The sequence below is a fragment of the Castor canadensis genome, chromosome 3, assembly GCF_047511655.1.
Source record: "Castor canadensis chromosome 3, mCasCan1.hap1v2, whole genome shotgun sequence".
Classification (NCBI taxonomy): domain Eukaryota; kingdom Metazoa; phylum Chordata; class Mammalia; order Rodentia; family Castoridae; genus Castor; species Castor canadensis.
In genome coordinates, this window is record NC_133388.1 from 41,279,329 (window position 1) to 41,344,967 (window position 65,639).

A 65,639-nucleotide genomic window follows, 5' to 3' on the forward strand; every position below is an offset into this window, starting at 1 on the left:
GATGGGGTGGGCGTAGCAGATTGGGCAGAGTTCCTCCTCACTCGTGGGCTACAGGGAGGACAGTGGAGGGTGGGTTGGGCCTGGATTATGCCTATATTGGTGTGTTACACTATATTCAAGTGGCGTGGACCTGGGCACTGTGGTCCACTCACCAGGGACGGAGCTGCTGGCTGGGCAGATGCAGCAGTCAGGTGTGCCAGCACCTGCTCCACCTGGGCCAGCTCCCCAGTACTGATATTGTCTGTATCTGGGTTAGTGATAGGTGGTGTCAGGTCCTATGTGGCCCTAGAACTCAGTGCCTCTTGACTATTCCCAGCCTGGGAACTTGCTGTTCTCAAGGATCCTGAGCCCAGCCAGTTACAGATCTCTTCCCTGACCCACCTCTATCTCACTTACAGCTCTGCAGGGTGAAGTGCTTCTGGTCAGGGGCAGGCAGGCAGTGCCAGGTGCTGGGGGCTCTGGCTTCCCCAGGAGATAACATATGGAACTGAGCAGGAAGCAGGGATCAGACAGAGCACTGATGTAGCTCGTTCTGTCCTAGGTAGGGGAGGACTCATAGGTAGTCAGAAGGTTTGGGGCCTGTCTGAAAGTAATTTCTATGAGGGGAGGAGTGTGACCATCCAGTGCTTGCATTTATTGCACCCTCATCCTTTCCATCTTCTTGTTGCTGATTCCCCCTCCCCGAAATAGATCCCTGGTCCCAGTGAGGTCCTGCACAGCCGAGGGACCAGTTTAGGGTGGGTTTGGGAACACCATGTCAAAAGTGTAAAAGAAACCCATAATACAACATATTAATCTTTGAAGAGCACATAAAATAAAGAACAGCAGCAGCATAAAAAATAAATAAATAAAGATAGAAACTTGCTCAGTCATCTGATTCACTTCCCTGATAAGACTGGGTGGTAGGAGGCACTGTGGGGAGGAGCCATCCTAGTCCATTCTTTTCTGGAGGTGCTGTTTCAGCAGAACTGAGGTTGACTAGAACCCGGGAGGAATGGAAATTACAGGAAGGCCTGTGCTTTTCTAGGCCCATGTCCCAAACATCCAAGTACATGTCCATTCCCAGCTCAGAAACCACAACAGATGGAAGTGAGTGTGGGCAGTAATTAGAGGCTAAGGTGAGTGAACAGTCATCCAGGGAAACCTCATCAAAGGAACCAGTCCAGAGAATAGAGGCTGCTGGGTTTGTTTTGGAGTAAAAGATGGGGTATTATATTCCAGCTCCTGCAACTACAAGAGACCTGGCACTGGGTTGGACAATCCAACTATTAAAGCCAGTAATTAGGGCTTGTGGGCAGGGCCTGTCCAGTTTCTCAGGGCTACATCCATTTCCCATGATGGGCAGCAGGGCCCCATGGAGCAGCAATGCCACCAAGTTTGCTGTGCTGTCTCCGCTGAGTGTGTGGGGGAGTAAGTCCAGAGAGCAATATCTAGAAACACAAAGCAAGCCACTGTGAATCGTTGGAGTCCGATAGGCTGGGTTGCAACCAGAATGGCCAGTTTTGTTTTGTTGTGAACAGTGAGCCAAGCTACAGAACATGCTCCAAGGGTAGAGCCAGTCTGGATGAAACACTGGAGGAAGCGCCTACCTGCATCTGGGCAGAGGACACCTTGGCCAACTCCACCATCATTCCAAGGCCTGTAGGGGCATCTAGGGATTTGTGAACCCAGGGAGAGATTAGGGTCATGGCCCTGGGTCTCCCTGGCACCAGGAGTCTGTTAAGGAAGATGGGTTCTTTCCCTCCTCTAGAAATCTGGATGCAGGAAAATTAGCAATCAGATGCCTTCACGTATAGACCTATGGGAGGGAGCGGTTCTGAAAAGAAGGAAGTTATGGTCCCTACAGTTTTGGAGCTCAAGAAAGGTGATGGTCATTGGGGATGCCAGCTTTGGGAGGCACTCTAAAAGGAGTCCTTCCCAGTGTTATCACCCCATGGAGCAAGGCCACAGCATGCCCATTGATATCTGCAAACATTATGGGAGGTTCATGCCCAGGCGTGAGGTGGTGGTCCTCATGGGGTTCCTAATAGGTCAGAGTCCCTAAAGGACCACCCCAAGGTTCCTTTAGTTCTACCCCCTGCAGATTCTGGGAAAGGACCCTGTTATAATGAGTGTCCAGTGATCTCAGTGGGAGACTTGTGCAAAATTTACTCATGTAAACCCTCTACTTCATCAGGAGGAACCCACGTTCCTCTCCTCCTGTGTTGCTCAGTTCTGTGGGAGCTCCTTTCACACACACCATGGTTGGACTGGATCTGCTGCCTTGGGAAAGAGAGACACCAGGAGGCTGGAGAACAGCATGCCTCTGTTCTCCTCCACCTCTGGAATTGAGTCACCAAATAGTCTTTAAATTAAAAAACAAAAAACAGCCGGGCACTGGTGGCTCATGCCTGTAATCCTAGCTACTCAGGAGATAAAGATCAGGAGGATCACAGTTTAAAGCCAGCCCAGGCTGGGCAAATAGTTCATGAGACCCTTTCTCGAAAATGCCCAACACAAGAAGGGTTGGTGGAGTGGCTCAAGTGGTCGAGTGCATGCCTAGCAAGCATGAGCCCTGAGTTTAATCCCCAGTGCTGACAAATGACAAAAACAAAAACAAAAAACCCCAAAACTTTAAACAACTTAACTTAAATAATAATTGGAACAATTACTTTAAGATTGCCTTTGCTTACATTTTTGTTCATAGGAGAAAAATTTTTAAAATATTTATTTAGTTATTGGTGGTACCGGGGATTGAACTCAGGGTCTTCCATTTGCTAGATAAGTGCTCTACCACTTGAATCATGCCCCCAGTACTTAAAAAGGTGTTTTGTTTTTTGAGGCAGAGTCTCACTGTGTAGCCAGGCTGGTTTCAAACTTGCAACCCTCCTGTCTCAGCCTCCCAAGTGCTGGGCTCTCAGGCATGCCCCATCATGCCTGGCTTAAAATAATTTTTTAAAAATCTCTTTACCTGCACAAACTCTCTAGTTTCAACAAATATTGCCTCCAGATTCTTTCTCTGCTCTGCTTTTTATTTTTAAATTTGAGATCCCATGGTGTATGAATATGAGTTGATGTCTGTATAGATATGTATACACTTATAATAAATATCTTTTACTTAGCCATTTGTAAAAAGTAGCAACACATATTTCCTCATACGCTCAAAGAACTATTACCACAATCAAGGTGTAGAATATTTCCATTACCCCCAAAACTTCCCTGAACCCCTTCTCAGTCAACTGCCTCAATCCCCCAGCCCTAGGCAGCCACTGACTGGCTTTCCGTCCCTACGAATTAGATCCTACGAATTAGATTTGCTTTTCTAGGGTTTCATATTAATAGAATCATACAGTCTGCATGCATTTTGTATCTGGCTTCTTTTGCTCAGCATTGTTTTGTTTTGTTTTTGGTGGCACTAGGCTTTGAACTCAGGACCTCATGCTTGCTAGGCAGGTGCTGTTACTGAGTGAGCCATTCCACTAGCCCTTTTTCTGTGATGGGTTTTTTCAAGATAGGGTCTTGAGAACTATTTTCCCAGGCTGGCTTCAAACCTCAATCCTCCTGATCACTGCCTCCTGAGTAACTAGGATTACAGGCGTGAGTCACCGGCACCTAGCCTAGCATAATATATTTGTGGCTCATCTGTGTTGTTTCAGGAGAAAGTAACCAGTTCCTCTCGATCACTCAGCACTACTCCCTTTGCACCATAATTTATGCAGTCACCTGAGGATGGACATTTGGGTTGTTGTCAGTTGGAGGCAATTATCAATAAAGCTTCAATGAACTGAACTCTGTATAGACAGATGGAACTCATTTTTCTTGAGTAAATGCCTAGGAGTAGAGATGCTGGGTCATATGGTATGCATGGTTTAATTTTATATATAAAAATTCAAAGTAGTTATGTCATTTTACAGTCCTCCCAGTCTTGTCTGAGCAGCCCTGTGGCTCCACATCTGTACCCATGGTCAGTCTTTCATTTTAGCTATGCTATTGGGTGTCATTAAAATCTAAACTCTTAATTTAGCATTAGGTCATGAGTGTTCCCCACAATAGTAATATTCATTGTAAATGTCATTTTTTTGTGATACATCATGAATCAGTGGCTGGATGAACCATCTTTAGTTTGGTAATTCCCTATTGGTGAGCATGCAGGTCCTTTGTAGTTTTTCTCCATAAATAATGCTGTCAAAACAACTTTGTCAACCTAAGTGGTTATTTCCTTAGGATAAGTTACTCAAGTAATTCTTTCTTTTGGTAGAAAAATTAGAAAAATATAGATAAGCAATAAGGAAAAAATGTAATTTTGCCACAGTGAAAAAAACTCACCATTTACATTTTGGAGTATACCTTTCCAACTAGCTAACTAGATAGCTACATTTTTTTAGAGCCCATGTTCTTGTTCACTATTATAAACTGCATCTTAAAATATGCGGTTTATGGCCAGGCACCAGTGGCTTACACCTATAATCCTCGTTACTCAGGAGGCAGAGATCAGGAGGTCCATGGTTTGAAGCCAGCCCTGGGCAAATAGTTCTGGAGACCTTATCTCGAAAATACCTGATCCAAAACAGGGCTGACAGAGTAGCTCAAGTGGTAGAGCACCTGCCTAGCAAGCATAAGGCCTTAAGTTCAAATCCTAGTTCCACCAAATAAATAAATAAATAAACATAAAAATAAGCATACATGCATTTGTTAAGCTACCTTCACTTTAAAAAAAAAGTCATGGGGAGGGATCGTAGTAGAACCTGAAACTTTCCAGGAGTCCTGATACTAAGGGCACTGAGTCAAAGACTGGACTGCTGGCTGCTCCCAGGGTGAGGTGTCAAAGCCGCTTCTTTGGTGTACCCTCCTCCCCTCTGGCAGACACACACATCGTGCTGATGCAATCCCCAGTTCTGAGCCTAGGAAAGAACGAACCGTCAGACACACCCTCTCTGGACACAGGAAGGCGTTTTCTAAGTGCTGTGTGTGTGTGCTAAAAGCAAAAAGCTGGACTGTGGGGACAAGCCTCGACAGGCGACGGTCTTCAAGCCCCAGGCTGGGGAGCACTTAGTGAGGCTTAGGGACAGAAGCCACCACCCTCAGGAGGATGCAGGAGAGAAGGGAAAGCCTCCATCTTGAACTACAGGAGTGCACACTCAAGCAATCACTTCCCAGGAAATTCGAGCCAGCATGGTCATTAAAAGTGAAACTTGTGCCAGACCCTGAGTTCAGTGCTTTATGGGAAGCAGCCACTTTAATATTCACAGTGATCCTAGAGGTTGCTAGTATTGTCATCCCAGTTTTGGAGATGAGGAAATAGAGCCTCAGAGATGTCAAGTAACTTACTTGAAGTCACACAGCTCCCCACACCGCAGTGATGCCAAGCCCCTCTGGCAACTGCGCTGCTCAGTTTAGCCACACCTGCACCTATAGCTTTGCACACTGGGCACAAGGAATGAGAATGATTCTTCTGAGGCACCCAGCATAGTGTTAAGAAGAGGCACTGGCCTGGGGACTAAAAGGATGGGATTCTAGCTTGAGTTCTACCTCCAACTGCCAACTGCCTACTGCCCACAGTCAATGCACTTAACCTCTCTGGGCCATTAGCACCCCTGTGCAGGCACTGGCAGGCTGGTGCATCCACTGCCCCACTCATAAGGCCTCCCTCGGGGGTCCTGATGAGGTTGCACTGAATATGGAACCACAAAAGCCACGGCTGCTGGGGCAGACTGCTGATAGAATCCCAGCTCGGGTGCTTCCTGGCTGGGGGATGCTAAATAGTTCTTCAACTGGCCAGCGTCAATCCCTCTCTGCAGAGTGGACCCACCTCAAGGGTTGCAGTAAGGATGACGGATTAAGGAAGGAGTAAGTGTTGTTGTGACTATCTGTGTAACATACACTCCCCACACCTAGGTTAGTTTCCTGTTGTCTACACCCTGTTCCAGCTGTCTCATGATTGACATAGGCCTCTGGCTCTCTTTAGAAGTTGATGACAGCCAGGTGCTGGTGGCTCATGCCTGGAATCCTAGCTACTCAGGAAGCAGAGATCAGGAGGATTGAGGTTCAAAGACAGCCCAGGCAAATAGTTCTCGAGACCCTATCTTGAAAAAACCCTTCACAAAAAAGGGATGGTGGAGTGGCTTAAGGTGAAGGCCCTGAGTTCAAATCACAGTACTGAAAAAAAAAAGCTTGCAATAGGGGTAAGATGAATGCTTAAACCCAGGGCCAGTGAGACAGCTGACTCCTGCTTACTGAGGAGAGAACCTCCTGCCTTGCCATTCACTGCAAAGTGATTGTGTCCCAGGCAAGAGGCTTCCCCAGAAATCCCCAACATCGGTGTAGGGTCTGGAGTGAGAGTCCATTCTGTTGGTTGACAAAAGTATACTAGTGTGCTGGGCGTGGTGGTGTACATCCTTAATCCCAGCTACTGGGGAGGCAGAGGTAGGAGGATCATGGCACAAGGTTGGCCTGGACAGAAACGCGAGACCCTATCTGAAAAACAAACTTAAAAAAAGCAAAAGGTCTGGAGGCGTGGCTCACATGATACAGAGCTTGTATAACAACTGTGAGGCCCCAAGTTCAATCCCCAGTAGTGGAAAAAAAAAAAGAAAGAAAGAAAAGCACCTGTTCTCTGAAACCAGCCCAGACCCAGAGATGCAGGAAGAGGAGAAGGGAAGAACCCCACAGCCAGAGGCCATCTGCTACCCATCTTGAAGACTGATGAGAGCACAGTGTGCTTGCTTCTGTGTTTTAATAAAATCTCTCCAAAGGTACATTGCTTTATAACCTGCAGACAAACCACACTAATTCAAACCAGGTGGACTTTATAAAACATTGGCATTTTAGACTATTTTGCTCAATTCAAAATATTTTCTAATTTCCCTTGAGATTTCTTCTTTGACCCATGAGCTATTTAAAAGCAAGTTCTTTTATTTCCAAATAAGGGATTTTCTAATATTTTTCTTTGATTGCTTTCTTGCTTAATTTCATTCCGGTCAGAGAACATAATTTAATTTCAACTCCTTTAAATTGATAATATTTGTTTATGGCCCAAAGAGAGTGGGAGCTCTTCCTGTAAATACCGATTGGCTGACTCCGTTGGTAGAACTGTTCAGGTTTTATCTATTTGCACTGCTTTTCTATGTGCTCAGTCTACTTGCTCTGTCAGAATCTCTATCTATAATAACGGATCATTTCTATTGCTTCTTTCATCTCTATCAGATTTTGTTTTATGTGTTTTGAAGTTCTGCTCTTGGGTACATACACATTTAGAATTGTTATACCTTTTTAAAAATTTTTTGTTTTTATTTCTTATATGGAACGCTTCCTGAATTTGGGTGTCATCCTTGCCCAAAGGCCATGCCAAGTGTAGTACGTGCTCCGCTGGGCCTTCTTGGTAAATCTGCTCCTTTATCACTGCTTAAGGTATAACGAAATGCATTTACCTGAGGAATATTCCTTGCCTTGAAGTCCACACTAGCATTCTTTTGATTAGTGTTAGCATGATTTACCCATCCTCTTTTTTTTTTTTCTCTTCCTTTTTTTTTTTTTAAAGACACGGTCTTGTTATGTAGTCTAGACTGGCCTCAAACTCAGAATTCTCCTGCCTCAGTCTCCTGAGCTCTGGGATTATATGCATGCACCACCACACCTAACACCCTCTTACATTTGATCTAGTCATATTGCTATTTAAAATGTGTTTGTTATAGACAACCATAGTTGGGTCTAGCTTTTTTATGTTCAATCTGACATCCTCTACTTTTGAATTGGAGTTGTTTAGACTATAGTTAGTGTATTTGCTGATGTGTTGGACTTTAAGCTACCATATTGCCAGTTGTTTTCCATTTGTCACACCTTTTTTTGGTTTTGGGGGGATTTTTTTCCTCCTCTTTTTTGTAGTGAAAGTGATAGTAAAGTTTATTAGGAAAGGAGTACACTTTCAATAGTTTGAAAATGAATCATCCTCAAAGAATGACAGCTGGCAGAGTGGTGCAAGTGGTAGAGCACCTGCCTTGCAAGCATGAGGACCTGAGTTCAAACCCCAGTGCTGCCACAAAAAAGCAAAAAAACAACCTAGAGAAAGAGTGAGAATGATTTCTCTATTTTCTTTGGAATTGAGGTTTTTCTGATTGTTTGTTTTTGTTTTTTGGCAGCACTGGGTTTGAACTCAAGTCCACACACTTGCTAGGTAGGTGCTGTACTGCTGAGTCACTCCCTAGCCCTTATTTATGTGTTTAGTTTCTGCACAGCTGTTTCTTGCCTACCACTCTTGTACCTGCATTCCTGAGTCCAGAGCAGACATTGCTAATCAATCACAGAGCTGTTCTAAATAAACTCAAATGCAATCTCCCTCCATCCCTCCTTCCCTCCCTACCTCCCTCCTACCTCCCTCCTTTCTTCCTTCCTCCCTACCTTCCTTCCTCCTTCCCTCCTTCCCTCCTTCCCTCCCTTCCTTCCTTTTTAAAAATATCCAATTTTAAAAAGACTCAAGGTCTTTTTAAATACATTATTATTTAAATTGGGTTAAATTCCCCCTTCCTCTAACGACTTTGTAATTTGTTCATTTATTTGCCAAACTCTTCTTGAAAATTATCACAAAGGAAAACTTCAGTTTCTTCAACTCCAAGGATCCCAAAAGCTGAGTCAATGAAGTTTTTGTTTGGTACTGTGAAACTAGACATGAAAGGAGGGAAGGGGGTGAAAGCAGCAGGGAGGCCCAGGGTCCGGGCAGGCCTGGGGCTGTTTCACCACATTCTCATTTTAAAGCTGGGCACAGCATGTGATGAGGTTGTGCTGACTCATGACAGGTACCAGCTATGCCTCCTGGGGCCTCGGGTATCATTTAGCTAGAGATGGACAAAGGACAATCTGTCTTTGCTAGAACAACAGCCTTGACCTTGCATTGCAGAGAAGCCCTGAACACTCTTCATCAGCTGCTTCTCCCCAGCCCAACTCTGGAAGAAACGACTTCCTGTGAATGATGCTGGGGCTGCTTGCCACCTCCAGAGACTTGCTGGTGCCCAGGACATCCATGCGGCTTTGTCCCCTCAGGAGCCTCAGTCTGTGGGCTAGTGACGCCACCACTGCCCTCCTTATGACCCCAAGAGAGCCTGATTTATAACTGAATTCACTTCTTATTATTTAGGAAAACATTCTTGAGAGAACAAACGTGCTGCCTGAGGGAAACTAAAAGCAATTGCCTCTCCACTGCTAGTCTGGACCAGCAGGGACACCTGGTGTCCTCTTCCTCCTCCGACCCCCTGGTTCTCAGCTGTCTCACTGTCTCTCCTTAGTAATTCAGGGGTTTGGAATGGCTTGACTTTACCCCTTTACTTGTAATGCATTGTAGACTTTCATCAACTCGGAGCTGGGGCATGAAACCACTTAAAAATATTCTTCTGCAATTTGGGGTAACATTTCCAGAGTCCTTATAAACAGGGCTCAAAGAAAGAGTTTGCTTTTGCTCCATTTGCAACAGAGGGGACCTCTTGCTCTGGCAGTTACCATTTTACTATTTTAAAAATGGTATTTGTCCACATGTATAAGAATCACACACACACACACACACACACGCATTCTTTTTCCTTCTTTCTTTCTCTCTTTTCTTAATTTTATTTTAGGCAGGGCCTTATTATATAGTCCAGGCTGACTTCAATCCTGCCTCGACCACCTGGTGCTGGCATTACAGGCTGGCCCCATCACACTCCGAAACAGATTCTTACTCTGAAATCTTTCTGCAAGGCAGAGGTACAGCTTAAAGCCATGGCCTCTGAGTTCTCCTAAGTGTCATGCTCAGATTCACTTAGGAAGATCATAGCTCCATTCCAAGCTTACTTAGGCAAAATAATAATGGTAACTCCACAACATCTCAAACATCAATGGCACATCTACTTTAAGTGACAGGCAATCTCTCTTTTCATCCTCACCACAGACCTTGAGCTGGACATTGTCAAGCCCCTGGCCAGCAAACTTGAGTGTCAGTGAGAGCCTTACCCAGAGTGATACAAGCCTGGAACCTGACTCAACTGTTTCTGATACATGAAGGGGTGCATTACTTCCCCAAGACCATAGTTATAAAATGTGGACCTTTCTCTATTACAACATGGAGTTCAGATGGAATTATCCAATAACTTACATGAGTAATTTCCCGACACAAAGAATAGGAGAGAAACTAGAGATTCTGAAATTACCTAAAAAAGTAGCCCTCCACCATCAGTCCCTGTACCACCGTGCCCTGTGTGCATTCCCTGGACTTGGAGGAGAATAGTTAGTCCCTAGCCCTCCTCTCAACTTCACCTAAGAAATGTTCTTTTTGCCAAGTGCTGAAGCTCACATCTATAATCCCAGCTACACAGGAGGCAGAGATAGGAAGATCATGGTCTGAGGAAGAATAAGACTCTATTTGGAAAAAAGGAGGCAGGAGATGGGGATGGGGAGAGCAAAGGGATGGTGGAGTGGCTCCACCATAAAAATGTGATAGAATGAGACAGTTTTGAAATTGTAACTAAAATATTGTGTCAGTGAGATGTTTAACCGAGATACCACGTGTTGTTGACAGAATCAACTCAAATAACAACTACAAATTTAACCATAGATTTCAGACAGTCTCTTCCATGTCAAGAATAGACCCAGGGACCCATTCTACAAGTTTCCCATCCTTAGTGGTCATCAAGAATCACACATCCTAGGGCTTTGCACACAGCAGTCCACACTGTCTTCCCCACAAACTTAGGAGACAGATACTATTGATCTCCCCACTTCTCTGATGGGGAAACTGAGGCATCTTGAGGCAAAGTAATCTACCCAAGAACTCTTGGGGTAAGTGCTGGAACTGGGATCTGAACTCAAGCAGGCCAGCTCCAGAGTCTGCACTCTGTATAGTCCAGCACGTACCTCACACTAAATTTCCAGGACTCTGCTCTGCCTTAAGTGAGCATGTCCTAGAATCCAGTATAGACCAAATACTCACATCGTTCACCCTTTGTTTCAGTTGCATCTCCGCAGAAGACAGCAAAAGATACTTCTCTCTCTCCTGATAGTCTCAGTATGAATAGTCGAAGACCGTTATTATTTCTGAGTTTTCCTTCTGTGATTTAGATAAACCCATCTAGCCTAAAATTTCTCCAAAAGATCCTCCTTTCCCAAATCTTAAGTCATCCACATTCTACAGGGTATACTTTATTTTTTTTTGGAGAGACTTCCCAAATTTTAAGACCCCCAAAATGGATAGGAATGTTCTCCAGTTAAGGCCTTCCCACCACCATATATAGGAAAAGGATTCAGAAGTTTTGCTTATTTTTTCCTCATTAACATTCCTGGCATCAGCCAGGCATGACAGTGCATGCCTGTAATCCCAGTATGGGGGAGAGGGGCTGAGGGGTGGTGGAGCTGAGGAGAGAGGATCAAGAGTTTGAGGCCAGTCTAGACTACATAGTAAGACTCTGTCTCCAAAATGAAGAAATATCAATAAAAATCCCAGCATTGTGTCCTTTTGATTTCCTAGCAGTTCTCTGTTGTTGATTAGTTTCATGCTAACACTTAAAAAAGTGATAGCTCTTACAGGCCAGTTCTCATCTCATATAGTGGTGTGGAACATGTCCTTTTTTCAGTTCATCAAGGCCAAACTGGAAGGGTCAGGTTGAGTTTAGTTCTCAGTGACTGGGGCGTTAGTAACTCCACCAAACTCAAGATGCTTGCTCTCTTCCCCATCATGGGTCACTGGAGAAAGTTTTCTATAAACCTCTACTTCCATGAACATACTTTCCTGGCTTCCAGAGAGCTTGAGAGCAGTGAGCTGAGCTCACATTTAAATCCTTTCCAAGCACAGCCATTGATAATCAGAGCTGGATGCCTTCTTGTCAGGAAACCATATCTGAAGAAATAACTGAAGATTGGCTAGGCTTCAGACTCTGGAGACAACAAAAGCTGAATTTATTGTAAATACAGGAGAGGCAGCAATGTTCTTTGGAAGCAAAGCCTGGGCCTGGATATCTGGAGGCTACTGGGAGAGCTCGGCCCCATGACCTGTCCTAGACTGCCATTCCTCTTACTTACTGCTAAGCAGAGAAAAATTGCAATCTGGTGGCCAGCCAGAGCAGCTAGAAACTGAAGAACTGGATGTCTTTAAGCACAGGTTTCTGTAGTGATTGTTTTAGATCTTGTCTCCTAGAAAAGTAAAAAAAAAAATGTGCTGGGACTATTGTTTGCTTTCATATTTGAAGAGCAATTTGGTATTGCTTATATCAATAGCAACCAATGCACCTGGTTGACTCTCTCTAGAGTCCCTGAATCTCTATCATGCTAGCACTGTTAAGAGGTGGGGGCACAGCATCTCTATTTTTGAAAAAACTTCCCCAAGCTGGGCATCAGGGACTCATGCCTGTAATCCTAGCTACTCAGGAGGATCACGGTTTGAAGTCAGCCTGGGTAAAAAGTTTGTGAGACCCTATCTCAAAAAAAAAAAAAACCCATTACAAAAAAGGGCTGGTGGAGTGGATTAAGGTGTAGGCCCTGAGTTCAAGCCTCAGTATTGGAAAAAAAAAAAAAACCAAAAAAACTTCCCCAAATTGATTACATTAATTATGGTAACCCAAGCAGCCTTTTTTTAGACACGAAGTAAACCTGTTAATATGGAAAGACCTCACATTAGCTGGACAGGAGGTGTAGTAAGTTTCCTGTACATGAATTTGTCATGAATGAATAGATATTTGTATATGCCCACCATGCAATCCTTGTGTGCATAGACCAGATCCATTTAGATGCTTCATTACCAGTTCATGACAGAAAGAGCATCACCTGTGCAGCTGGAGCCCCTGTGCCTAAAGAGGTTCAAGCCCCTTAGATGATGGGTTGCAGGGGAGAGGGTCCCAGGGAGGAACAAGGGAAGGTGGGTCTTCGGGGGCTGGAGCAGTCTATGTGCCAGCTTCCATAGAAGCATCTCAACAAGTTCACAACCTGGTGAGACTTAAGTCTTGAATTTACATGCAGAGAAAAAAATTTTGGAAGGATTCGCAAGAATCTGAACCCAGCCACTTATCACTCCACATTGACTGAGAAAAGCAGAAAGATTTGGGTAAAATCACCTGGGAAATAGTCACGCTTAAGGTCAGGACAGACAACTAGCCACATCTATAGGCAAGTCCATGTCATTGAACCAGTCCAATGGGCCCACTGCTGCCATCACCCCGTCACTGGATGCTGCTGCTGACACCACTGCCACATGCAGACATTGGAATAGCATTTAGTATATTGTCCTTTGACTGTTCAGCTGTGCATCTGCCTCCCTTGTTGGACTGTAAGCCTCCTGAGCGTAGGAATGGCATCCTACTAATATCTAGGTTTCCAGCCCTACTCCAGTCCTCAGTACAGAGTAAGTGGAGGCATAATGAAATAAACAAGCAAACAGAATTTGCTAGATGCAGTCATGTAGGCAGAAAGAGAGATAGTTGAGGCCAGAAATGGTGGTGCACACCTGTAATCCCAGCCCTTGAGAGGCTGAGGCAGGAGGATCTCAAGTTCCAGGCCAGCCTGGGCTACACAGTGGGACCCTATCTCAAAATAAACAAACAAAAACATAAAAAGGAAGGAAGGAAGGAGGGAGGGAGGAAGGGAGGGAAGGAGGGAGAGAGAGGGAGGGAGGGAGAGGGGGGAGGGAGGGAGAAAGGGAGAAGGGGAAGCAGGAAGGAAGGAAGGAAGGAAGGAAGGAAGGAAGGAGGGAGGAAAGGAGGAGGAAGGGAAGAAGGCCAAGTGCTGGTTTTATCTTAATGTGTCCCTTCCAAATCTCAAAAACAAAAAGTATGCACACATTTTCTCATTCTCCATTCCTCCAGTAATGGCTTGTCAGATGTCACTTTAACAAAGACATGTGTTTTGGCTTTCATGGTGGATCAGTTCTTTTTCTTTGAATTAAGCATTGTTTTTAACAGAGAGTTAATTGCTAGAGAGCAATTGAACCATCATCTCTGTTGGGAACTTTTTTCCTTTGTGAAGTTGGGGCTCTAACCCAGGCTCTCCATGCTAACCATACACTGAGCTATAGCTCCAGCCCTGGGGTTTTTCTGTTAACTGTCTGTACACACCAAAGAAATTCAATCACACATCTGAGCTTTTCCTGCACAAGCAAATGGAAACCAAACGTGGTTCATATTGACCAGGATTCTGAAGTAAAAAAGCATAATCACTATAGCTTCAGAATAACAGTGGTTTGCATAACAAGCCAGGGGTCAGGACCACGTCAGAACTCTGGCTCACTGGACTTACAGGGGAGTTAATTAATAACAAAATGAAAAGGCAGAGGGTCTTTATTCATCATTCTATACTATCCACCAAATACAATTTGCTGTAAAGAGCAAAAGTTCAGAGAATCAAAAACTAATGTTCACACTAGAACCTGTACATAAACGTACGCAGCTTGTCTTAGCAGTATAAATGTGTTGCACAAAGGGTTTCACTGTGGTATTTCCATAGATGTGTACAATGCTTTGATCAAATTCACCCACTCTGTCATACATTCTTTTTGTGGTATGGGATTTGAACTCAGGGCCTTCACCTTGAGCCACTCCATCAGCCCTTTTTTGTGATGGGTTTTTTTCTAGATAGGGTCACCCAAACTATTTGCCTAGGCTGGCTTTGAACCATGATCCTCCTGATCTCTGCCTCCTGAATAGCTAGGATTACAGGTGTGTGCCACCAGCACCAGGCTTCCTCACTCTTAACCTCCCTCCTCCCCCCCCCCCGTTTTCAGTAGTATTTAGGGGGTTTCATGATGCTATTTTTATATATATAAAGTTTGTATACATAATGTTCACCCTAATACCCTAAACCCCTAGCCCTTCCTGCTTTACCCTGACAGACAGTTCCCCCTTTACAAGCTCATGTCACGTCATCATTGTCACCATCATTCTAGGTCTGTATTCTGAATATGAGCAAAAACATGTGATATTTGACTTTTTGAGTCTGGCTTATCTCACTCAAGATGATTATCTCTGGTTTCATTCATTTTCCTGAAAATGACATAATTTCATTCTTCTTTATGGCTGAATAATACTCCATTGTGTATATATACCACATTTTCTTTATTCTTTCATAGGTTGTTGGGCACCTAGGCTGTTTCCAAAGCTTGGCTATGGAATAAACATGTATGTGCAGGTATCTGTTGTATTACTGTACGCTGACTTGCATTCCTTTGGATATAAGCCCAAGAGTGGAAAAGCAGTGTGATAGGGTAGTTTTATTTTTACTTTTCTGAGGAACCTCCATACTAGTTGCCCCTGTGTACATTCCAGCCAATAATTCATGAGGGTTCCTTCCCCCTGCATCCTCACCAGCATTCACTATATTCTCTTTCTTTCTCTCTCTCTCTCTTTCTTTTTCTTTCTTTCATCTGCTGGGACTGGCGTTTAAACTCAGGGCTTCACACTTGCAAAGCAGGCACTTTACCACTTGAGCCACATCTTCAGTTCATTTTGGTTATTTTGGAGATGGGGTGCCTCCAACTATTTGACTGGGCTGGCCTTGAACCATGATCCTCCCCATCTCAGCCTCCCAAGTAGCTAGAATTACAGGTGTGAGCCACCAGCACCTGGCTTACTGTTTGTTTTCTTGATGATAGTCATTCTGACTGGGGTGAGATAGAGTCTGATTGTCGTTTAGATTTGCATTTCCTTTATGGCTAAGGATGGTGAGCATTCCTTCATGTATTATTAGGCATTTTTAAGTCCTCTGAGAACTGTGTGTTCATTTGCCCATTTATTAATTGTGTTATTTGTTCTTTTACTGTTTAATTTTTTGAGCTGTTTGTATATTCTGGATATTAATCCTTTATCTGAAGAATAGCTTGCAAAGATTTTTTTCCCCATTCCGTGGGTTGCCTTTTCATTCTAGTAATTATTTCCTTTAATGAACAGAAGCTTTTTAATTGGGTGCAATCCCATTTGTCAATTCTTGCTTTTATTTCCTGAGCAATTGGAGTCCTACTCAGAAAATAGTTGCCTATCCTATATCTTCAAGTGTTTCTCCTATGTTTTCCTCCAGTAGTTTCAAAGTTTCAGGCCTTACCCTGAGATCCTTGTTCCATTTCAAGTTGCTTTTTGTACAGGGTGAGAAATAGGAGTCTAGTTTCAGTTTCTACGTGTGGATGTCCAGTTTTCCCAGCAGTGTTTGTTGAAGAACCTGTCTTTTCTCCAATGCAGGTTTTGGCTTCTTTGTCAAAAACGAATGCAGCTTTATTTGTAATAGCCCTAAACTAAAATCAACCCTCTTGTCCTTCAAGGGAGGAACTGAACAAACCATGATTCACATCATGGAATATCACTCAGCAATAAAAGGGAACAAGTTATTGATATATGTTAAACATAGATAAATTTCCAGAAAATTATGCTGAGTGAAAGTCAATCCCAGGCTGGACAGGTGGTACACACCTGTAATACCAGCACTTGGAGGCTGAGACAGAAAGACCTAGAGTTGGAGGCCATCCTTTGCTACATAGGCAGAGCCTGTCTCAGAAAGGAAGGAAGGAAGGGAGGGAGGGAGGGAGGGAGCGAGGGAAGATAATGTCCACGAAGTTACATGTATGAACCCAAGTCCATACCATTTTGAAATAGGAAGTATGTGTGGCCTATAAGAGGGTAGCCTGAGGGATTTTTGTGGCGATGGGATGTCCTGTATCTTGAGTGGACCAATATCAATGTTCATTGTAAAGTTATACTATATTTTGGAAGATGTTACCATTGGGATAAACTGGGTATAAAACTTTCATAGGATCTCTGTGGGTTTTTTAAATAATTACATGTGAATCTGGAATTACCTCCAAATGAAAAGTTTAAATGAAAAAAGAAACAGCAGAGTACAGTGGCACAGTCCTATAACTACAATGCTCAGTAGACTGAGGCAGGAGGATCAAGAATTTAAGGCCAATATAAGGAGACCTTGTAAGAGAGAGAGAAAGAGGGAAAAGAAGGGAAGGGAAGGGAAAGAAGAAGAAAATAAAAGGTATAAGCAATATAAACCCATCATAACAGGAAATAAAAATTGGGCTAACTCAAAGCTCTGATTATTTACTAGCTTTATTTCTGTGCTTCCTTGAGGCAAAAGAAAAAGAAGAAAGCATGAGCATCTATATATTCTTATTCTCTTATGAAAGTTGATAAAAACTGCCCCTTGCCACCATTCTGCAGCCTGAGCCGCAGCTGGTCTCACCCCTTGCAGAACAAAGTCCCATTCTCCCTTATCTCCTGCCACCTCCCTTTGCCTGTCCCTAGCCCCCTCCCTTACCCCTCCCCCTGTGCTCTCCCTCTCCCCCCACCCCCTCGCTACCTGGCAGAAGCTATTTTGCCCTTATCTCTAATTTTGTTGAAGAGAGAGTATAAGCAATAATAGGAAGGAACAAGGGTTTTTGCTGGTTGAGATAAGGATAGCTATACAGGGAGTTGACTCGCATTGATTTCCTGTACATGTGTGTTACCTTCTAAGTTAATTCTTCTTGAACTAACCTTTTCTCTAGTTCCTGGTCCCCTTCTTCTTTTGGCCTCAGTTGCTTTAAGGTATCTGCTTTAGTTTCTCTGCATTGAGGGCAACAAATGCTATCTAGTTTTTTAGGTGTCTTACCTATTCTCACCCCTTCCTTGTGTGCTCTCGCTTTATCATGTGCTCAAAGTCCAATCCCATTGTTGTGTTTGCCCTTGATCTAATGTCCACATATGAGGGAGAACATACGATTTTTGGTCTTTTGGGCCAGGCTAACCTCACTCAGAATGATGTTCTCCAATTCCATCCATTTACCAGCGAATGATAACATTTCGTTCTTCTTCATGGCTGCATAAAATTCCATTGTGCATAAATACCACATTTTCTTAAGCCATTCGTCAGTGGTGGGGCATCTTGGCTGTTTCCATAACTTGGCTATTGTGAATAGTGCCACAATAAACATGGGTGTGCAGGTGCCTCTGGAGTAACCTGTGTCACATTCTTTTGGGTATATCCCCAAGAGTGGTATTGCTGGATCAAATGGTAGATCGATGTCTAGCTTTTTAAGTAGCCTCCAAATTTTTTTCCAGAGTGGTTGTACTAGTTTACATTCCCACCAACAGTGTAAGAGGGTTCCTTTTTCCCCACATCCTCACCAACAGTGTTGTTAGTGTTGCTGATGATGGCTATTCTAACAGGGGTGAGGTGGAATCTTAGCGTGGTTTTAATTTGCATTTCCTTTATTGCTAGAGATGGTGAGCATTTTTTCATGTGTTTTTTGGCCATTTGAATTTCTTCTTTTGAGAAAGTTGGAGAACATTTTTAAAAGACACAATTTGCTGGGCACTGGTGGCTCACGCCTGTAATCCTAGCTACTCAGGAGGCAGAGATCAGGAGGTTCACGGTTCGAAGTCAGCCGGCACAAACCCTGCACAAAAAAGGGAGTGACTCAAGTGGTAGAGCGCCTGCTTAGCAAGCGTGAGGCCCTGATTTCAAACCCCAGCACCACCAAACAAACAAAAGACACAACTTCAGTGCTGGTCTACATAAGTGGAGGAGATGATCACCCAGATCGAGTAGACTCAGGGAAATCAGAAAGTCGTCATGGCCCAGCTGTCTTTCCCACGTGGGTCTGAAAGTTTACCACCGGGGATGCACTTGTGCTTTCCCAGTCAGGGCCACCCCCAACCTGTGCTTCCCATCTCTACCCTCTTGCCTCCTCGGAGTCTCACCCCGCAAAGGTGCATCATCAGTTTTCTGCTGAAATGGACCATGTATATCAACATTCAAACGCGTTCTGATCTGGTATTTCCTGTCTGAAAATCCAAAACAATGCAACAAGAATCCCACCCCGGCCCCACAGCGCCCCTAGCGGCTGCGTCGTTTCTCTTCTTCCCTTCAAGGTCAAAGTCTTGGCTTCCACCCTCTCACCTGCCTTTCTCTACTCAACCTGTATCAAGAGGGCTCCACTAGTTTCTACTCAGCCGCCCTTCCTCCGTGACACCCTTTTTTCTTCTGTGACTCCTCACTCTTGCTTTTCCTCTCATCTCGCTTGTCACTGGCAAAATCAGTCCTGAAATTGATTTGCGGTGATGGCGCACGTGTGGGATTTACCTCATTTTCTTTTCTCTTCCTCTGCCCCTTCCACCGTGTTGAGAGCCCACAGCCGGGTGCTTTGTCTTCTCTACCTCCATTCTCTCCTCAGCTAACCGGGTCCAATCCAGTGGGCAGTTGCTGTCATCTGCATTTTCAGCTCTGATCTCTCCCTGAACTCCAGATCTGTACAAAGGATGACTCATCTGGGTTTTTGTTTTCTTTTGGTAGTACTGGGGTTTGAACGCAGGGCCTCACGCTTGCTAAGCAGGCACTCTGCCACTTAAGCCACTTGGCCAGCAGGCTGGCTCATCTCCACATAGAAAATTGCCATCCCCACTTAATCAGACCAAAACAGAACTCCAGATTTGCTCCTTCAGCCTGCTCTTCATCCACTCCCCAATGTGGAATCACAGAACACCCATTATTCAAGCCAAAAGAATGGAATTGTCCTGGCTTTCTCTCTTCTCATCCCCAGCATTCAATCCATCAGCAGATCTTATTGACATTACCCTATCAAAACCCGTCACCATCTTCTTCCCCTGGATACCTCTGTAGCCTCTAAATGAGCTCCCAGCCTCCATTCTCCCTTCCCACTCCTCACCCTAGTCCCTTTCCATACAGTAGCCAGAGGAATATTGGAAAACATAAATTGGATCATGTCACTCTTTTGCCTAAACCCCTTCATCTGTTTCCCGCCCCAATTTGTGTAAAATCCCAACATTCTACACCCACAAAGCACAATCATCATGTCCCTCTCCTGCATCTCAGGGCTTCTGCATAGCAGGGTTGGGGTGTGGCTTAAGTGGTAGAAAGCCTGCCTAGCATGTGCAAGGTCTGAGTTTAAACCCCAGTACCACACACACACAAAGACTGACAACACATGTGTGCCTCAAGTCCCAATGTGCAAAGTCAGCATCCATAAGTACCTCTCTTCCTGGTTTGCTGTGAGAAGTAATGGGGGGCGGTATCTAGTTCTAAGAAGCCACACAGCAGTTCTTTCATGAGAACATGGTGTCACGTGAGTCCTGCGGTGGCATTAGGCCCCTCCTCCCTTGGTTCTTTGTATGCAGTGACAGAAGACTCCTGAGCCCTTGAGCAAATGCTCAATTTGTGCCTTTCAGGTCTGCATGCAGTGATTACACACTGCATCAGTGTGTGCACTAAGGAATGTGTGACAAGGAAGGGGTGAATGAGGGGAAAAGATAATCACTTCCAAGTGGGAACTCGCACATTTAAATAGTAAGTGACTCACCGAAGCCATGAAAAATGACACACTCCCCTGAGGTGGGTAGTCTACAAACTCAAACTCATGGAGGCCCTGTGCCCTGTTGCTGGCAGTACCAAGTTGATTCCAGCCTGTTGAGTGTATAGGGAATTTGCTGCATTTTGTTCTCTAAGGGTACATTTTTTGGGGGGGCAGTATTGGGATTTGAACTCAGGGCCTCAAGTTTGCTAGGCAGGCACTTCACCACTTGAACCACATACCCAGCCACAGCTTGTTTTTGAGATAGGGTCTTGCTAACTTTTTGCCCAGGCTGGCTTCTGCATAGCTGGGATTACAGGCATTGTTCGGATTTTTAACTTTCTCGTGTCTGATTTGATCTGTGCTTACTGCAAAGTAAAAGCATTGGGGAAGAGAGGACAATCCCAGTCAGTCCTAGCCTGGTAAATTAAGCTGCCATCTTTTCTCATCCTCCTTTCTACTCTCTGTCTCCCTCCTCCAACTGGAAATAGTTAAGTTTGTGCCTCTAAGAAAAGGAGGGAAGGCTTAGAAAAGCCCAATAAAATTATTACATGTGACAGATTTACCAATAATTCCTTAACATCAATTATTCCCATAGTACTAATTTTATTATATCATAGATAGTAAAATAATTAGCTTATTTAAATACTATCCAAACAAGGTCCCACACATTGTGTTTGACTGATATGTCCTTGTGGGTTTTTTTGGTGGGACTGGAATTTGAACCAAGGGCTTCATGCTTGTAAAGCAGGTGCCCTACTGCTTGAGCCACACCTCCAGTCCATTTTGCTCTGGTTATTTTGGAGATGGGGTCTTATGAACTATTTGCCCAGGCTGGCCTTGAATCTCCATCCTCCTGATCTCAACCTCCCAAGTAGCTAGGATTACAGGTATGAACTACTGTTACCTGGCTGTTTATTTTTGAGACAGAGTCTAGTTATATAGCCCAGGCTGACCTGGAACTCATTAGGTAGCCCAAGCTGGCCTTGAACTTGTGATCCTCCTGCTTCAGTCTCTCCGGAGTGCTGGAATCACAGGTGTGTGCCACCACGCCGGACTCTGACATTCCTTTTAGTTTCTTTTTTTACCTAAAGATTCCCCTACCTTCTTTGTTCCCCTTGATATTGGTTGAAGAAACTAGGCATTTTTTTTTTCATAGACTTCTTCCCATTTTTAATTTTCTGACTGCATGTCTGCAGGTTTCTCCTCCCCTGGGTTTCCTAGACTGGATATTGGAGGCTGTCCCTTATGCAGGATTTTTGTTTTATTTATTTATTATTTATTTATTTATTTTGGTACCTCACATGATGTAAACTGACACTGTTAATCATTACCTCAATCTATTATTCCATTAAGGCTTTGCACAATAATATCCTAGTTCTATCATTCCTTTTGAAGTTATTACCTAGAACGGTTCTATAAAAGTGTTTTCCCCATGTCCATTACTTGGGTTGCCCTGAGGTATAGTTTGAAAGGGAAATCGCCACCTATCATTTTGAGACTTGTTGGGTGGAAAGAGGCAAGGAAAAGAGGCAGAAAAGAAGCAAGGAAAAGAGATGAGCAGTGTGCTCCTTGGCAAGAGTACAGGAGGAGGAAGGAGTGACCAGCGGAGATCCTTCGGTCTGGGGTCCTCATTCTTTCTGCACAGGTCATTATGAGTTGGTCCACTGCAAAGCCCTTGGTCTCTACTCTATACCTCACATTACAGGCATGCCCTTCCATTCTGTTCCTGGGCTTTGTGGTGACTTCCTAATCCAGCTCCACCTTGTACTTCCTCATAAACCTAGCAAATTACTGAGCACTGAGCAGTTATTAATCAATGGCTGCTTATAAATCTCAGAGGTTATCAAATTTATTATCCAACTCATTCTCAAAAGCACAAAGCTGAGCCAACATATTCCAGATAAAAATTTGTTATGACATAGAGCATTAGAACCACTTCTCTCTACATAAATTAAAAGTCCAGCAAAGGTTAGCTGAGAGCCCAGGATTTGGAGAAAGCCTTTTCAATTTTCACAGGCATGCTAACAGGACTTGAGCAGGATGGCAAAGGGTGAGTGAAGATGGGGCATCCAGCAGAAGCCACTCTACGTCATCTAAGGGCTGAAACTGGTGCTCCTCTGTGCTGGATATAAAATCAGGGACAGGCATTCAGTTTCCCATGATGCTGAATGCCAAAAGGACGATTTCAAAGTGTGTGTCACTGACCACAGAAAGGCATGTTCGGTCCAGTTGTTGAAGGTGACCAAACTCCATTGGTTGGTGTTAGGGTTCAGGATTACTATTATGCAACTTTCAAAATATTATTTTAGAATCAACAGCTCTGTATTCTGTGTAGTAAGCTGGTTCTCTAAGCAATTCCTAGCCTTCACTGCTTACCAAATAATATTCATTCACTCCCTGTCTGGGCATCCAGAGCTCACCTGGCCTTCCTGCCAGTCCTCCTGTGGCTCCCCACTACATACGCCACGCTCTTCGGAGCCCCTCAGTTGCAGGCCACTTTCTCATCTCTGTGCTGCACGTTCCCCTTCAGAACTCTCCTGGACTTCCAGGACTGCTCCATGGCTCTATCTACGCAAAGCATTTTGTGTTTACCTCTTGTACAGCCTCTAACATGTTCATTATTGTATTGGGATCACGTACACATTTTATTCTGCTTCTCTACCATGCAGATCCGGAGGCTATGTCTATCTTGATCAGCTTTTTTTCTATGCAACCTAGCACAAGCCTCTGGATAGACAGACTTAACACATCTCTCTCGTTAAGTGAATACATGAAAGAATGAAATATATATGCTAAAGGCTTTTAAACTAATCAGTTGTACTTTATATCCCAATGCCAATAATCATGTATCCACAAAAAATATTTTAATGTGCCTTTTTGTTTATGAAATTTTGTTCACATGTCCCAAAGATGCTCTCTCATAAGGCAGAGATAAAATTAGACATGAGTAAACAGAATACCTCTCCACTAATCACTGGAATACTGGCTAGATGGTCTAATATATTACTCTACATAGACACATAAAAGTCAAGGGAAAAAATAGGAAAATGGGCTTTCTGAGAGCTTCCTAGAATTCTTTAATAGCCTATTGTTGAACTTTGTTGAACAAAATAACTTGGACAAAAAAATAACTTGAAAAATTTCAGAAGGTATTTTAATAGTAATAATAAATGGTAGTCCTATATAGAGTAATTAGATCAAAGTAGTTTACTTCAAATACAGGGAGTTGATTACAAAGACGGAGTGTGCTAGAGTATTTAGGGTCGACTGTTTTGAGAAAGCATGGTTCTCATTGCGAAGTCCAGGACATCCTGTACCCTCGTGTTATTTCTCTCTATTAAGGAAGTATTTCTTCTAGATGGCTTCACATTTTCTTCTGGTTCAAGGGGGAGAAGAGTATGAGGGTTGAACAGATATCGTGGCTCCCCCAAGATGCCAACTCTGTAAAAAGAATTTGGTCATAAGGCCAAAGCCTGAAATGCACAGCTGTGTTGTAGTTGCCTTTGTGTGTGTGTGTGTGTGTGTGTGTGTGTGTATACACTAAAGCTAAGACTGATAAACACACACACTATGTGTACACACTATACACATACTCCTTTTTTTATAAAGCTATACCACAAACTACCACTGTGGTCTTACATATGGGTCAAAACTCAATCCATAGCAAGATTTTTGTACTAGTCCTTCCCACATTTCCCTAATATGATTCTTATACTAGAAATCCTCAGCCTTGATCGGGCATGGAAGCACACATCTTTAATCTCAGCACTCAGGAGGCTGAGGCAGGAGGATTGTGTGTTCAAGGCCAGCCTGAGCTATATGGCAAGACCCTGTCTCAACCCTCTGCACCCCAAGAAAAAAAAAAAGAAAACCGTCAGCCGTAGAGGCCATTACTCACTCCTCCAAGCTAGAACTATGTGGAGCCTAGAATAGCTTTCTAGCCATTTTTTTCATGTCTAGATGAGGATAATTAGAGATGCTCTAGACAGGAAGGAAGCAGGGGGTGGGGTTGGGGGTGAAGGAACAGGCACTTCTGTCTTTCTGGCAAAGGAAGAATGCCTGAGGTCCTACCCTCCAGGGCTGACCTAGGCAGCAGTATCCAGGCCTCTCCTGTCTCTCTTCTTGGGCCACTTACATTGGCATGGGCACAGAGTCGGGACTAGCTGAGTACTTTTGCATGTGGACTGGGAGTTTAGTGCCTGCCTGATACTTTTTCTCAATGATATGCTGGGCTTTTTCTCTGAGAGATGGCAGCAGAGTAGACATGACTGGAGAGCGCATATTAATTGCTTTTTTAATTGCTGGACGTTTTGCCATCATTTTCCTGTGGAAGAAGAAAAAGTGACATTTAGGTCATATCACCCTGTTTTCTATAAATATCCTTGATCTTAGAAAAGTGGAAAGGTCATATCAGAGGCAGTCTCCGTGGCACAGGACTGTAATCCCAGCCACCTGGAAGGCTAAGGCAGGAGGATTGCAAGTTGGAGTCCAGCCTGGACTACTTAGTAAGGAGGGGAAGGAAGGAAGAAAAGAAAGGTTGTACCTGAATTGTACCAATGTCATGCGTTTCTTCTCTCCTCCTGATTCTTCATCTTCGTGCTTCCTTCTAGAAATGTTGAACATATTGGTGCGGAAGAGCCTTCCTACTTCTTCCTCAATCTCTGTCAAGTGTTGGCGTCGGAAGACGATCCAAGCCACGTATGTACAGAAAGTATAAAAGGACTACAACAAAAACCAGAGAAGAGTCACAATTCCCAGAAACAATGTGAACAGCCCCACCTGTCTATGTAGCATGGTACATGTCCTCACCTTCGAGGGAGGAAAATCAGACATTCCAAGGTGTAGCATGTGGTTTGTTAGTTTCTTTCGTAGAAAGGGTATTTGCCTAAAGTAGGTGCCTAACAAGTGGCTATTGCTTACTGCTGTACATCATGCTTCATATCAAAAAGAAAAGTCCCCAAACTTAAGTGACTCACCTCAAAGAATTTCCAGTCTTTTTGTGTGTCTGATATTTTATCCCTGCAATATAACAAATCACAACCATAAGTTGAAAGTTTGGTCTTTAGTGACCTAGCTCTCATTTTTCCCCCAAAATAGGATCATGACTTGTGGTCTTATTATAGTTTGGCTCTGCACTGTCCCCCAAAAGCCATGTGCTAAAAGCTAGCTTGCTAACTGCCAGCGTTATTAGGAGGTAGTGGAAACTGTAAGAGGTGGACATAGCTGGAGGGAGTAGCCATTGGGGGAGGGAGTGCTGTGGAAGGGTATAGCTTGTTCCTGATGCCTTCCTCTCTCGTTCTGCTTCCTGGCCATTTTGAGGTGAGTAGCTTTGCTCTACTACACACTCTCTGCCAGGCTGTTCTGTCTCACCACAGGCTCAGAAATATGCTAAGCTCCTTACACTGACTATCACACCTAGTCCTCAGAACCTCCCCATGAGATAGCACCATTTCCACTTCACACTTGAGACTGAAGTCTAAAGACATATATTTAATTAGGGGCAGATTTTGTCCTAAAACTCAGGCATAGAAGATATCTACATCTATCTTCATAAACAGAAGAAATAAGCTAGTAGAAACAAGCTTCCTTTTTTCTCTCTCTCTCTTTCTTAGAGTTGTTTGCAGATAAAAAGCACATCGACCAACAGGATGGATATGGTGGGGAAGGCATGTAATCCTAGCACACAGGAGGCTGAGACAAGAGGATCATGAGTTCAAGGATAGCCTGGGCTACACAGTGAGACCCTGCCTCAAAAAGCAAAATAGTAACAACAACAACAGCAACAAAATTGAACAACAGTCCAGCAGAAACTTTTTGGGGCAATCTTCAACATATCTTCAGTGCCACTTGAGGCCTCCACCTGAAGGATTTCTGCCCTTCCATGCCTTCTACCACTGCAACCAGACACCATGCAGACCTGCCAAGCCGAAGCCGAAAACCAAACACATTCTGTTTTTGGAATAGCGAGTCAGCGTCTTTCTGAAAGAAAGTTTACAGCAGAGCTTACATTAGCACAATCCAAACTAACACTGTCTTAGCAAGGTTTGAAAAGAGAGTGATTTCCCAGAAAATAAGTACTTTCTTTCCCTCTCCTCTCTTCTACTTCCCAGCACTCCTCTTCTCTTTCTTTCACTTCTTAGATTAGAAACGAAGATGACAGGAGCATCCTCAGCTGTTCTTCAAGTTGTCATAAGCACTGTTCTCATGGGCAAGTCCAATGTGCCCGAACCATGCTCTTTCTTAAATCCAAAGCAAACTGATGTGTCCCGCAGATGGAAATCTGGTACAGAATGTTGGGAGTTTCTTCTCGTTATTCTGATTTAGCTCTGCATAGGAACTTGAAAGTTAATTGATGACAAATTTGGAAATTTGTTGATTATATATAATAAAATTTAGACATCCAAATATCCCTTGCCAACTTAAACAAGGTTTATTTTTGTTTGCTTGCTTGCTTGCTTGCTTCTTTTTCGAGACGGGGTCATGTTGTTGCTCAGGCTGGTCTTAAACTGCTGAGCTCCGGCGATCCTCCCACCTCTGCCTCACATGCTGGGATTAAGGCAAGCACCACCACTCCTGGCTGAAACAAGGTTTATTACAGCACAGTCCAACGGATATATAATACAAACCATCAGTTTAAAGTTTTCTAGTAGCCATGACAAAACAAAAAAAGAAACAGGTGACGTGAGGCCTTGGGTTAGAGCCCCAGCACCACAAGCAAGAAATAAAGACCAGAAACAGGTGGGGCTAGGTATGGCTCAGTGGTGGAGTGACTGCCTAGCCTGCAGGATGGAGGGAGGGAGATGAAATTATTTTAATAATACATTTATTCAAACTCACAAAATATTTCAATATTTTAAACTATTCACTTTTAAACCATTTTGTTCTGTATATAATTACATTTAGAGCATGTTTCAAGTTAGACTAGCTACACTTCATACGCTCAAAATGTGGTAAGTGGATACCAAGTTAGGCAGCAAAGACACTGACTATATAAAACACCTTTGGGGGCAAAGTCCTAAGGGAACTAGGTAACCTAGTGGTAAATCCAGAGATTGTTAGTGGCCTGTTATGATTCTGTCTTGTTCTTACTTGCTACCTTAGATTCTTAGCTCCAAATAAAAATGACAAACATGGGCTGGAGGAGTGGCCCAAGTGGTAGACTGCCTGCCTAGCAAGCACGAAGCCCTGAGTTCAAACCCCAGTACTGCCAAAAAAAAAGTATGACAATTTTATTTTATATCATACCATATCATATCATAATATATTATATGTCATCCTAAAAGAGTCAAAGCCTAGAGCTAGGATTCTAGGGTGGGGAGAAGAAAACATTGTGTTGTCCCACTTGTTTCCTGCTACGGTTGGTGAAATCAGTTGTGCGTGTTAGCCTTTGTCACCATAATGAAATTTCAGATATAATGTTATAAGAGAAAAGGTTTATTTTGGCTCACAGTTTTGAAAGGTCTGATCTATCATCAGTTGGGCCTGAAGTGAGGCAATGCATCGTGGCAGGAACGTGTAGTGGAACAAACCCATTCATCTCCCAAGCCAGAGAGCGAAGGGGTCCGGGGTCCACAATCCCCTTAAGGGCACATCCCAGTCACCTTAGAACCTCTCACAAGCACCGCCTCTTCAAGGTTTTACCATCTTCCACTAGTGCCACCCTGGGGGTCAAGTCTTCAACACATGGATTTAGGGGGAACAGTCAAGATTCCAAAGCCAATAGCTCACACCTGTAATCTTAGCTACCTGGGAGGCAAAGACCAGGAGGATAATGGCTTGAGGTCAGCCTGGGCAAACAGTTCACAAGATTCCATCTCCAAAACAACCAGAGCAAAATGGACTGGAGATGTGGCTCAAGTGGTAGAATACCTACTTTGCAAGTGCAAAGCCCTGAGTTCAAACCCCAGTCACACCAAAAACCAAAAACAAAAACAAAAAAACCGATGATTTAAAAAAGATGATTTATATATGTGACTCCCCTTCTCGTCTCTCCACCTTTATCTCTCATGGCCAGCCTCCTGTCACCCATCAAGTGACAGCTGCACTGAGAGCAAAGGAAGAAGGAGCAAATCCTAGGGTAGAGTTAGGGGTGGAGTCAGAACTGGTCATAACCAAAGAACAGATCTAATTTTGTGGCGGTTTTTGTATCCATCCCAGAACACACAGGATTTTTACAGAACACATTCATCAAAATTTTGCCAAAGCTTTTGTGATGTTAGGATTCACAGATGCGTTTAGAATAGCGAGGCATGTCCTCCTACTTCTCAAGATACATGAAAGCACTAAATTAACACCCCCCAAATTACTAGTTCTACTGAAATCTTCAATTTAACCCCAGAGATAAATAGCATAAGGTCCAATATTAAGCATGCATGTATTAGAGAAATCAGAACATTCACAAGAGGGCTGTCAACATGGCAGAAATGGTAGAGCGCCTCCCTGGCAAGGGCAAGGCCCCAAGTTCAAATTCCAGTACTGCCAAAAAATAGAAAAGAAAATATACATGATAATATTACCTTATTCACATTGGAAAGAAGTGAAATGATAGTTAAAATGAGATAATCACTTATAACTGGCAAAAACTCTGTCCTCAACTTCTCCTACATAAAAACCACCAAAAGAATAATATGAACTCCTAAATCAAGGACGTAGTCAACACCCAGTGCCAGTTAGCAACTTGCTGGTGAACTGGCTATGATCTGTTTCCCTCCGTTTCCTTCCTTCAGCCTGTTCGCCTGTTTGGAATTTGATGTATGGATGGTTGGTGGTGAGTTTGATGCTCACTCTCCACTAAACTGCTCTCCAACAGGCAGAGAAAGACAGGTGAGGCCACAGACACTGGGCAAAAGACCTTCCCCTCTTGGAACTGAGCTGTGCTAACAGGCAATTGCCAACTTTCAAATATAACAGGTTCCTTTAAAAGTCTGTGCAAAAATTATATTGAAAAGCAGAGACTGGATATGAAATGAAAAAATACAGTAAAACTCTCCAATTTTGGTGTATTTTAATCCCCAAATTAGTTTTCAATGTACATGACCCTTTTAATATTAAACCTGAAGTACAGGAAATCAAATTACTTTTAAGAGCAGGGTTTTGCTTCATTTGCAGTAGAGGACCAAACCCAGGGCCTCATGCACTCTAGACAAGTAGTCTACCACCAGGCTACACTGCCAGCACAAGAGCAGAGTTACTGTTTGCTTGGTTGGTTGGTTAGTTGGTTGGTTTTGGCAGTACTGGGGTTTGAAGTTAGAGCCTTACATTTGCTAGGCAGGTGCTCTACCATTTGAACCAGCCTCTGAGTGCATGCGTTTGTGTGTGTGTGTGTGTGTGTGTGTGTGTGTGTGTGTGTGTGTGTGTATGTTGGATATTTTCAAGATAGGGTCTCAATTTTTGCTTGGGACGGCCTGGAACCATGATCCTCCAGATTTCTGCCTTCTGAGTACCTAGGATTATAGGCATGAGTCACCAGTGCCCGGCAAGAACAGGGTTTGTTTTGTTTTTTTTTTAACCTTAAATTCTACTTTTCTCAACTTAAAGTGACATTTTGAAGACAAAAGAAATTAGAGGCAATATTAAGATGAGAAAGGAACTTTTACAAGTGATTTATTGCATAGGAAACTACAAAACTGACTATAATTTTATCACACTTGAAAATTTTGTTAAGTGACAAAAAAAATGTCCCATTTCTTTCTAAATAATGGAGTCTACAGTGATCTGCACCTCCACCAACAGCTTCAGGGACCTGCACAGGCCTCCTGTATTGGGATCACTGGAAGCTCCTAGATGTTGAACTCTCCGTCCCCAATTTTAAATATCTCTCTGTTGTACCTAAAGCTATGCCTGGCCTGATAGAGACCCAGAAGGATATTTTCTTTCATCCTTGAGTCTGGCCATCAGCAAGAGGGCAGTTTCCCCTGCAACCTGTCCATCGAGTAACATGTCAGGAACTGCACATGGCAAACTAGTCAGTGACTAGACCAGAGATCTGCAGAACTGAAAAGCATATCACCAACCACTAAGTGACTAGGATCAGATGTGAATCAGGGGGCCACCCACTGTGAGAAGACACTCACCAGTCTGGGAACACTCATCAATCACCTGTACAGACCACTCCTAAATCGGCTTTCCCCACAAGATGGACTGTGGACAAGAGTCCTTGTTAAGCTGTCTTTTCAAATAAAGTCATCTTCCTGGCCTCAATACCTGTCTCTCAACTTAATTGACCTATCGTGTGTCAGCAGCCAGACTTGGGTTCAGCAACAGCATTACAACAAAAAACTCCCTGACTCATACATGCTCTTGACCTATGTACACCCCCCGAGATATGATTGCAGCTGACGTCATCAGTGGTTTCCAGATTTGAATTAGTAGTACAATGAGACACCAGATCTTCTTACCGTCCATTTATTTTTTCCTAAAATAGAGGAGAAACTTGACATTATATTCAAATGGCTCTACAAATGAACACAGCACAAAGTTACACTATTGGCTGGCGGGTAAAGCCATGAGGCAATGGCTCGAAAAGGTCGATAGCCGGGTGCCAGTGGCTCACACCTGTAATCCTACTTACTTGGGAGACTGAGATCAGGAGGATCACGGTTCAAGGCCAGCCCAGGCAAATAGTTCTCAAGACCCCATCTCCAAAATAACAGAGCAAAATGGCTCAAGCAGTAGAGCTCCTACCTTGAAAATTTTGAAGCTCTGAGTTCAAACCCCAGTACCACAAAAAAAGAAAAGATTGATCAAAACTATAAATTCTTAAGAAAACATGAAAGTGTGGTATGGAAAAGATGCTTTAATCCAGTGGTCTTCAAACTCTTTTGACTGTAACCTAAGCAAGGAGTATATTTAATATTGAGTCCCCAGTATTCACACATTGACTACTATGGTTCCAATCTTGTTTGTCCCTGCCAAAATACATGTTGAGGCTTAATTCCCCAGTGGAGCAGTGTGAAATGCAGTAGGACCTATAAGAGGTGGGACCTAGTGGAAGGTGACTGGGTCATGACCATCTCATGAAGGGATTAATGCTGGTCTTGTGGGGAGATGGGCTGGGTCTCATAGAAGGGGATTTCACTCACAGAAGAGTGAGCCTGGCCTTAGGTTTTTGCTTCCTCTCTCACCACGTGAGCTGCCAACTCCCCTCCCCCCACCCTGCACTATGTGATGCATGCTAGCACCATAGTCCTAGACCTCCAGAACTGTGAGCAAATAAACCTCTTTTATTTATAAAGTACCTAGCCTTAAGAATTTTGTTATGGCAACACAAAACATATTAAGACGCTGACATCAAGTCTCCTCAAACAATACTTCCTTTTACTAATATGATGTACTCTGATTGTTAAAATTCCATTGTCTTCATGACTTGCTAGTGATTTCAAGATCTACTAATATGTTGTGATTTTTCAGCTTGAAAAATACCGGCTTCAGAGCATTACTGTAAGGAAAAGCAGATTCTAGAAAGCTGAATACATAATAACTGTGTGTACTTTTTGTTTGAGTTTTGTTTTTTAAGACAGGACCTGGCTTATATAGCCCAGGCTAGCCTTGAACTCTCAATCCTCCTCCTTAGCCTCCTAGTGCTGCAATTATAGGGGTGTGCTACCCACCATGCCTGGCAATCTATCTATACTTTAAAAAGATACCAAAGGAAAGAACGACTACAAAACTTAAAAATGCTATGATGTCAGATGTGTTAGTTCAGGTCCTCTGAGAAGCAGACAAGATGTGCAAAGGTTTATTAGACTTTGTTTGTGGTACTTGCTACTCAGGTTCTATGCTTCCAAAACAGGCATTCTACTGCTTGAGCCACATCTCCAGTTCCACAAAGATTTATTTGAAAAAATGACTGATAGAAAAATGAGGGACTGGAGAAAACAGGGAGAGTCGTCACCCTTCATTGCAGGTCTGACTCCTGTAAGAGAGGAAAGACAGGACAAGCCAACTGGAAAAGTTTGAGCAAGCCAAAGGGAGTCCTTGAGGCAAAGTAATGTGTCAGAAAAGTCCCGAGTCTGGTAGCACTGGACCTGCTGCGCTCAGACAGTGGCTGGAAACAGCTCATGTGGAACAACGCACAATGGACTAAACACTTGTGCCTCCCAAAATCCTAATCCCCAAGGTGACGGTATTAAAGATGAGGCCTTTAGGAGTAATTAAGTCAGAATAATTAAGTAGAACCCCTGTGTATGGGATTCGCACTGAGACAGGGATCCCAGACAGAGCTCTCACTCTTTTCTGCCACGTGAGGATATTAGACATTGCCAGTCTGTAGCTCTCTGGCAGAAGACCCTCACCAAAACCCAATCATGCTAGCATCCTGAACGCTGAGAAATACATTTCTGTTATTCATAAGCCACCCTGTCTATGTTACTTTGTTAGAGCAGCCCCAAAAGACCAAGACATGTGGCCTCGGTGCAGAACTGGCAGTGAGTTGGAAGAGCAACAGCCCGTTTTCACGATGCCACAGTGGAAGACAGAGCCAAAATGCACCAACTCTACAAAAGGAAGTGAACACAGTAGCAAAACTATAAATAAGCAGAACTGATGTAGAAGAATAAAGAATGAATGTTGCTGCGGATGCATTCAGAGGGTTATAGATTCAGCTTGACATGACTGCAGCCATCTTGAGTTGTAACCACCATGATTGCCCCAGAATAACTCTAGTCAGTTTTTCCTGCAGTTTCTCAGCAAACTGTAGTAGACAATTCCACTGAAGTGATATGGGGAGCTCCACAATCAGACCCTGGCTCCAGGGATGCACCTAGCTCTCTGATGTTATCTTAAGAAATCAGGCACATTACAGCCAGATGAAGTCACTTTTATCCTAACCCGTAGATATGTCCCTTTTTCTGACCCAAATTTCAGGGATCCAACTGGTCTTGCTGCTCCCTAGGACCAATCAGTAAGTCTGTCAGTAAGTCCCCAAGTAAACTGTAATCTGCACAAGGCTGCATCTGCCTGCCTTTCTTTGGCCTCACCGTGCTTTGGGGGCGGTCCTCATACCCGAAGACTGGGTTGTTCAAGACCACAAAGTACTCTCAAGTCACAGTCAATCACACATACACTGAGAACTGAGATCATGGAGCTAGGAAGCGGAACATCTACCCTCACCAGCGTGGAAACAAGGGTGCAAGAGAAGAGAAACGGCCAGCACTGCCGAGATTCGAGATACAACTTAAAACAAAGAAAATGAGCCTGAACCGAAAATATACGGACACAAACATCAATACAGACCAAGTCCTATTTTGAAAGAAATGTCACATGAATATTTGTTTTTAAACTTTATTCACTACATAGGTCCTTAGAAATAGCTAAGAAGATTTTGAGAGAGGGCCTGCCTGATCCTGAGGCCCCACAGTAACGTGGAAAAAATCTACCCCAACTAAAGGATGAAGGTAGCCAAATTCAGCCTCTGTCCAACTTGACTTTTCCTTTTGTAGGAAAATGTAAAAGTGCTGAAGATCCAGAAAAACTGGGGGAAAAAAATTAGCTACATCCCATATTTGTTAAGTTCATTACACAGAAAGGTAGCAATCTAAGCTCTGATGAAAGACACATGTTTAGTAAGGGTTAGTTATGGCAAAAAAATTAAGCAAAATAAACTGGAAAAACAAGGTAAGGGCAGCAAAGTATAGAATTTCATTAAATATTTTAAATTACCAAACTGCAAAAGAAAAATGGAGAAATAAAAGAGAATGGGAACAGTAAAAATGTTCTATATCTCAAAAGATCCAACCTTAACTGGTGTGATAAGCTTCATGCTTGCTTGGCAGGCCCTTAGTGCTTGAACCAAGCCTTTTTTCCTTCTGCTTATTTTAGCAGGTCTGGACTATGATCCTCCTACTGGCATACCACCATGCCCAGCTTTTTTCTGTTGAGATGGGGTCTCTGCAAACTGTTTTTACCCAGGCTGGCCTAGAACCGCAATCCTCCTGATCTTAGCCTCTAAGTAACTTGAATGGCAGGCCAGCACAACCAGACCCAGCTATTGTTTGAGATAGGGGTCTTACAAACTGTTTGCTCAGGCTGGCCTTGAACCACGATCCTCCCAATCTCAGCCTCCCAAGTTGCTAGGATTACAGTAGTGAGCCACTGGCACCTGGCTGCAAGACCTTTCTTTAAATCCCTCATACCCCTTCACTCTAACAAATGATCTGTTTTTCCATTTATTTCCTTGTCTGTAGTAACATCTGCTCTTGAATAAGACCCTTAAAATACACACATTATGTATCATATTTAAATGCGCATACTCTGACCCAGAAATTCTTCTTTAAGGAATTTATCTTTAGGGCAAACTAGAATTTTATCTCAAATAGGCAAGATTACCAAATACAGTCTTCCCAAAGGTCACAAGAGTGAGCTCTTGCTATCAGCCATTAAAATAAGTCACCCCCTTTCCAGCCTTGTTCACTGCCTGTACTCATTCATCCACCTAGAGTCCCTGGGGCACACCCCTCACCTCTCCTGCGTGGGTCCTACTCCCTGTTTACATCTCCACAATACTACATCTCCATCAGCAATCTCTGGTTTCCTTACCTGACAGCTTATCTGACTGTGTTTTCTTTGTACCCTAGCCCTTGGCACCACCACGCCACATGGTAGACGCTCAACTCGTATTGAGTAAATCAGAGCAGAAGTAAACTGAAAAACTGATCAATACAATTCAACAACTTTTCCAACTTGGATTAAGATACTAGAAAAATTCAACATCTAATAAGGAAGAAATGTTGCAGTAGAAAAAATCACTAATAGACAGTATCAGATAATTTTGGAAAGTTAGATATTAGTAAACAAAAGTATCTTGCTGGGTGCTGGAGGCTCACGCCTGCAATCCTAACTACTCAGGAGGCAGAGATCAGAGGATGGAGGTTTGAAGCCAGCTCAGGCAAATAGTTCTTGAGACCCTAAATCAAAAACCCTTCACAAAAATAGGGCTGGTGAAGTGGCTCAAGATGAAGGCCCTGAGTTCAAGCCCCAGTATAGCCAAAAAAAAAGAAAAGTATCTTAACAGTCATAGCTCATCTGCTGTGTTATAAAAGATTTAAAATGGATCAAAAGTCTAGTGTTGTTTTTAACTTCTATGGATGATTTTTTGTGTGTGTGGTACTGGGGTTTGAACTCAGGGCCTCATGCTTGCTAGCTAGGCAGGTGACTACCCAAAAGAAAGCAATGACCTAGAAAAACAAATGATCAATCCTTGCTGTGGAATACATATAAAGCAATTATACAAATTCCCATTCCCCCACCCTTGATACATGGAAAAACTAAATAAGCACACAGTAAATTATTCACACACACTATACAAAGAACATAGAGTCTACAATCATGAAAGCTATTCAGTCAGATGAAGCAGCTTTAAACTTTTTATACACTTTTAAACTATCAAAGGTGTTAAAGTAATAAAACCCAATACAACCAAGTGTGGTTATTACTGATGGGAACACACAATGTCTTAACCTTTTTGAACTAAGGTTCCCAGCTCTACATGCAAGGCAATCTGGGGAGGGCTCTGGAATCTGTTCTTTTTATTGTTTCTGTTTTGAATTGGGACTGCGCTATGTCGCCCAGGCTGGTCTCCAACTTGTGGGCTTAAGTGACCCTCCTCCTCAGTCTCCTAAGTAGCCACCAGGACTGAAGGCATGTGCCATGACGCCCACTATTAACATCTATGTATGCTTGTATGCATGCATTTACTCACTCATTTATTTGATTTTATTGTGATAGGATCTCATGATGTAGGCTAGACTGACCAGAACCTCCAGTCTCATCCTCCTGACCATGGGATTACAGGCTTGGGTGGTCACACCAGCTACCATTAACATTTTTGGAGAACATTTTGGCAATATGTATCAACAGCTATTTAACTGCTTATGCCTGCTAGGTAAACACATTCTGGGTAATAAGCCATAAGGAAATACTCCAAATGAACAGAGTCATTTGCATAAAGATATTCTTTGCAAAAGTATTGTATAACAGAAAAACAAATTTTCACAAAAAGAATCACTAAGCAAATGGTTGTATTACAAGGTAGAGGACTATAGCTGCTATTGAAGGTAGAAGAAAGTACACAGGAAATGTAGAACACAGAAAAGTATACAGGCACAGCTGTGGAAGTGAGCTCTTTGGCAAAGCTGTCTTTGAAAATGTGGGGAGACTGGAGGTGTGGCCCAAGCACCTGGTTTGCAAGTAGGAAGCCCTGAGTTCAAACCACAAAAGAAAATGTGGGGTCAATCATGTACTGGGGCTCTTTTCCTATCGAGTCGTTGTTGTTTGGTTTTGAGGTTCCGGCTGTGCTTGTGATGTGGCTCTTGTGCAACTGCCCAGGGGAGATCTGGGGTTGAGGACACAGCTTTCTACCTGGGATCCCAAACTTCCTTGTGAAGAGACTTCTTTTTAAAAATTTAATTACAGTCATGTAGCCAATATCATCCTAAGGTAAGATGTGTCATATTACTCCTACCTCAGTGCTGTAAAATGAGCAGACCTCCTGTACCCCTGGCCCTTCACTCCACCTCTGCGAGGCAGCTAAGTAGCCTGTGTCTGGCAGCGGGACTCTTCCTGATTGACAGCGACATCCCACCAACAGATCTGAGAGATCAAGTCATTTAATCCCAAGAAGGGGAGAGCTTGCAAAATCAGCTGAGACAGGAATTCCTTCCATCCTCACTAGATCTCTCAAGGCAGACATCACAAGTGCTCAGATTCTCACCAGAGCCCAATTATTCTGGACAACGGAAAGGGAACAAGCACTCTCAAGGGTACCAGCAGTCAACAGGAAGGTCCTGAGTCTGTGACCACCGAGTAGCATCTGGAGCTCATGCTTACTTTCCACAGCACATGTGATGCTTGTCGGGCATACCCAAGCCCAGCACAAGGAGACAGTACTTCTGTGCCAGGTATTTCTGTGCTGCTTCTAACTTACTCAAAACCAGCTCCATCTCTTTTTTCTCCACCAGGCCCCTGGAGGGAGGAAAAGACAGGATGGGTTAATCTGGGCAAATGCCTACATTAATTAGCAAAGTGTCAGAATTAAATTATCTTGCAAGAAATGCTAGTGAATCAACAGATTTCACTTACAAATTAATTTGTTTTACTCGAGCTATGGTACATAGAGAAATCCTCAAAGTCCCTTGGTAATTATTAATCACTGGAATCAGCACCCCAAGCTTGTAGAGAATTTTCACTTGTGTAAAGACTTCTCATACTTTAGGCGATCTATGTGTCCCCAGTTTTACACACAGCTTTGTCCTAGTTTTTATAGAACAGCTCAGCTAACAAGCCACCTATACTTGTCAGCTCAAGTTCCTGCTGTTTTCCTAACACAAATGTGGAGACTCCGCTGGCCCTGCCTCTCCCAGGTCCCTAGTACTGCTGCCAAGCGTCGGGGCTCAGCTCTGAGCTCTGTATTTGCTAAGAAGGCATTTGCGGACCGCTGCTCCGGGGATTCTGGGATTAATTATAACATTGCTTCCCTATGAAAACTCAGCCCCAGCTCCAGTTGAGTTGCAAGTTCACCTCCTCACAGACAATCTATTCTTAGGTTGCAGCATGTCTGAAGCCTAATTTTAAAAGTTTTGTAATACAATACAGTAGGAAACAACATTGCTGACAACACATTCCAATACACTGCTATTGAAAAGTATCACTGGACACCAAATGAAATGCACTACACACAGGGACAAATTACTGTCCCCTCTAAAGTTAATCACTATATGGAGATGTGCTGTTAGGGAAAAGGGTTGAGTTTAAGAATAATAGGGTATTTATCAAATGTGATGAATGGCTTACAAAACTCAACAAAGAAACATAACCCAAATGTACCCTCCACGTGTATCCCAACGGCCATATCCCAGTGCCTATCTCCCTGTTTCCTTCAGAGCTCACCCTCACCCTTCATTCGACTTTGCCAGAAGAGCCAGTAGCTAATACTCTTCTTTTGCTGCAGAAATCAAACCAAATCAAACAACAACCATCAAGAAACGCACTGAAACATTTTGGCCAATGGTTTTCAAGTTTTAGTAAGTTATAAATGATGAAAACTCTCCTGGGATGCTTTCTAAAAGTACAGATTCCCAGTGCACCCCTGTCCAAGATTCTGGGTAGAGCCCAGGAAAGTTAAAACAATCACCCAGGTGATTCTGAGGCAGTGAGTCCTTGGGCCACATTTGGAAATATACATAAAGAACTTATGTATTGGGCTGGTGGAGGGGCTCAAGCGGTAAGAGTGCCTGCCTAGCAAGCATGAGACCCTGAGTTCAAATCCCAGTGCTGCCAAAAAAAAAAAAAAGAACTTATGTGTTGAAGTGCAAAAAAAGGAAAAGCTATGGGGGAAAAAAAAGAAGGGAAGATAACCTAGATACAACATTCCAGCAGAACTGTCTTGCCTGCATCAAAATTCCGTGTCTGAAAACCACTCTTTAAAGAACTAGAGAAATAAGCATAAATTTTGGCCCAATTATCTCTCTCCTGGAAAATTATCTTTTAAAAAAATTATCCAAAATTCGGGGGAATTTTATGCATTAAGATATTCAATACAATTATTATTTTTCTATCAGAAAAACCAGATACCACCAAAATATATAAAATAGAAGGATAAAAGGAGTACTACATTTAGTCAGGAACTGTTTAAGGACTTGACTTTTATTAACCTAACTTGACTGAAATCAATCTTTTCTTCTGTGCAGATACCTCAACACAATCTATATTTAATTCTATCACAACAACTGACTGATTGATTACTGCCTGAAAATGAAAGGTTATTATCATTTTTTTAGAATCCATTTAATAGAATCGATAATTTTAAGGGTTGAACTGATTTGTTTTTGTCATTCTACAATTAAGTCTTTCTAAGAAACAGTCTTAAACCACTGTGTTCCTGCTGGTTTTAGTGCATTTTAAAAATAACTAAGAACCCTTTCTCCTCTTTTATGTGTAAATTAAGAAATAAAACAAATCTCTCTGCTAGATTAGCAATAAGCATAATATACCATGTAAAATTAGAAAAACCACATAAAACATAATAAGCCAAAGTGCCATCAAAGTCTAAGAAGTCTAACTTATGACAGTAAGAATCCTCAGGCCTCCTAAGCCCACAGCTGGCTTTTACCCTTTCGCTTGCTACCATAGAAACACCCCGTGTCCTGGCCGCCCTGCTGTGAAATGCCACCCTGAAATAACACTGCCTTGTGTATTATGAGGGCTTTACAGGAATAGTGGCATTTGAATTATTTACTTGGTCTTTAAAACCAAGGATAGCAAAAGTTGCTATCCAGAAACATTTATCTGCCCACAAAATGTTTTTCAAACTGCTTAATTACATGCAAGAGTTTTGCATTTTTAAAACAAAAACTTAATGGCTCTACCCAGCATTCCTAATAGCTAAATCATTGGTTTGGATCCACGTGTACTAGGACAGCCTGGGCCCTTGGAAAGTTCCAGAGCTCATGAAAGGTCACCGGGCCTGAGAGGAATTGTTCTTGCAGTGGACTCCAAATCCCTGGATTCTTGTCCTGGGAGTAAATGTTTTGAGCTTCTCCTGCATAAAGCGGTCAGGTTCTTAAGTCCTTTTCAACTAGCTTAAGAAACCTTAGAGTTTTTCCTCTGATATGGAATATCATTTTGACCAAATCTGCTATTTTAAAAAAATTCTTAGCTTTTTTTTGTTTTTTAGAAGCTTGCAAACCCTTTAGCAAGAACTTTGTAAGCATAAAAAGCATACAAAAACACCCGTATCTGCACTGTTTGATAGGTGGCCACTGGCCACACAAGCCACATGTAGCTGTTGAAGACTTAATGTGACCAGTCTGAATAGTGTTAATGTAAGAGACATCAGACTTGACTTACTTCAAAAATATACACATCCCATTAATAACTTCTTAGTATTGACCACATGTTGCAATGATAATAATTTGAGTCACTGGGTTCAATAAAATAATTCTAAATTAATTTCACAGAAATTTTAAATTATAAATATGACTTTCATTGTATCTTTTAATCGGGCAGTGCTGGTCGATACCAGTTGAAATATTTTGTTATGAGAATTCCTGTATGAATCATTCAGTGAGCTTTAAAAACATATAAAATGTCTCAAGTACACTCAAAATATTTCAAAAACAACTCCATCATCTCTTCACCCTAGAATAATATGTCGGTGATAAAACTCTAAAGCACATTGCGTGAAATCTTACTTACACCATATAGCTTTTGGGTTTCTTTTCCAGCGAGTTTTTTTCCAAGTAATAAGATAAATAGTACAATAGTGCCATGAGGAAATTATCGAGATTCTTATTTCTATGGAAAAATGTGAAAAATAAAGAAATCAATACTAACCTATCTCAAATATCAGACTGCTCATTAAAAATAATGGTAACACAACATAAGTAGAAACATATGCTATCAGTCTATCACACAGCCTACCATTTAAAACTACCACTTAAAATTTTAATCTACCATTTAAAATTCTATCTCCTATTCTGTTGAATATGTAAGAAATCTGACTTGTGTTTAAAAAAAAGATTTTGGGGAAGTCAGGAACTAAATTCTTAGAGTTGTGTTTACTAATCAATTTTCTTTTTTATAAGTTTTTATTTAATGTATTTCCATTGTTTAAAAAATGTACAGAAATGTATGGAATAAATCGTCCATCCCTTTGTCACTATCCTACTTCCTAGTGGGAGTAGCCACTATGAGTTTGAAATGAATTCTTCCTAAATTTTCTTTTTCTTTTTGGCAGTACTGGGGTTTGAACTCAGGGCTTCATACTTGCTATACAGGCACTCTACTACTTGAATCGCTCCTCCAGTCCTTTTTTGTGTTGGATATTTGCCTGGGCTGGCTTTGAACCATGATTCTCCTGATCTCTATTCCAAAGTAGATAGAATTACAGGCTTGCGCCACTGGCGCTGGCGCCTGGCCTTCCTAAGCTTTCTAAAGCAAAGCTACTCACGTATAATATCATCCCCACCAACATATCTACATTTGCATGAACATATTGCCTTAATGGTTTTTCTTCTGGTAGTAAATGGGATAATGGTGCAGGCAGGATTCTTTGCAATTTGCTTTTGTCACTTATGTGTGTAGCATGGACCTCTTTCTGCAATACTGTGTGTAACTTTTTTCATTCTTTTAAACAGGGTATTCTGAATATAATAAGAGGGTAATCTGTATATAATAAGTTATTTAATCCTGTATTGATAGACATGTAGATGTTTTTAAAACATTACAGACAGAAGTGAAATTGCTAGAACATAGTGCATATGCTATTAAATTTTCATGTCTTGGTCTCCAAAAAAAGTACACTGATTTTACAATGCTATTTGTTTTTAATTAGCAATTACTATTTTCTTTCTAAATATTCTTATAAAACCTTTGCTGCCTTCTTTCTGGCCCCAAATGGAAATTCTCACTCTGGCATGCTTTCTTAAACCTTTAGCGTTGGATGAAGATGACTATTACAGATTTTTTTTTCAAGATATTAATGGCTGCTTGTCTCTGGTAGGGTTTCCCCCAGAAATAGACCCTGAAGCAATGATCTGTGTAAGTAGTTAACGTGGTAAGTGGCCTCACAGCTACCTGCAGGGGAGTGAGGATATGGGACAGAAAAGGGAAGAAAGTCAGCGAAGGGGGTGGTTAACAAGTCATCACAATGGACAAAGGTACTTCAGTCCTACAGGGACTCTGGGAGCCAGTGCAGAAAACTCTCAGAGTCCTCCTGACAGATGGAAGCTGAGTACTTACCTAGGAAGGTCCCCTCCAGCGTGGCACCCACCTGCAGGCTGAGTGTGCTCTGCGCGGGGCAAGGCCTTCCGAGCAGCGGTCCCCGGTGTCCGTCTTCATATGAGTGGTAAGAGTGTGGGGAAGCTGCCAACAGCAGGTGCCCACTGCCGCTGAGCACTCACAAGTGTGGTGCCGCGTGAGGGGGCCACTGCCATGGAGTTCCCAACTTTGTAGCTAAGGAAACTGACGTTTCGAAAGGTAAAGGAACGCCCAGAGTCACACAACTAAGTACTTGTTCTCCAGTCACATAAATGACCGTATCATCTGGGACTCTGACAGCAAGCTCTCCATACGCTTTAACCTGGGACTTTGGGGCTCTGCGACCTCCCGCTCCTGGGACTCCTGACTTCCTCTCTCAGACTCTTTGAGTCTGAGTCCTGAGACCGATGGCCTATAAGGAGGCAGCCTCAAGCTCGTTCTCTAAAAGTCAGATTTCTCACTTACCGGACAAAGTTACTGCAAAAGAAAGGGGAAATATCCACGCATCTAGCCAGCATGACATACCTCATAAACGTCGTGAAAGAGCAGACCCTCTGCATCTCAGTGTCTTGTAATGAAAGCAAAGCAACAACTGAAAGCAGAAGGTGGGCGATTGCGCAGGTCACACAGCGAGCCGCGCAGAGGCCCGCGCACAGAGCACGTGCAGGGAGAGCCACTCACACTTGGCATCCTCCAGGGTGATGGTGCCCGGCTGACCTCGCTTCTCTAAGGCTTTCGCCGACTTATCCTCTCTCGAAGCATGTCTTTTGTCTGTCAACCTGTTTTGGAATACAACAGTCTCTGGCTGTGTCTTACAAGATTTCAGTTGCCTCGAAATCTGTCCTGAAGTGCATGAAGCACTGAGTAAAAAGAAATGAGAGCCTGAGGGTCATGCTTGGGTTTCACTTAATGTGATACCATTTCAGAGTGTACTTTGCTAAACATTATATTTATATCGCTAGGGACAGAAGGGTGCACCCTGCCCACCATAAAATGTAAACACACATCCCATCTAAAAGAAATCATTTGGGAGGTGGCCCAAACAATGTGTACACGTGAGCAAATGTAAAAATGACTAAATAAATCAATAAATAAAATTAAAAAAAATAAATCATTTAGTGGGCTGGGAATGTAGCTCAGTGGTAGAGCACCTGCCCAGCATGCATGAAACCCTGGGTGCAATTCCCAGAACAAATAAATAAACAAATAATCATTTGTTTCTGGAGCAGTGACCATTTTCAAGTTAAAAAAAAAAAAAAAAAGTCGGAAGACGTGACAAGGTGCTAATAGCCAAATCATCACAAGGGTACCTTTGCAGGGACTATTTGTAATTCCCACCATGATTCTAAGTTATCGCCAATGTTTTCTTGGTGCGTATTTGTATTTCAACCTAGGATAATGGGACTGGTATCTGTGTCAAGTATGTAAAGACTTAAGTAATTCCATTTAGAGGTGCCACCGGCAGCACTGGCATGGATGACATTCAGCCACCTTTCTGAAGCTGGACCATCAATTTCAGCAAAGTGAACTGCTTTGCCTTTCTTTCCTTTCTCCCTGTATTCCACAGCAGGTGCAAAACTGCAACAGAAATGGGATAATTAGGAGCTTGACCTTTTCCCAGGGGAAATTAATCATGTCATGTCATAAGCACAGCTCATACAATCATAGGGGTGACAAATATTATGAACAGAGGCTGAATCTCTTCAGGCACGGCAGTGTTCAGTTCATGTATTGACATATGGAACCATTATGGAGGGAAAGTTAGAAGTTCAGCTTTAAGTGCGGCAGCCTCCAAGGTGTCACCATGCAAAAACATTTCTAGCTGAAGAGCTTGTGACAACTTTATAAGTAGCAAACTCATGAGTTTGGAAGAAGTTTTAAAATTTATTTAGTAGTTGTTATGGGGCCAGGTACTTTTAGTCACATTCTCATTTATTTTTCATATCAAATCTATGAGAAAATGTTACTATTATCAGCATTTTTACATCTCAGAAAAAGTGAAATTTAGAAAGAGATTAAGTAACTTGACCCAGATTACACAGCAACTGGCAAAGTCAGGATGGGTGCCCATGTCCTCTTGCCACAGAGCCATGTGCTGACCCACCAGGCACTCCTGCTTCCTACCAGCCATCTCAGTATCACTGCTGGAAACCCTTCTAAAGGCCTTGCCCATCCCCAGGATGGTTTCAGCATGCTGTACTTAACTCAGGATTTCTTAACAGGTTGTATAAGAACTACTAGTCAGTAATGGGTCTAACCAACAAGAGATCATAATAAGCAACAAATACATACTGGGACCCCTCTCTATGTGTTAGAAATTGCTATGACTTTAAACATAAGATGCTGTAATTAGAGTCAATGACTTCCAATTCTTGGAATTATCAATAAATAGGAAAAGAGGAAAACCTTTCAAGACTCAGCAGGCTGTGCTTCCTGCCTTAAAGACAGTGCATTTTCTAGAACTGTGGTGTCTGCCACTTTGGTTGGGCACCCACTGTTGGTTATGACTTATTTTTCTTCCTGAAGCAATGCCACATTAAAAACCCAACAAGAAGCTTCACCTCTACCCAAAGTTATGTGCAAGTTTGCTAAACTTAATTGTAGATGTAGTGATAGAAGCACTTTCTCCCAAATTCATTCATTCTTTGAAGATGGCTATCAACCATATAGACCCTGATTACCTTCTTGTCACATGCCAAATAAATGACTTTAGAGAAATAGCACCTCCTCATGGGAGTAATAAAGTTAGTTGGTTTGGTATTATCTTTTTCCAGGATGCTTTGCCAGCCTCCTGTCTTACCAACAATATTAATCTTACACAGTAGGTTAGCTTCTAGAAGCAAGTACATGAAGGCACATCAAGAGAATGACTATTTATGACTTTCTTTCTTTTCTCTTTAGATCAGTGGCAGCAAGTAAGTGATTTCTAAGCTTTTCATTCTTTCTGGTGCTCCTTTTATCATTGGTCTTTAAGGGGAGAAGAGTATTTAGGGTGGGACATGAGAAAAATGGAAGGATATTAAGTGGTAATAGTAACTATCTCCAAAGAAGGGTGGAGGATCAGATAGGGCAGAGAGGTGAGGTGGTGAAGAAGAAATCTGTCTTCCACATCTGTATACTTCTGCATTATTTGAAAATTTGTAGGAAGAATGTGTTAGTTTATTATCTACATAATTTTTTAAAGTTGATCATTATGTATAGGAAGAAACACTAAGTAGTTGGTACCTTCTCCTGACAGACCACTTAGAGACCTTCAATAAAATATTCAAATCCCTTGAGTATTCACATGTATTCCAGTGGTTCTTGCTGGATGTCTATAATGTACAGATTATTACTTCCTGTCCTTAATAGAACCATCTTAACCAAGAATATAAGGCTGTTTTCTTATTCGTCTTTGGACCATTACAGTGTTTTGGCCACTTGTAAATCATTGGTCTTTCTTTCCTACCAGACAAAAGAAGCCTCAAGTTTTTCCAGCTCTAACCAGTATTTCTCTTCTCTAGAAAATGAGGATAGAAATGCCCCATCTAAGTGGATGGCATATGAAATTGTGTTTCCTACCCTCTTCTCAGACCTGTCCCCAAAATTCAGTTTCTTGCTAGTGTGCCAAAGATGTTTTGAGAAAAGAGAGCCTTAAAATAAAGAATTTAAAAGAATATATTTGTAGCCGGGCGCCTGTAGCTCATGCCTTTAATCCTAGCTACTTAGGAGGCAGAAATTAGGAGGATCACAGAAATCCGGTGGATTTTTGTTTGAGGCCAGCCTGGGCAAATAGTTTGTGAGGCCCCCCCTCCCCCTCCTGCCTCCGTCTCCAAAATAAGCAGAGAAAAATGGACTGGAGACATGTCACAAGTGGTAGAGTTCTTGCTTTGCAAGCACAAAGCTCTGAGTTCAGACCCACAAATAAATAAATAAATACATTTGGGGCTGTTTTATAGATTGAGATTATGAAAATGCACATGAAATTATAAAATCATAGGACTAGAGAACATCCCAGAAGGTCATCTAGTTTAAGACTTTTTTTTTTAATGGTATTGGGGTTTGAACTCAGGGCTTTGCACTTGCTAGTCAGGTGCTCTACCACTTGATCCACACCCCCCCCAGCCATTTTTTGACTTAGTTTTTTGTTTGGTTTTTGTTTTTCTGCAGTACTTGGATTTGAACTCAGGGCCTCACGCTTGCTAGGCAGGTGTTTTACCTCTGTCAGCCTTTTTTGGCACTGAGTATTTTCTAGATAGGGTCTTGTAAACTATTTGCCCCGGCTGGCTTCAAACTGCAATTCTCCTGATCTCTGCCTTCTAAGTAGCTAGGATTACAGGTGTGGGCCACTGGTGCCCTGCTAATGCCATCATTTTTGACTTATGGGAGACCTAAGGCTTGGAGAGGCTGACTTGTGTCCCAGCATTTGAGGTTGGTGGTGGGCAGTGCCTGGCTTTAGCTAATAGTCTGGCAGTCACTGTGACACTTACTCTCTGACCTCTGGAGTGTACGCTCTCCTTCACATTTGAGCAGCTTTCACCAAGTTGAAGTCATTCTCTAGCTAGGCTGGTGGGACAGAGTTCACTGTGAGCCCCTGCCATGGCTCTAAAGGCAGTCTGTGCTCACAATGCATTTGGAATCGCTAAGAGAACACCAATAACTATTGAAAAATGTCCTTTGAGTAGTGCCTCTGACTGGCTCCCAAACCATGAACTGGGCTCATTTGTACCCCCCACTACAATCCCTACACTCTGTCAATCTGACAAGGCACCTAGAATTTGGTCCTCTCACAAACAGCATTTTGTAGCTGTGATTTCCTAACATTACAACAGAGTCATGATGTCCCCTTTGCCTTTACACTTCCCTTCCATGCTCATCACTTTTGCATAAAGCTACAGCACTGTTGGCTTCTGCACAAGTTAGAGCTCTTCAGTGGTTGCTAACTGGAGAGTTCAGCTATGATGAAAGATGAGAGAAGTTCGGAACTTGGAAGGTGTAGAGTTTCCCTGCTGGTATGTTCTCAGGAGAGTCAATGACCTTAGCAAAAACTCCTACAGCCTGCTAGTTCTCTTTCAGCTGGGAGTCGAGGGACCTGAAACAAGGGGTAGAACTGCCGACACTAAGTCAGAGAGAAGCATGTCTGTGGGCCAACACAGATGTCGCCTGTGAATAAAGGTATTTTCTCTTTAACAAATAAGAAAGCAGGCCTACATGCTGACGAACTGTACAACACGCTCATCGACTCTTCATGAAGAGTTATTCTTCATTTTACAGCATAGGGAGCTAAGAATTAGTGAGGCTAAGCAAATGATAACCATCTATAAGAGACAGAGGTAGGATTTGAACCCAGTTGTATCTCTAAACCATTTACCCTGTCTCTTCCTGAACTGCGTAGTAAGAAATAATGGCCTACTTTTGCCTGCCAGCAACTTAAGTGTCCCTACGTTGCATGGAGGTTATAGGTATCCTGATGTAGTCTGATCCCGTTACTCCCCTGAGGGGACAATCTGCACAGGTAAGGCAAGGTTTCCCCATGAGTACAAAGCTGGGTCTTCTCTGAAGGGGAAGACTTCCTGTCCTTCACCCAGGAGTGATGCCAGGAACTACTGGGTGGGGGGAAGGAAATCAGATCTTTGATCTGCATTTGAGAATATCTAAAAGTTCATGGACTCTTCTTGGTGGTGGGTGTAAGCGCTGGCATGCTCCAAGCACAGGAAAAGTAAAACCCTGGAAGAACTTTAGGATTTTGTTCTTTTTTCTTGTTTTGGAAGCACTGGGGTTTGAACTCAGGGCCCCACACTTGCTAGGTAGGCGCTCTTATCACTTGAGCCACTCCACCAGCCCTAGAACTCTAGGATCTTAAGTTGATGGGACAGAAATTCAATGCCCCTGAAATCAGACTATTACCTGATTATCTGCATTTATTTTCCTCCCCTCTCTGGCTGAAATTTCTTGATCTCCTTCAAAAACTCCTTTTCAGGGACATGTTCCTTAAATAAGGACCTTTTCAGAATTCCATCTGGTTATTCTTCTTTCCCTCTGGTTTCATCTACTCCACTAACATTAAGTTCTTTAATATCTCTTGAATCTCGACTCCTTTCTTTTCCCACTGTCACCAACTTAATTTTAGCCATAATCATCTGTGAATTGAATTTCTGCAATTGCTTAACTGAACGCTTGGCCTTCAGTCTTGTCTCCCACTCCAAACTATTTTCCATGCTTCAGTTAGTCATTTTTTAAAGCTGCAGTTGTAATCACCACCATTGTGTGCATTAATGGCTCCCCTATGCCATCTAAAGGTCAAATCCCTCAGTCTGGTATGCACCATCTTTATGACCTACTTCTGGTTTAAATTTTCCACATTATGTCTTAACACTCCCCTGGGGTTCAACTGCCAGCCTACTTGAACCACTGGGGTCACACATGTCCTGTGCCCTTACAGGTCAGGACTTTTGTACATGCTTTTTCCTTCTGCCCAGAAGGTACTTTCTTCTTCCACAACCAAATCTCTCTGTGCCCTGTCAACTATTCTCCCTCAGGTCAGATCTTGGATATCACCTCCCCTGGGAAGACTTCCCTATTTCCCCTGCTTCAGGAAATTCAGGGTGCTTCAGCAAATGTTGTTTTCCTCAGTCCTGTCAGTCCAGTGTGTCTGGAATTCCCAGTGAGCAGGCCCCAAGGGACAGCAGTCTCAGGGGAACAGAGTCAACAACCCTGCTGTCAAAAGATTATTCTTTGGTTCGGGACATAGCTCAAGTGGTAGAGTGCTTGCTTATAATGTCCAAGACCCTGGGTTCAATCTCCAGGACCAGGGTGGGGGGTGGGGGTGGGGGTGGGGGGTGGGAGGTGGGATTCTTCTTTCTACAGCCTCAAAGGATATTCCTCTTCCTGACAGCTAAGTGAAGATATCTTCTAAAAGCTTGAAATGTGTCACATCAGACCAGCTGTAATGCATGAGTAGTTTGAATTCCGATTGGAACCAACAAAAAATACCAGAAAATACCAGACATTTACATAGCAACTGAACATATGATATGAAGGAATGCTCTGTATTTTAAGTGTATAAATAGTAATTTAGTTATGTTTTCTAAGTAAGTGCTTCTTTTTTGAGATACATAGTGAAATACTTATAGGTGAAATATACAGTACCTGGGGTTTGCTTCAAAATAACTGAGCTGTGGAGTGAAGGGGATGATGTGCAATTGACCTTCATTTAGTCCTTGCTGTATGATAGGTACATTAGGGTTCGTGGTGCCAGCCTCCCTACTTTGTATATGTTTGGAATCTTCTAACAAAGTTTAAAATGTTAGCACTTATAAAGATTATTTTAAATAATAATATTTTAAAAAACCCTATCTTTAAAAATAACCAAACCAAAAGGGCTAGAGATGTGGCTCAAGTAGTAGAGTGCCTGCCTAACAAACACAAGTTCAAATCCCAGTACCACCAAAAAAAAAAAAAAAAAAAAAAGGATTTAATAGCCATTAAATATATATGAAGTCCAAGAAAATAAAATGTTGGCACTTAAAATTAAAAAATGTTCCCACATTCTCTTGTGCATTAACTGTTTTGGCTCCTGGTCTGTCAGATCCCAGAGCTATCTCGTTGTCTATCTCACATTCACTGTGATGCCTCCACAGGTATTGGACACAAACTTTGGTGACATCACTCAGAAAAAAAAAAACCTCTGAAAATACTGCTTTGGAAATGGCAGGCTACTTAAATACTGAAATAAATATATCTATCCAATATAAACTTTTGATTTTTGTATGTTCTTCATATGTGGACATTAGATCAAGGGCAAACACAACAATGGGATTGGACTTTGGGCACATGATAAAAGCGAGAACACACAGGGAGGGGTGAGGATAGGTAAGACACCCAAAAAATTGGCTAGCATTTGTTGCCATTAACACATACCTTGGAAGCAACTGAGGCCAATAGGAAAAGGGGACCAGGAACTAGAGAAAAGGTTAGATCAAAAAGAATTAACCTAGAAGGTAACACACACACACAGGAAATTAATGTGAGTCAACTCCCTGTATAGCTATCCTTATCTCAACCAGCAAAAACCCTTGTTCCTTCCTATTATTGCTTATACTCTACAACAAAATTAGAAATAAGGGCAAAATAGTTTCTGCTGGGTATTGAGGGGGTGGGGGGGAGAGGGAGGGGCGGAGTGGGTGGTAAGGGAGGGGGTGGGGGCAGGGGGGAGAAATGACCCAAGCCTTGTATGCACATATGAATAATAAAATAATAAAAATAATAATAATAAAAATAAACTTTTGATTTTGATTCTAATAAAATGTGAAGCCTCTGAAATATTTAATTGACATTAAATGTCATTATATTTGTAATAGAACCAAATTACATCTGCTTAACCAGCTTCTTTCCTGGCCCCATTTGTCCAGCAGCCTAAGAGCTGTATCCATGTGAACACACCATAGCAACCTCAAACACACTGCTGGTTTTGTCTCTTTTATTCTGTATGTGGGTGAATGGCAATTCTAGCCACCCAATCACCAGTCAGACACCTGTGAGTCAATCTAGACACCTGCTTCTCTTTCTCCCTTCACAGTCAGGCAATACATCTTGTCAATTTTATCCAAACATCCTGCTCAGTGTTTCTTAATCCTTTGCCCTTCTGTTTTCCTAAGCATGGAGTTCATTCTGACTTTGTTTCTTACTTGCACAACTCCTGCCTCAGGCCTTTCAATTGGTCCTCTGCCTCTAGTATTCCTCCACTTGAATCCAGTTAACTGAACATGCTCAATAAACACGTGCTGGACACCTACTTTGTGAAGTTCTATAGATGACTGGAGGGACATGATGACAGGTAAGACATTTCCCACCATTGAGGGGTTGTGGCCTAGTTGAGGGAGATGGCACATACAGTAGAAAAGGTTTCAGCATCAGACTAATCTTGGCTAATCAGACATTTCTGCTGTTTACTGCCTTGCTTCTTCACCTATACAATGGGAACGTTACCCATCACTTTTATAGCTGTTGTAGCAATCAGAAAAAATAAGTGCCTGGCAGGTAATAGGTGGCTAGTGTTACTGGTTTAGCTATACACTTTTAGAATCAGCATTTTCTCAATGGAAAGTAACACAGTATTTTTCTAATCCAGAAATTTTAACGTTATAGAAAATTCACCATCTATTCCAGGAGGTGTAATATGGTCCCGTTAATCTAAAACCATATTTCTATAACTCAAAAGGCAATTTTACACAGCAGTTAAGAACATGGACTTTGAAGAGACCTGCATTTAAATCATCTTGGTCACCTCTGACCTGTGTGAATGGAACAAATCACCAAATTTTCCTCAAATCGCTTAGCCCTTTGAAACCTCAGTTTCTTCATCTGTAAACTGGGTTGACCCCCGCTGTTTCAAAGGGCTGTTTAAAGTGATCAGGAAGTACACAAGAAGCAGGGGATAGGTGCCAACAGATGTCTCCAAGGCTCTTCAAAATGATTATCCTCCCATGGTAGGATTTCACCAGAATTTTATTTTATTCTTTCTACTCTTCTGAACTGCTTGAACTGTATATATATTTTTTAACCCCAAGCATACGTAATGTTCATGAAAACTTAATAAAGTTTTAGTTAAAACTTTACCTTTTGAATTCGAGAGTTCTAGTGTCATCTTTCCAGTACCACATCCCAAATCGTAATCCCGACTGCTGTAAAATGAAATGATTGCAGCGAAAATAACCCATTCAATTTACAATCCACATGTCACAATAAACTTTAATAATTCCTACTCGTCGCTCTTTACCTCTATTTAATAAACATGTAAAATCTTAACTTTTTTTTTTAAGCCAGGATTTTATCCTTTTTGTTTTCAGTAGGGTAGGGAATAGGGAAGGAGGGAAGAAGGGAGGCAGGAGGGTAGGGAGAAAGGACTTCCAGACGCACAGCTCGGGGCGCGTCCTTGTCACTCGGGAAAAACAAACTGCCCTCCGGGACGGCCTGGCCCGCCCGCCCCGCTCGTCGCGCACACCCACCAGCCGGTCCTCTCCGGGGACGGGGATGGCGCCCGGGGCCGGGCCCCGCGCCCCGCGGTAGGCCATTCAGCAATTCGCCACCCAGGGAAGCGCGGTGGGACGCGGGGGTCTGCGCCGCCGGCCTCAGCTCGGGCGGTGTGCTGAGTGCGCAGCTTTTTCTGGGCACCGCGCCGGTCGTTCCAGAGCCCCGGGCTCGGGATGGGGACTTGGGGACGTGGGACGATCGGCCGCTCCTAGGTGCAGCCGGGGCCGCCCGCCAACCGCCGCCGCCCGGGTGGCGCTCGTGCACTCGCCGCCACGTCGCCCGGATCCCGCCGGGGAGGGCGGAGTGCGGGGTGGGGGTGGGGGGGCCGCCGGCGCCGCCCCGCATCCCGACCTCGGCTCCCGGCGCATCCCACCGCTCTGCGGATTGACTTTAATTGCAAAAACCAGACGGAGTCCTGCAGGGACAGTGTGCCTCTTCAAACTTCCACAGCACTTCCATTAAGTGCAAATCCGGTTGGTCCTGGCTTGTTTTGTGTGGGGGTTGGTTGGGGCGAGGAAGTAGTCCAGTGGAAGACAGCTTGGGCACAGAAATTAACTTTCCTAAGCACTTCCATTGCCAACCTCACTGTGGAAACTACCCGAATCAGAGCTTGTGAAGATGTTGACGGTGTAATGTATGTAAAGTGCCAGCTCAAAGTTACTGTGGCCCAAAACAAAAAATTACTTCGTGTTAATGGGTATTCAATTGATCTTACATTCACACTTTTCAAATCATGTATCTTGTACTTTCCTTTTGCAATTGACTTGGTATGCGGATCCTGGGTTTTTTCCCCTCCAAACTAGAGGATGCAACACGATTGGGAATGCCTAAGGTAGTCTGCTTTGCTTTTGTATCCTCACAGTTTAATTCATATGAAATGGTCACTAAATAGTGAGTACATTCTCACAAACTTAAAAATGATGCCAAAGACATCCCAGTTTTCCCCCTACCCTCCCAGTCTCACTACTTTGTAACAATCACTGGTTACAGCGGTATGAAATCGTCATCTCTAGATTCCTGTTCTGTTCTGTAGCTGTGAGGTTGGCTCAAGTATATGCAAGCCCACCTATAGGCTGGCGGTGCTAGTCTGAGGCTGCAGACAAGATTTGAAAAGGAGTGAGAATATCCCAGATGCCATAAACTTTTCACAAGCAGTATATGTAATTTGGGGTGAAGAGAACAGGGAGAAAATAAGGCGTGGTTCCAGAAGAGACTGAGAAAGACCAAGGAATTCAGTCATTTCACAATCATCCAAAAGACTATGGTCAGAAAACCTCTTCAATTTACAGCCAAAATGCATGAAGTGCTAATAGAAAACCAAAGATCTTATATACTGCACCATAGTCTAACCTTAGTCTACTATAGAAACTAAGGTAAAAAATAAGAGTTATGAAGAACTCAACGCAGCCTACTCAAACAGTTCTCAGACCCTATCTCAAAACAACCCATCACAAAAAAGGGCTGGTGGAGTGGCTCAAGAACTCAAAGCATTATCTGCATAAAAGTAACACAAGCAGCCAGACTTGGTGGCACACACTTGAATCCCAGCACTCAGGAGACTGAGGCAGGAGGATCATGAATCTTGCACCTGCCTGGGCTGCTCAAAAGAAAAATAAGTTACATGAGAAGTTATTTCACATGTGTTAGAGGGACACAAAATTTAAAGGAAAACAGTAATTCTGAAGGGACTATCTTGTACTTATCATCTTACCCTAACAAGAGGGAAGATTGTTATAGTTCTAAATCATTACTTTTCCTAAAAAGTAACCCACTCATTTCATTGCATATTTTTCACCAATTAGGTTGTTCTTTTTTTTTTTTTTTTTTTTTGGTGTGACTGGGGTTTGAACTCAGGACTTCATGCTTGCAAAACAGGTCTTCTACCACTTGAGCCACACTTGCAGTCCTAGGTTTGTTGTTTTTTAAATGACAATATAAAGTGTAAATATAATTTTTCCAGGTTTTTTTTCTTTAAAGGAAAAAAAATTCCCAGTGAACTGAAGTAGGACTGTAAAGGTACCTTCTAAATATCTAATAATCCTAAATGTCCTGTGAGGGAAAAGGTTTTGTCTCATCAAGAGAAAGTTCTCAAGGTCACATAACTAGGAGCTGGTCTCAGACTTTAGGCCCACTATACTAACTGAATATAATGCATGCTTATACTGTGAAAAAGTCATAAGGATACATTTTCATAATGTTTTAATTTTACCTAAGAAATTAATTTCCCATGAAAGAAAACAGCAATGCTTGAGGAGGTGTGATGGAACATGCCTCTAGCACCAGGACTGTGAGGCTAGGGCAGAAGGATGACAAGTTTGAGGCCAGCATGGGCTACATAGTAAGTTAGATTTGTCTCAAAAACACACAAACAAAAAACCCAGCAATGGCAAATGTTGGCTAAATGACATCATTTTTGGTTGCTAGTTTTCCTAACCTTCAACTCACAAACAACCTAATCAACATTAAAAGAAGTAGTGGGCCTATGACTTCTTGATTGTTCTGAGGGAAAGACATTTCAACATTAAGTATCACCCTACTAAATTTCAGAAATGTATATGCTCTAAAATATTTCCATTCTAAGAGTTTTATTCCAAGAATAAAACTGGTTTCTGAAGATTCATAATTTTAAAGGATGAAATTCTGTATCTAATTTCTAGTTCTAGAATTCAAAACAAGCTTACTTGTGTCTGTTATACACTAAACATATGCATTTGAATGTACTGCTTCTTGACCCAAATGTGTGTATATATATATATATATATATATATATATATATATATATATATATTAGCAACTGTCTTGTGACATATGGTTGTTAAGATTTTTTAAAGGCTTCAATCCCAGTGTTCAAAAGCAAGGGGACCATGCCTCACAATACAACTTTTATAAACTACATTCAATTTAAAGTAGAAATGTTTTATGGGTCCACTTAGCTTTGTAAGAAAAGATCTTTTGATTTTATCTAGATAGTCAGGTTGTATTTCTGTTTAAGATTATACATAAGGCTGATAAATAAATTCCCATTAAATCTTTGACACAATGAATGGGTGATATATTACATCTCTTATTACATGTGCTTAAAGTTGTAAGTGGCATTAATATTTACACTTTTTAATGCCTTTCCATTGCACGTATCAAATTAATACTATAAAAATTTAAGTAAGATTGTTTTGAAATTTCACATATCTCAATTACTATGAAGAGTAACAGGTGTCTATGGACATTCAAAAGTCTAATATAGTGCCTGTTCAAAAGAAATGTACCTTTTCAATTCCTTAGCATTCTATCTATCTATCTACCTATTACATTTGCTTTGGTCATGACCACTGGTCCCTATAGTATAACTCACTATGCTATAGTGAGTTCAAGAGATGCTAATTATTCCTTGAACTGTAATTTAGCCCCCATCCTAACATCAAGTACTTTTTCCACTGTCATTTGACTATGGCTGGTCTATCTGCTAAAGAGTTCCCAGAAGTTCTTGGGTTACCAGTTTCAACTGACTCCTGGAAACAATGAATGGCTACTTTGGTGGCTTTATCTTAGTAATATTTAAATCTAGGTAAATTTGAGAAGATAGAATTTAAAAAGAAAAAAAAACCTCAAGAAGGCTAGTTTTACAAATTACTTTTCAAAGTAACAGAAAATGAAGTATGTTATGCATTGAGGTAAGTGTAATAGTAAGTTACAGGAGATCAGGTCATAGAATCAAAGACAAGTCATTGAGATTTTAGAAAGAAATCTCTTCTAAAGTGAGATCTAAAATGAGTCATACAAATACCAAATTTCATTTAGAAGACTCCAGTATTTTTTGAAGTTGAAGCAAGGATAAACACTTTTAACAAATAAAAGGCTAGGAAAAAGGATAATATATATTATATATAATACTACTTATCTTGTTAAAAGTCACTCTATCCTTCACTTGATTTTGTGAATACCAAAGTACCTCGTCAAGCATTTATGTAATGCTACATGTAGTCAATGAAACACCCTCCAATTCCCTGTGCTGAAAACTTCCTACCTGTGTAACACAAGCACAGATAAACCTGAGTTATCTTCAGCTTTCCAGAGTCAAGAGTAATCTCTCTTGAAATTTTATAAAATATTTAGAAGCAATTTCACAATTGCCTATGTATCTTCCTCTCCCCCACCCAAGTGAGACTTGTCATAGGAAATATATATGTATTTGTACACAAAGGTCAACTATTGTATGAAAGGCTCATTATCAAAAAGCCCAATATCCTTAGGCTAACTTGTTCTCTAGGTTAAAATTTTACTCATACTATTCTCCAAAAATTAATCTCTCTACATGACATAGAGCGATCCACTACTAAACCAAACTGAAAATATAGTTTCTATAATTCACTATTAATTCAGAAACAACATGAGACAAATAGCACTTGGAAAGAAATTGTCGAAATATCTAGAGCTGAAGGCGTGCCTCAAGTGCTAGCAAGTGCAAAGCACTGACTTCAAACCCCATACAGGTGCTGTTAAAACTATACATTTTTAAGTCAGCTTTACTAAATTTCTCCCAAGTTTACCTTAAAGAGAATAAGTCAGAACAAAGTAGAACTGTCATTCCACTAAAAAATAAAAACCAACCTCTTTCTCCCAAGGATGTGAATTTTAAAGCTTAAGCCTGGGATAATAAATCTCAAAGGTTTGAAATATTCCTGTCTGTAACAAACGCAAATCAAATACATAGGAAAATGCCAAAAGTTATATGTTAACAAGATACAGTACTATCTTGTAGTTTACCCTTTAAAACACAAATTTATTGTGATTTGAGGCAGGCATTGAGGGAAAAAAAAAGGGGGGAGGGGGCTGATGTGTGACCCAAAGTGGTAGAGTGCTCACCTAGCATGTGTCAGGTCCTTGCTTCAATTAGAATAGCAAAAAAGTCAGGAAACAAAACAAAACATATATATCATCTTCCCCTACCTCCCAAGTAATTACAACTGCTGTAAACATGTTCTTATAGAATTTGCCAGAAGCTCAGAACAGCTGATTTGTTTTATTAGAAAAATAAAGTTAAAACAAGTTTAACTAGATTTGGACTCTTAATATTGCTTTAAAGCTTGCTTGCTGGCTCTTGTTTTAAGCACCTGTATGTCACACACACACACACACAAAACAAAAACAAAAAAACCACTTGTTTCCACAGTATCTTTGGCTATATTATGAAAAGACAACTCCAGTCCCCATTTTTGTTACTGTAGAGATAAACCATTTCATGCAGAACCTCAGAATACAGCTTCCATTTTCCTGGAATACTCAGGTGGATTTTCATTTGAACAGTAAAGTCAAGTCTTGGGAGTTTGGGTGCACTAGAAGACACAAGTCAGGTTTCTGTATTAAAAAAAGGGAAAGAAAAGTTTACCCAGATTCTTTTCCTCTTAAGTTGTTGGTAAGTAATTCAATGCAGGATATTCATCTAAGAATTAGAGAAGATTGGATTAGATAGATTTCACGTCATACTACTATTTTAAAGACCAACCTGAGTAAAACACGGGAAGGAGGGAAAATTGAAAACTCCAAGACAGTAATTTTGAGATCAAGTTCAACTTTACTTTAAAGTTTGCATTTATGCATATTTGCAGAAATATACCTGTCCTTAAGATTACTGTAAGTTTAGTCTTAAAGTAGTACATAAAAATAAACAATTTAAGCTTGTACATATCTTGTAACCAAGTTTCCTTAGGACAGGCGTGCAAATGGCAAGTTTCCCATCTCAAACAAATCTCCATGCACAAACTAAGCTAATCAAAAAATGCTCAAATCAGCACTCAAAATGTATTAAAGAGAAATCTCAAATATGTTTTAAATCAAATTTTAGAACTAACCTTTTATAATTACAAAACTTTAAGAACTAATATGTTGCACCTTTCCTTTCATAGGCATACATCAGGCTAAAGACTTCTCACAATAGATCTCAAACTTGGCACGAGGACAGTTCAAAGAAGAAACCAAAACAAAAGGGGAAAAAAAGAGAAAGGAGAAGAGCTTTACGCTGACTCAGTGCAGGCTTAGTCCACTTCCTCGATGGTGGGTCCCCCGGAGGCTCCGGAACCGCCGCCGCCAGGACCGCCTTGGTAAAGTTTGCTGATGATGGGGTTGCACACTCTTTCGAGCTCTTTCTGCTTGTGTTCGTACTCGTCTTTCTCTGCCATCTGGTTTCGGTCGAGCCAGTTGATCACCTCCTGACACTTGTCGAGGATCTTGTTTTTGTCCTGCTCGCTAATCTTGCCCCTTAGTTTCTCGTCCTCTACGGTCTGCTTGATGTTGTAAGTATAGGACTCCACCGCGTTTTTGGCTGCGACCCGGTCGCGATTAGCTTCGTCTTCAGACTTGTATCTCTCCGCCTCCTGCACCATCCGGTCAATGTCGTCCTTGCTCAGACGACCCTTGTCGTTGGTGATGGTAATTTTGTTTTCTTTACCGGTGCTCTTGTCAGCGGCGGTCACGTTGAGGATGCCGTTGGCATCGATGTCGAAGGTGACCTCGATTTGAGGGACTCCGCGGGGTGCAGGAGGAATCCCGGTCAGGTCGAACTTGCCCAGCAGGTTATTGTCCTTGGTCATGGCCCGTTCGCCCTCGTACACCTGCACCAGCACGCTGCTCTGGTTGTCCGAGTAGGTGGTAAAGGTCTGCGTCTGCTTGGTGGGGATCGTGGTGTTCCTCTTGATGAGTGGGGTCATGACACCGCCGGCCGTTTCGATGCCCAGCGACAGCGGAGTTACGTCGAGCAGCAGCAGGTCCTGCACATTCTCGGACTTGTCCCCGATGAGGATGGCCGCCTGCACCGCCGCACCATAGGCCACCGCCTCGTCGGGGTTGATGCTCTTGTTCAGCTCCTTGCCGTTGAAGAAGTCCTGCAGCAGCTTCTGGATCTTGGGGATGCGGGTGGAGCCGCCCACCAGCACGATTTCCTGGATCTGGCCCTTGTCCAGCTTGGCGTCGCGCAGGGCCTTCTCCACCGGCTCCAGGGTCCCGCGGAAGAGGTCGGCGTTGAGCTCCTCGAAGCGGGCGCGGGTGATGGACGTGTAGAAGTCCACGCCCTCGTAGAGCGAGTCGATCTCAATGCTGGCCTGCGTGGATGAGCTCAGGGTGCGCTTGGCGCGCTCGCAGGCGGTGCGCAGCCGCCGCACCGCGCGCTTGTTGGGCCCAATGTCCTTCTTGTGCTTGCGCTTGAATTCCTCGGCCAGGTGGCTGACCATGCGGTTGTCGAAGTCTTCGCCACCCAGGTGGGTATCGCCGGCTGTGGACTTGACCTCGAAGATGCCGTCCTCGATAGTAAGGATGGACACGTCGAAGGTGCCGCCGCCCAGGTCAAAGATGAGCACGTTCTTCTCGCCGCCCGCGCAACCTTTCTTGTCCAGGCCGTAGGCGATGGCCGCTGCCGTGGGCTCGTTGATGATGCGCAGCACGTTGAGGCCGGTGATGGTGCCCGCGTCCTTGGTGGCCTGTCGCTGCGAGTCGTTGAAATAGGCTGGGACCGTGATGACCGCGCTCTGCACCTTGCCCCCCAGGTAGGCTTCGGCGATCTCCTTCATCTTAGTGAGGACCATGGAGGAGATCTCCTCCGGGAAGAAGGTCTTCATCTCGCCCTTGTACTCCACCTGCACTTTGGGCTTCCCTCCCTCGCTCACCACCCTGAACGGCCAGTGCTTCATGTCCGACTGTACCGTGGCGTCCTCGAACTTCCGTCCGATCAGCCTCTTGGCATCGAAGATGGTGTTGGTGGGATTCATGGCCACCTGGTTCTTGGCGGCGTCGCCGATGAGACGCTCGGTGTCGGTGAAGGCCACGTAACTGGGGGTGGTGCGGTTGCCCTGGTCATTGGCAATGATCTCCACCTTGCCATGTTGGAAGACCCCCACACACGAGTAGGTGGTGCCCAGGTCGATGCCGATAGCTGGGCCGCGGGCAGACATCCTAGCTGAAAGACAGGCAAACGACGTTAAGCCTAGAAAACCAGGGAAAGGCAACTCGTGGCGTCAACTAACGGTCGTCTCGCACAACTCCCCGTGAGCGCGACCGGCGTCTCTACACTCCCCGGCTCCGTTCCCCTCATTTATAGCCGCCTCCCTACCGCCTTCTGAAAACTCCCTGAACCAATCCGCTCCCAGGACCGCCCGTACAAACTCTACCAGCCCCGCCACAGGCTTGCCTGAGTCGGAGTGATCGGCCAGCCGTCCAACAGATATCTAGTTGGGTGAGGGGCGGAGCCCCAGCCCGAGCTTAGAAACAGAGAGGCAGCCGTTATGCAAATGAGGTGACTCCTTGCGCGTCCAGCCGCTTGGGGGCGTTAGGCTCGCGTACCCGCCGCCAGGTGTATGCTCTGTTTGGCGATTTTTGCCCTTCCTAAAACGGGATTCGTCGACGTCCATCGGATTGGCAGAGCAGATGACCAATGAGCAACACAGACGTCTAAGCGAGGTGGGGAAAGGCTGGGGCGTGGCGCGCGGAGGAGGCGCGGAAGGTTGCTGAGTTGGGTAGCTAGCTAGGTGGTTAATTCAATTGCTTAGGGTTAAGTGCGATTCATTGCTGGCGTCCGCATTAACCTAGCTCTTAAAAGAGGAGGAATTCCTTCTAGGTTGGTTACACTGAATAAAGACGGCCAGAAATGACACTTGAAGCGGGGACTTGGCCTGGGCCAGGCTGGCTAGGGCGTATGGGGGCGTCTCCCCTGGGCGGGGACAAAAACTGAAAGCGAAGTTGGGCGCGTGGGCGGTCGGCCTGCTGGAATGTTACATCGCGAGTTTCGAAGCGTTTCCGTGGGTGTGACGCTCCGGAACAGCTGCGTGGCGGCCGGGAGGGCCAGTCCCGGAGAGGCCAGCCGTTGTCCTCGCTGCGCGAGGTCGCCTGCGGGCCGGAGTCCTCCCGGGGCCTGCCATGAAAACTTTTTACCCGCTCTCGACTTCTTGGTCCCCTCCCCGTATTCTCTCCATGGCTTCCCTTAGGTTCAGGTTCAAGTGCTTTATCTGCAGCTTTTGAATTCTTCCAGGGAAAATTGTCAAATTAATCAAAACCCAAATCCCGTGGCAGGTGATGGAGTAGAAGCTGTCTCCCAGAAATGGGCTCCTGGAGGAAGACGGCAACCTGCCGTAGAGACAAAAGTCACTTCGCATTAGGGGAGCTGAGGACAGTCACCCCTCAGCTTTAGCAGATACCTGCGAGGAGAGGAAAAAGGTTGATAGTCTGATGAGTTTAGAGACTGCTAGGGGAAGTCCTATGAGAACACGGACTGGGAGGGCTTCTTGCAGGAGGTGACAGGACTAAGCCAGGCGCTGAAGCTCGCCAGCAGATGGTGGGGAAAGCAGAGGGTTGTAGTGTGGCAAAGAGGACAGAGTTGAAAATGAGCTAGGAAGCGAGGGGTGCAAATTTTCGACAGGTGGACAGAATACACTTAGAAGTCCTTTGTGCTAAGTCCTTTCTTTTTTCAGGCGACAGGAAGGAGAGTCATCCTTTGAAGTAAGCTAGTAGTGTGTGTGTTGGCCTACAGTAGTTGTGTGAGACAGCCCTGGCTGGGAAAGGATTTTTGTGTAAGAAACACTAAAGTTTTGTGTCTTAAGGTAATGTCGGCAGGATTCTATAAAATTAATAAATCTTTTAAGATTCTTCTCTCTAGTCCTGAATGTAATTTCCAGTTTTAGAAAACATATTTGCTATTGATTTGTTAATCTCATTGGTTAAATAGTATAGGCATTAACCACAATTCCTGTCATTTTTTCCATGAAAGAATTAAAGGGAAAAAATTGAAATGGGAAAAACGTTTAAAGGAAATATTAGGAAAACAAGGACAAAACCAAAATATTTCTAATTTAAGCTGTGAAATTTTGAGTGTAGATCCCTTGATTCTATTCTTGGAAAGTCTTGTCTTTTATGAAGTTATGTTTTTCTTTAACAAAAGAGAGATTTAGCCAGGCATGCTGTCCATGCTTGTAATCCTAGCGTTCTGGAGCAGAGGCAGAAGGAGCCAGGGTTAAATGTCAGCCTGGGCCACACAGTGAGATGCTATCTCAAAAAAAAAAAAAAAAAAAAAAAAAAAAGGTTAGTGGACTGGAAAGCATTACTAATTAATTTTTGTAGAGCTGATGAGATGATGTGATTTAGCAATAGGGTCCACCTACAGTAGAAAGAACTGGGAGAAGTACAAACTCTTCAGGTGTCTTGTATTTAGTCAGTCCTCACACACTTTAAAGCAAGACTGCAAAAAGAGCAAGCAAGCCAAAAGCTCTCCCACACAAACTCTTAACTTAGAGCTTCGAAAGGAGAAGTTCTTTTGTATAGGAACTGTGTCCTACCTCTGCTCACAGTTGTTACAGACAAATCTTGTAATTTTAACCACCACATTCATCTTTAACACAGCTTTCTGAAACCACAGTAGCAATTATACCTGCATTTTCATTACATATGTATGTGTAATGTATATATATGTAATATATATATGTATATATATAGTTCCCTTTTTCACCTGGTAAACTGATGTTTCATATTTTACTTGGCATCCTGAGCTTTTCCCCAAAAGATCACAGCATCTGCATTTTGATTCGTATGAAACTTCTTTGGTCATAGAACATTAGCACATGCTGATTTTTAATTTTCCTTATTTGTATTTTTAAAAATGTTTTTAAAGAATTGTCTCTTGGAGTTCATTAATAACATAGTCCATTATAAATGGTCAAGTCAGCAACTTTATGGTCAAATTCATCCATATTGTCAATGGCACAGCAAAATAGGTAAACCGTACCAGTGAGAGTGTCAAGTAGTATAGTCCTTCTGGAGGGCTATGTGACAATATTTTTTCTTTGCCTTAAACATGGTAATACCCTTCATTCTTTGTGGGCTTTACCCTACAAAATAATAGGAAATGCTGGCAGTATTATGTTAGCTGTGGGGAGCTGAGAGGTGCATTGAATAAGCTGCATGTTTGAGTTTGGCACAGCCCCAAACCACAGAAGGGAGCAAGTAGAGTTATGCCCAGTAAATTGCACGCTTGGATTGGCACAGCCTCAGCTGCAGAAGTGGGCAAGATGCAGTACAGCTGTTTTTCCTTTAATGTTTACATTTAGAGAGAAGCTGTCACAGGTTCCTCCTGTTCCTGAGAATTACAATGTCACGTCCCCTCCTCCGAGAACTGCCTCTCTGCCTTGTGTTGCTACTGTACATAATAAACTCACTGGAGGTGGAGAGGGCTGGTGTGTCTCCATCCGAGCACACAGCCTACCTGGCCCCAGCTTTATGCATGTTTGGTCTTCTGTCTGTTGTCTTTTCTGCATCTCCCGTCACCTCAGTTAGGTTTCTAGGACAAGTTGGTGCGTGAGGCAACAATAAAATGGAAATGGCTTAAGTATCCAACACTGAGAGTGATTACATAAATTATAGCACATGTATATGAACTATGCATATATAATGAAGTGAAAAAGCTGGGCACCCATGGCTCACACCTGTAATCCTAGCTATTCAGGAGGCAGGGATCAGGAGGATTGCAGTTCAAAGCCAGCCAGGGCAAATAGTTCCATGAGATCCTGCCTTGTGAAAAACCCTTCACAAAAATAAGGCTGGTGGAGTGGCTCCAGGTGACGGACCTGAGTTTAAGCCCCAGTACTACAAAAAAAAAAAAAAAAAAAAGTGAAAAGATAAATTGTGCCTTTGTATCTTATCCTTTATGTAATCTTGTATGTAGAACGCACCAAAATCTACATGGAATCAGGCGCTGGTGGCTCACGCCCATAATCCATGGGAGGCTGAGATCAAGAGAATGGAGGTTTGAGGCCAACCCCAGCAAATAATTCAAGAGTCCCAATCTTCAAAATAATCAGAGCAAAATGGACGGAAGACATGGCTCAAGCAGTAGAGTGCCTGCTTTGCAAGCATAAAGCCCTAAATTCAAACCCTAGTCTCACCAAAAAAAAAAAAAAAAAGTATTGGAAACATAGTAATTCATTAGCTAAGTATTTTGTTTTGCTGGTTTTTTGTTTTGTTTTTAAGTGTTGGGGATTGAACCCAGGGTCTCATGCATGCAAAGTTTGTACTCTACCTCTGAGCTATATCCCCAGCCCTCTCAGTGTTTAAGAGTTACGTGAGGCACAAGATTTAACTAAAACCTGCAAGTAGTAACTTCATTTTTCTCCTGTGAAAGAGGAAGATCCATTGTCTACCCTCTATATTTCTGTACTAAATGGCGTTGTAAACACCAAAAGTTGAAACAGACTCACATCTGAAAATATTTGTATTAGAGTTACAAAGATGAATAAAATAGCCCTAAAGCTATGTGCATGAATATTAGACCTACCCCCAAGAGACTAACTGAACAAGAATACATTTTCACAGGATTAATTGGAAAGAAAACATTGTATTTGTCTGGAGTCCTCTCAACCCCCATCCAAGCACAACCTTCATAAGAGCTGTGGATTGTTTTGAAGAGGTAATATTGACCTGAAGAGGAGAATAGCAACAGTCTATAATTTGAGGAGCTTTGAGCAAACTGGAGTTCAACTAATGATTATATTTAAGATCTCTATAAATACTGCCATTTTATAATTCTTTGAAAGTGCGGTGTCTTAAAATAATTCTTGGGTTAGGAGTGTGACTCAAGTGGTAGAGTACTTGCCTGCAATGCAAGACCCTGGACCTCAGTACAGTTAAAAAAAAAATCTAACCCATCACTATAGGAAAAATTCGCCATTGTTTCTTTGAGCCATAAAAGTCTCAGTCTTTAAATTACAGTTCAATGACAGACACACAGGAAGCTGGGGTAGGAAACTACCATACCTGGAAGAGGCTAAGACTTTGCTCCTGGAAGAACCTTTTCCAAAAGACAGGTGACTCTGACATTAGCAGACAAACAGTGCACTCTTTAGGTTTGAGTGCTGACCTTAAGGGGTGGTCTGAAACAGTCTGGCAAAAGTGAGTCTGCCCTGTCCCTGGAGAAATAGACTCAATAGGCCATTACTTAGTTAACACTTTCTTTACTTGAAAAAAAAACCAAACGAATTACACAGGCAAAGACGTTATTTCTCTAAACAGTAAATTATGATTATAATTTTGAGAAAGAAATTAACCCTCTGAAAGAGCTCAGTACTGAATCAGTGGGTTTTTATAAACATTTCTTGTTGTGTTATGAAGAAACTCAATTTATTATCATCTGTGTTTGACATAAGATTGTATTTTTCCAATCATTCTTCTGATTTCTGGAAAGAAATCAGGATTTGACAACAAGAATTTTAAGTTAATTCTATTTGTGCACTTCTTAAGCTATAAAGGAACACCATAATGAGCTAAATCATTTATTCTATTACTGTAGCATTAGAGATTCAGGTTGAAAGTCAGGTGTGGACACTCATGCCCATAATCCCCACACCCAGGAGGATCTCAAGTTCAAGGCCAACCTGGGCTACGTTAAAAGACCCTATCTCAAAAAAGTAAAAAAAAAAAAAAACCAGTATAAGTAAAAGTAATATACAGACAGGTTAACTTTTGAATGTAGAAGAGGAAATTTTATTAGGTAAAAGCAATGGGTTTAAAAATGTAACAAAAGTACTTTATGTAATCCAAAATTCCATTTTATACTAATGTACAGAAAATCACATTATAGAATGCA

General features: G+C 42.7%; 2 protein-coding genes across 4 annotated transcripts; both read right to left on the reverse strand.

Annotated features, from left to right (window-relative positions):
- Positions 1-23,394: 23,394 nt before the first annotated feature.
- Positions 23,395-52,320, reverse strand: Ppp1r36 (protein phosphatase 1 regulatory subunit 36). Of its 3 annotated transcripts, none has more exons than XM_074067804.1 (11): positions 52,006-52,320; positions 51,617-51,681; positions 43,511-43,597; positions 42,737-42,798; positions 42,545-42,611; positions 40,457-40,555; positions 37,091-37,225; positions 25,243-25,285; positions 24,810-24,988; positions 24,402-24,590; positions 23,395-23,707 (listed from the first exon to the last, which is right to left on the reverse strand). In XM_074067804.1, the coding sequence occupies exons 1-11, from the start codon at positions 52,069-52,071 to the stop codon at positions 23,524-23,526; spliced, it is 1,176 nt and encodes a 391-aa protein (XP_073923905.1). In that variant the 5' UTR covers positions 52,072-52,320; the 3' UTR covers positions 23,395-23,523. The 3 variants fall into 3 exon arrangements, with proteins under 3 accessions (XP_073923905.1, XP_020026502.1, XP_073923906.1); XM_020170913.2 differs by having other exon boundaries at positions 42,701-42,798; XM_074067805.1 differs by lacking the exon at positions 40,457-40,555 and having other exon boundaries at positions 42,701-42,798.
- Positions 52,321-57,579: 5,259 nt separating this feature from the next.
- Hspa2 (heat shock protein family A (Hsp70) member 2) lies at positions 57,580-60,106 on the reverse strand. Its single transcript, XM_020170912.2, has one exon. It carries the CDS (start codon positions 59,965-59,967, stop codon positions 58,060-58,062), a length of 1,908 nt encoding a protein of 635 aa, XP_020026501.1. The 5' UTR covers positions 59,968-60,106; the 3' UTR covers positions 57,580-58,059.
- Positions 60,107-65,639: the final 5,533 nt, after the last annotated feature.

Bases quoted from the DNA above. Each gene is read 5' to 3' on its own strand.
- Ppp1r36 (XM_020170913.2), bottom strand. From the start codon at position 52,071: ATGGCCTACCGCGGGGCGCGGGGCCCGGCCCCGGGCGCCATCCCCGTC. The intron at 42,612-42,700 runs GTGAGTGGCTCT...TTCTGCTTTCAG, and splicing joins CACCCTGGAGGATGCCAAGT to TTGTTGCTTTGCTTTCATTA. The intron at 25,286-37,090 runs GTAAGCATGAGC...GTTATATTGCAG, and splicing joins CATCACATGTGCTGTGGAAA to GGATAAAATATCAGACACAC.
- Hspa2 (XM_020170912.2), bottom strand. From the start codon at position 59,967: ATGTCTGCCCGCGGCCCAGCTATCGGCATCGACCTGGGCACCACCTAC.